The sequence below is a fragment of the Hoplias malabaricus genome, chromosome 4 (assembly GCF_029633855.1).
Source record: "Hoplias malabaricus isolate fHopMal1 chromosome 4, fHopMal1.hap1, whole genome shotgun sequence".
Classification (NCBI taxonomy): Eukaryota; Metazoa; Chordata; class Actinopteri; order Characiformes; family Erythrinidae; genus Hoplias; species Hoplias malabaricus.
The window spans coordinates 55,317,212-55,368,470 of NC_089803.1; the positions used below are offsets into that span (position 1 = coordinate 55,317,212).

The 51,259-nt window shown below is 39.0% G+C and overlaps 2 protein-coding genes across 3 annotated transcripts; one reads left to right on the plus strand and one right to left on the minus strand.

Annotated features, from left to right (window-relative positions):
• The first annotated feature begins 6,528 nt into the window (after positions 1-6,528).
• atxn10 (ataxin 10) lies at positions 6,529-22,200 on the plus strand. 2 transcript variants are annotated; one of them, XM_066669615.1, is made up of 11 exons: positions 6,529-6,667; positions 7,840-8,031; positions 8,735-8,820; positions 9,337-9,433; positions 9,571-9,738; positions 10,340-10,420; positions 12,103-12,256; positions 12,356-12,461; positions 14,974-15,152; positions 17,131-17,194; positions 19,011-22,200. In XM_066669615.1, exons 1-11 carry the CDS (start codon positions 6,543-6,545, stop codon positions 19,208-19,210), a joined length of 1,452 nt encoding a protein of 483 aa, XP_066525712.1. In that variant the 5' UTR covers positions 6,529-6,542; the 3' UTR covers positions 19,211-22,200. The 2 variants fall into 2 exon arrangements, with proteins under 2 accessions (XP_066525712.1, XP_066525711.1); XM_066669614.1 differs by having other exon boundaries at positions 12,353-12,461; positions 19,011-22,199.
• Positions 22,201-22,917: 717 nt separating this feature from the next.
• wnt7ba (wingless-type MMTV integration site family, member 7Ba) lies at positions 22,918-41,351 on the minus strand. The gene is made up of 4 exons (XM_066668052.1): positions 41,088-41,351; positions 35,220-35,446; positions 27,185-27,456; positions 22,918-23,757 (listed from the first exon to the last, which is right to left on the minus strand). Exons 1-4 carry the CDS (start codon positions 41,168-41,170, stop codon positions 23,278-23,280), a joined length of 1,062 nt encoding a protein of 353 aa, XP_066524149.1. The 5' UTR covers positions 41,171-41,351; the 3' UTR covers positions 22,918-23,277.
• Positions 41,352-51,259: the final 9,908 nt, after the last annotated feature.

A 51,259-nucleotide genomic window follows, 5' to 3' on the forward strand; every position in this document is an offset into this window, starting at 1 on the left:
ACCTGTTTTTCAGTGGCCAGGACCCCCACAGAGCTGGTATGATTTTTGTAGTGAATCATTCTCACTACTGCAGAGACACCACAGATGTGGTGGCTGTATGTTAGTGTGTGTTGTGCTGAAATGAGTGGATCAGCCACAGCAGGGCTGCTAGAGTTTTTAAAGCCCTCAGTGCCACAGTAGGACTGAGAATCATCCAGACAACAGTATCCTGTGACTACTGATATATGACCAACACTAACTGTAGCAACAGATTAACTACTACTGTCTTTGACTTTACTTCGTCAAGGTGGACCAACAAGGCATGTGTATCTAACGAGTGGAGAGTGAGTTGACACAGTGTTTAAAACTTGAGTAGCCCTGCTTTGTCTGATCCACTCATACCAGCACAACACACACTAACACACCACTGTGTCACAGCAGTAATGAGGATGATCTACCACCAAGTCATACTTGCTCTAAGGTGGTCCTGACCTTAGAAGAGCAGGGTGAAATGGGGATAAATTATGCAGAGCAATAGATGAACTACTGTCTGTAACTGTAGAACTACGAAGTGCTTCTGTATGGTCAGTGGAGCCGATAAAATGAATAATGAGTGTAGATACAAGGTAGTTTTTCCTAATCCAGTGATCCAGTGAAATGTATTGCTTCTATTCTAGCTCCAAAGATTCTGGTTGTTAAGTTTAGCAATAAATTCAGTATGCATTACTATGTAGATAGCACTGAATAGAACTCCCTGGTTGTGAAGGCATCACTTATCAGGGTACTTTCCCTGGCCTAACACCATTTGTAAGGCAAACATTTCTAGTGACAGTGAGATTGCAATTTGGCGACATAGCTCAAATGTCACAAGTGTTCTTCTAAGAAAAGGAGCACTGACAGAGAATATAAACACTGGGAGAGTTGTTCCCTAGCAATCGCTGCTTTACTACAATAGGGCTTCTTAGAAAAATCCTCTGGCACCCAGTCACACTCCACTTTCCCCCCCAGTGAATTGGGGTCAGATGCAAGAGTGATTAGGTAGAGTTTAGTTTGGAGAATGCTGGGAACAAGGGAGACAAAAGCCAGATGTGATTTTTCTAGAAAAGAGGCAGAGATCCCTCATGTCAAGAGAAAGTGTTTGGCTTTTAAGAAAGTAACACCTATCAGCTGTTGTGTGTATCACTGGGGCTGCATCACATTACTGAAAATATTGCAAAAGTCTTCAGGCTTATTTCACTGTTATAGCTGAAGTGTTACAAACATCATTTAATAACATGAGAAATCTTAGCTGGCTTTCATAATTGTGGGTATTTTCAAACTATAATCATGTTACAGAAGATGACTTAAATTATGGAGTTTAAAACTTATTTCATGAAAATGGAGTTTGATTATTTGTCTAATTATTTCCAGAAAAATTAATATTTTTTTTGTGTAAAATGCAATAAAAAAATATGATTTAATAATTCTTCCGAACCTTTAACTGACAAAATAAAATGATTGTCAGTGTTTTCACTGACCAACTTGATTGGGACATAGGCAAATGAAAAATTTGATAAAATATTCCATTCACACTATTTTCATACAATGAGTCAGATCCAAGTGAATTTCTCCGTGGTGTGTGTGTGTGTGTTTGTGTGTGTGTGTGTTTAAGGTGGAACGGAGAAATCAAGGTTGGTAGTACACAACAAATAAGCGTTTCAGTAGTAGGTAGATGTTTTAGTGACACGATGTACACTTGGTCGTGTGTTTTAATAGGATAAAATGGGAAGTTTAAGATGGATATGAGTATTCAATAAGAAGCTGGAAAATAACTAAAAACAAACAAAAAAAGGCCTAAACTGACACATTTAAGATGGGGGGGGCATTCACTGCCGTTGTATGCTTAGCTGAACCTATGTCTTTTACACTTTTATTTGCTACACAAAACATGGGAATTTCTTTAATTCCTCCGAGAACTTACATTTACGTTTCGGCATAGCTGCTCGAGATGAGGGTAGGTACATGAGCTTTGCCTGACGTAAACAAGGACTACTGACGTGCAGACTGACCAATTAAAGGTTACAGAGAAGGTCATCGACCAATAACGGTAGCTCTACACCAGTGGCGGATGCTGGTCTTTCAAGGAGGGGAAGCTCAATTTCGGCTTACATCATAAAATGTGTCGGTTTATTTATACGTAAATACTACTCTCCGTTCCTTTTCAAGAAAATGATCTGTGACCCTGTCGTACCAACAAGGCGTCTTTTCCAGGGACTTGACTAGTGTCCTCTCATTGGCCAGCAAGAGCTAGGCTGCTTAAACGGCCTTGGCCCATGTGAAGTGTGTCCGTCTGTGAGTGCTTTGTGACGGTGGAGGGGCTCAGCAGCACCCGCTGGACAGAAACTGCGATAGAAGTCAGAAAGAGTGTTAGAAGTCAGTCTCCAAACACAAGCAGCTACAAAAAAAAAAACACACCAGAATAGAAGAGGAGTAAAGAAAGTCTGGTTCAACTCAGAACAGAATGAAAATGTAATGCTCCCACGGATCTTTACACCAAAGGGTCGCTGATTCGCTCATTTTGCTGTCAATCAAAAAGGGATTCAGCCTCAGAGAGATCATCCAATCATCATGCAGAAGCTGAGCGTCCGGGCCAGCCGAGGCCAGCCCCCAGAGGTAGTCCCCATAGACCCCCAGAGACGATGAGCGTCCGATGGGCGGGACAAAGCCCAGCATTTATCCAATGGCTCGTCTCGTTTCGCTGCACTTCGCTGCTTCGCTGTTGAACTCAGTGGACGCTCAGCGTCTTCACTGTTTAAATCACTGTGAAGCTGCGGGAAAGCCGCGTCTTTACCAGTGATAAGAAGCTGATTCTGAACAAAAGTTGAGCGTGTTGTAGTGCATGTTTATTCACTGACATGCACACACAACAGAATATATTTGATCACTTATTTTTTTTTTTACATTTTAGGGGAAGCTGAGCTTCCCTTGCAGTCTTAGAGCAATCGCCTCTGCTCTACAGTCAGACCGTCCAATCAGAAGATTTTAGGTTACTTCACGCCCCCTTCTCACTCAAGCAAAACAAACGGAGTAGGGGAGGGCGGGACTAGTTTGTGAACGAAACGCTTCTCGAAATTCTTTGTAAGCTCTAGAAAAACAAAATCCCGGACGTTTTTTTAAGTCTAAAAAAGAGGACATGTCCGGGTAAAAGAGGACGTCTGGTCACCCTATGGTTGATGGGAAATTAACACCAGCCTTGTCTAGTCTAAAATTTTAATGTGGTTTACACTGTAAATTATTGTAAATGTAGGGGAAACGGCAGGGGCTCTTTCCATTTTTGCCTTTCACTTAAGTAGGTAAATGTTTAGTGATATCACATACAATTGTTTGTGTAATTTAAAAAGAAAGTTGCTTCAAAAGGTTTCAAAAGATGTAGTGCTACTTCAGCTCTTAAGTGGAACGGAGTAAGCTGGCAAATAACGCCAATAAGACTCGTAAACAGACACATGTAAGGTGGAATGAAATGTTTGAATATGAAAGTTGTGGATAAGAAGCAAAGTTCTGCCTACCTAAACGATATTTATGGTGGAAATGAAAATCAATAACACCTGCCTTGTTTAGTGTAAACTTTAAAGATGGATTTTGACAGTAAATACTTGTAAATGTAGGGAAATGGCGGCAGTTCATTCATTTTTTTTTGTCTTTTTCTCACGTAGGTAGATGTTTTGGTGAAATGTGAACACTTTTCTGTGTAAATATGGTGATTATGGCACATTCTTCCTGGCTATTACTGTCTAAAGTTACTCTGCTTGTTCGTCCAGTTTTCCTCTGGCAACCTGGTGAAGCTTCTCTGGGGAGGAGGGGGAGGAGGCAGTCAGCTCTCTCCACTGTTTTGAAATCGTGCCAATTTTAAACGCTTGGTGTCAATATTACAGATGACTCCTTTAACAGCTCAGTCTTTATAAAATGAGATGGGTTGTGGGTGGCACCTAATGTCAATGCTTAGACCTTTCACCAAAGGTTTTGGAAATCAGAAAAATCCCAGTCCATGAAGGACAAATCACTGTTGGATTTTGCGTGCAGAGCCCTCAAACAGCACTGTATGAGAAGCTGTAATGCTATGCTATGTTGTTAAGAAGAGACTTATCAGATAAATCTGCAAAAGCCAGCATTTATCACTGTTGCCTCAGTGCCCATACAGTGATAAATCAGGTGGCATGAAAATGTGCAAAGGTACCACTTATGTGGAGATGTATCAAGAGGAAGTCTTACCTTGGAAATCCATGGTTATTTCAGCAAACCAAGACCAGTCCTCTTTCCACACATGCTACAGAATTGTGGCTCAATAGACACAGAGCGCATGTTGCCTGACTCGTCTGCAACTCCTGTGGTCCATCATGAAGAGGACAATAATCCAAAGTCAACCAGGAACTGAATATCTGAATGTCTTGTATTAAGCAAAAATTTCTGTAATGTTTAAATTCATATTAAAGTTAATGAGAGAATATTATTCATATATAATTTTAAGAACTGTTCTTTTATTCTGACCAAAAATGATCATATACATCAATGAATATTACAGTAGATGATTATAAGTGGCTTTATATTCCAATTGAAGTAGTGGAATCACTACTGTCACATCAATGCCTCAGGATTAATTGTTGCAGTCATAAAGTTAGATAAACTTGAGCAGATATGTATCTTCCCGCAGTGAAGTATTGTATAGCTTTATTAGACCTCTACATATCAGAATTCCCCTATTTAGGCTTATTCATGGATTTTACCATGAATAAATGCTTGTGTTCAAGGACACCAGATATGATTCTGGTGAACAGAATGTATTCAGCTTGTCCGTAAGCCATTAAGTAGATGCTTTCACTTCGCCTCCTTTTTATATGATCAATGAGGCTATCTTGGGGTTTGGTCACTGCACAGAACCATCTGTGTATTAGCTGTGGGCCCACCCTAGCCAAAGGATCGCTGTCTGATACATACCACCTGTAATTATAATATTCAGCCTCAACCAGCTTCCTCTGGTGCATTTCCTAGACCAGAGAAAACATAAGATGGACCACAGGCCAGGGATTCAAGCACCAAAAATACTCCAGCTCTCATGAAAATTCAAAAGGGAATGCTACCCTTTGTTGTTGCAGCTGGAACACTTGTCCCCACAACTTGTTTGTGAAAAATGGAGCCATTGATCTTAGAGCCTTGGGAACACTTGATTCAAATGAATGAATGTCAGATGGCATGGTTTATAGTGGCTTGTCGGTGGTGGAAGTGGTGATGTCATTCTTAAAGTAGTAGGCTGTTACATCATGTAATATTTAGGCCTGTCACATTAATTACATTATTGACCTATCATACAATACATGCACTTTCTCTCGATATTTTTTGCTGACCTTAATGTTGCCCACTGTGTTTACTGGGGTATTTATTTACATAAGAATAAATTTCACCAATATTTTAGTCACTTGTTAGGTTCAAGTCATTGTTGTGTTCCATTTGTGAGCCATTATGTTGATTTGTTCAAAGGCAGTGCTTTTAATTTATTTATGATGTATTTATTTATATATTTTTAAATAGGTAATAACTAGAGGTAGTGTTGCTAAAACACGGCTCTGTCGTCCTGGGGTTATGGATTAAATCCTCAGATCCTAGGGTCACCCCTGATAGCAAGAAGACGGTGGACCACTGTTGGCCCACTGAGAGCACAGTTGAAGGTCCACTAGTGTTTTGCACAGCATTTTCTGGGTGGACTGCTGGTGATTAAACAGATTTTTAGACAAAATGCCACATTTTAGCACTTTTCCATACACAGTCCAATTTATATATTTTTTTCTTTCATTAGGATCTTTTATTACTCTTTATAAATAAGATTACTAAATAATTTTAGTATGGTGTGCCAGCCATTTTATGCCAGTAGACCGATATATGCTCACTGTCTGGGACTGTCTGTGAGGAGGTATATTATCTGTGTCAAAATGTGTCTTCTTTGGGGACTACATTTTAAGTGTCACAAGTAGTGCTGAAAATGACCCACTACCCAAATACTTGCTCTGCTGGTGGGGTCCCAAAATAGGCAGAGAAGAACATCAGATGAACTACAGTCTTTGATTGTAGACCAACAAAATGTTCCTATGTGGTATGTGGTGCTGAATAAATGCACAATAAGTATATACACCCCACCCCCATCTTATCATCAGGATAGGCTAATAGCTTACATCTGACTGTATATTAACCTAGAATGTATTAGAATGATTGGAAAATACTAAAACTATAATTTGATAAGGCTATAAATATTTTGTAATTATTTATGTCAAAATATTCAGTTGTGTGTAACATGTTGGGTCAAATGGTGTCTTTTGCTGGATTTAATTTATTCTGAAAAACACAAAACGTACGAAATTATTCCCAAGAAAACGTGTCATAATATATGAAGTGGTCCTAAATATGTGTAATTTTACTTAGAAAATCATTGAACCAGGTCTAACGAACTACACTACAGATGTTGCGTTGTATGTGGGCTTTTATTTTGAAAAGTGGTGTAGGTTGAGCTCTGTGAAGATCGTGGCTGGTTCGCTGTGATGAGCAGCAGCATGTTGACCATCAACTCTCTAACAGTAGATGAAAAATGTCCGGATAAACTCACTGTGGAGCTCCTGGCTAGTTTACAGATCGTGACAAAGGCTTTCCGAGATGAACAGCTCAGGTGTGAGAAGTTTTTTTTTCATGAGGCTGTAGTTTGGCTTCTTGTTCCAATTTTTTCATTCCACCTTAAAAAAGCAGCAGCGTTATACCGCGCTGCTCATGACAGCACTTTGCAGAGCGAAAGGGGGGGGTCCACCGAATTTTCAAATCGTCTGCTTCGAATGTAAACTAAGCATTCAGAGTGTTTTTGATATTAAAATCTCAATTGTTCACAGGTGCGGTGATAGGAACCAAACGTCTAAATCCTTACAATGAAAACCAACACCATTAATATTGTTGGTATTGTAACGCCTCAGAAGTAAGCTTATTTTTATTTTTAAGTTTAACCCGATTGGATATAGTCATAGATATGTTCCATTTTATTAATGTTAAAAATGCCCTCCTGTGAAATTTTTTTTCCCCATATGATTTTTTTTATATTCTAGACGCTGTATTTTGAGCAAAATAAACAGCACCATGAGCATATTGGTTCTAAAGACAGTCCTAAATTAATTCATAAATATTAATAAGAAGTCGACCGTTTCGTCAACTTGCGGGGCGGGGCTTTCAAGCTCGTGATGCTGGCGTCTTTGGAGCTAACGCATAAGTCGAAAGTGCAGCATAATGTCTAAGACCTAATATCGTTACTGTATCTGTACCGACAAAAACTCGTTATTTTTCTTCACATTGTGTAAAAATGTCATGTTGAATGGACCAATAAAGTGCCCCAAAATTGCTTAGAATAAAACCTTTATACATTGACACATTGAAAGTTAGAGTTTTTTTTCTTCTCCAATGATTGTACTATTTTGAATATACACGTTTTTCAATATGTAATTTTAATGGCGGGAGGTTTTAGTGTTTTATTCAGTGACAAGAAAGGGACTTTTCAGGATGAATATTTCCATTGGCCCATAGTATAGCACTTACCAATGTCCCTGATTTTGTATTTCTATAGAGTGAGCTCTACACACATCTGCCTCCCTCTCAGTGAAAGGTGGTACATTTTTGTGATCTCCTTCACATAGAGTTCTGTAAATGTAAACTGATATTCTAATTTGAATCAATTCTCTTAGATGTACAGTGCTCAAGGGTTTATTTATAATCTGTACATTTACGTATTTAAACTAATATTAATAGCATATGTTTACGAGAGCAATAGAACTGTGCCGTTCTGTTTTTATGTTCTGACAGATTCAGTGCTGGGGTGGATGCACTCGGGAAACTTTCAAAACTGTTGTCCAAGCTATCTGATGAGATTCAGGTTTACAGTGACGAGAACCAAGATCAACAGTCTGCTGAACTGTGTCTTCAGATCACAGCAGAATGTTTCAGAGCTCAGAGAAATTCCTGTGTGCAGTGTCCCTGCAACCAGACCATTCTAAGGTAACTGACATTACTGATGACTGCCCTTCTACCAATAACTCTTCCTACTAATGCTTTTTAAATATATTTACTAGGTTTACATGGCCAACTGATCATGCCTGGTATAAGCTTGTGTAGTTGCTAAAATTAGTTGTAATAACATAAAAAATTATTTAGAAAATTAGTTTCATAAGAACACTTCATAAAACAACTTTGTAAGGTTAGCTTCCAAAACACACTGTGTTTATAAGAACTCAAACAACAAGATTGATAAAACAAGGTTATTTTACTATATTCATAATACAGTGATAAAAACAATATTTATTGACAAGAATAATGTTATCAATGTAATGCTCTTTCAGATTCTGATGTGCAGTGTTCTTGGGAACAAATTACAGTGATCAGTGGAACATGACGTAAAATGTCACTTAACCTTGTTTTATTATGTGTCATATGTATATAATGTGTTTATCGTGATAATTGAATATAATAACCATTTAAGAGCAATTATGCAGGCTTATGCTAGATATTTTATGATACTGTGCATGTACTCTAACACATTTTGCATTTATAAAGCCGTATGAATGCAGAATTTACAGAACGTTTACTGCAATATTTATAGTATTTTTTTCATATCAAGCCTTTATGTATGGTACTGATGTGCTGTGTAAGAGGTACATGATGAAGAGGTAAAAGTGAAATGAAAACTTTTCTTTTCGTACAGGGATCAGGGTGGTATTAGGGTGTCATTAGGAATTTTGGAAAAGCTTCTCAAGCTTACATCAGGAACCTGTGAATCACTTTTTGATGGTAAGTCTCAGACAGCATATGTTGATGTGATTGAGAACAAAAAGCTGTTCTAATTTATAATTATATTGCTTGTATTTATGTAGTGTTTTATAGTAGGGAGTTAAGTGTGAGGTTAAGTCTAGTCCAGGACTATCTTTTAATGAGGGATCTTCAATCTGAAAGTTGTGATTTTATATGTTTTTAAGTATTTTAATAAAAAAAAACTTGATTTGCAAAATTCCCACCTTCCGTAATTTGTGTTCTTATTAGCAGAAGGGTGGGTCAGTCGTTATTCTGCAAATACTCAATAGTCATTAACTGCAGTACAGATGAAAGTTTGTGGTTCCTTAGGAATTATCTATATTCCCTCATAAAAAATATCATCAGGTTTTCAGACAAAGTTAATTAAAATATTATCTGTTTTGTCATTTTTTGTCTTGGACCACCACGGATATTCACTTTGAGCACACCTTTAATATAAAGTACTTTTACATTTTTGAGTGATTTGGGCAGCTGTCCACATCTTTGTTTTGGCAGCACTTCGATGTGGGATTCAGTTTCTCGGCAACATTGCAGTTGGGAACCAGCTCTGCAAAGCTGACATTTGGGACCATGCTTTTCCACACTTATTTTTGTAAGTTACATTGCACCAAAACAATAAACACTATTTCAGTATCGTTATTTGAAGGGCTTAACTCTTAACAGTGAGATGGTTTGTATGTAATGCCCTGAATGAGTCTTGTCTCAAGATGATATCTTCTTCCCTTTCAGGGATCTTTTGGAGTTTCCTGATGAGAAGACGGTGGCATACACCTGTATGGTGCTGCACACCTGTCTGGATGAAGACAGAACTGAGAGGCTTGGGACAGAGCCTCAGCATATGAAAGTGGTCCTCAAGATCATTGAGATGTGCAGGACTCTGCCTAATATAGACTGGACGTACGTAATTTCAGCAGAATCTTCTAATAAAATTAATCCTAGTGGATGGAGCAGAACTGGTCTTCATTAACTTAAAATGGATGGATTGACACCAAAAAGTAGAAATCATTCTTTATAAACATTTTTTCAGAATGCTTTGCAGTCCGTCTATGGATCAGTTTATGCTCCATAGAGCAGTTCACACACAAGGGAGCAAACATGTTTAAATGAACACAGAGCTGTCAATATAATGGTGGTTTTGTTACAAGAACAAGAAATGAATATGTTGGCAATGTTTAAAAAAAAAACTGTTCACAAACCGTTGCTTAGCTAGAGTCATCATAGAAATCAGGAAATCAAGTTGTATTCCTCCAAATAACATTGTAATAAATTAAACTAGAAATAATAAAGACAAAGGAAGAGATGGACATAATATTACATTCTGCATATGTTTTATGCATGTTGGCCTTTTTGGCTACATTACTAAAATCACAAAAGTATACAGATTCTGTAGGTTAAAGCTAAATTGTTGCCTTAGTGGAGGAGAATTCAAAAATTATTTTGCCAGTAAAGACATTTGTTGGATATTCATGCCTAAATTTCAGATGTATTTATTTTGCAGAGTCCTAATAGTCACAGAGCATTTCTTCAGATCATCTGAGCTGATTGAGAAGATGTATACAGCCATGAATGATCAGGAAAGGTAAAGAATGCATTCATATATTCATTTATTAAAAAATGCATGATAAGCTTTGAGTTTAGAATATATACTTGAAGAAGTGTTTTTGATTATGAAGCACTTTGTAGCCTGTCTTAGAAAAGTGATATATAAACTAATTTTTGTTTACTTAATTACTTACCTTTTCCACATATGAGCACATGGCTTTGTTATTTCATTATTTTCGCTCATTTTTATACTCAATGTTTCAAGTTGAAGCAGTGTCTCAAATCACACAAACAATTTCTTTTCTTATTGCCTGCAGAGATGTTCTGGTGATATGTCTTTTTACCGCCTCCAACCTCTGGAATTTGTATTTAAAATACATACAAAATATATAAAGGCCTTATACAGAATAGCCAAAAAGTTCATTCTTTCATTGTCTGTAACCGCTTATCCAGTTCAGGGTTGCGATGGGTCCAGAGCCTTCCCGGAATCACTGGGCGCAAGGCAAGAACACACCCTGGAGGGGGCGTCAGTACTTCACAGGGCGATACACACACACACACACACACACACACACACGTCCATTCACAATCCAATAACAACGTGTGTTTTTGGACTGTGGGAGGAAACCCATGTGGACATGGGGAGAACACACCAAATTCCTCACAGAGGAACCTCTGCCGCCCTTAGCCAATAAGTTGGAGGAGAAAAATGGCTAAGGAAAGTATAAGCACCTTGTGGGTGCAGTGAAATGGAGAGATGGAAGACTACACTTTAGCATGCTGAAAAACACTTGAGAGCCTTTAGAAAGTATGAGCCAGAACTCTAGGAACTCGCTACATGATTTCAGTTCAGCAGCCAATTCATAAGAAGACGCTGCTTCTCTGTATGCAGAGCATTCAGATGACGACGTCAATGTTTTCCTACCGTTGCATTTATTTTTTTTACACATCTCATCTGCATCCATAAAAGCCACAGGTCTGATTGCAGGTGCAGTATGTACAGCTAAATCTTCGTGTCAAATGAAAAAAAGGATTGTACATATTCCGTCTGTATTGGTGATTTGAGGGTTTACTGCATTCTGTGATGTGACTAAATGTCTGTATGTGTTTGTGAGAAACCCTTCCCTGATACTCTTTCAGATCTTTAATATGGGGTTCTTTAATTCTGGTCCTGAAGAACCAGTGTCCAACAGTTTGCAGGCACACCCATTCAATGTCATTTATAGATGACTTGAACCATGTGAGTCTGAGCAGAGAAAAGTGCTGGGCCCCTGCCATCCAAGACCAGAACTTATGTGGATGTGCTAAAATAAAAATAAATAAATAAAAAAGTGTATTCTTAGAGAATACATGAATTTAAATGCTATCAATTGGCCAGAGTTTAAGTGTAAATCCTCACTAATGAGCTAAACTGTCGTTTTAAAGTTTCAAATGGAAAATCAGCATGTTCATGCAAGTGTAGCAGCAACGTTCAAATGTAGTATATATGTTCTTGGCTATTTGGTTTATAAACATTGTTATTTAAAATATTGTAACATTAAAAGTGTTAAACAAAACTCTTATTGTTGATAGTGTGGTTGGTTTAAAGATTTTGTCTATTTCAACCTTGGTCATTTCTAATCATGATTCTCTGATGTTTGTATTATCTTCAGTGCAACTACAGCCCACAAAGAAATCTGTTTTCACTTGCTTTTTTTTTTTTTTTTAAATAAAAACAAGGCTTACATTATTGGACCTGCTCTTAGCTCAGCTTGGGGAAGGTAAAGAAGACTCGCTAATTCCCCTGAGAACTGCTCAGTTCCTGGGCTCCTGCTTCCAACACAGCTGCACAGCTGTTCTCTCTCTGAGCTGCAGCTCATCAGATGACAACCAGGTAGCCTAATTATTTTAACATTCAATGGACCACAGTGTATTAAAATCAAGCATTGTTGAAGCACTGACTGAAATCTTTATTGCTCTGTGTATAAAGAAGGCCTTGGCAGTGATCACGCTTCTGGATATTCTCTGTGAAATGACCTCTGACCGACAGACATTTATGGCCCTGCAGGATCAACCAAACCTTCTCCAAACAACAGTTGGTGAGGACTGTCAGTATAACTCATTTCACTGTATCTATAGATCATAAGACTGCATAACAAATACATAAGCATTTCATTACAAGTGACATAAAGCTACATAAACATCTTTACAGATAAACAAACTGCAGTAGTAATACTTTCTAATCTGGAATTCACTGAAGCTGTTCTATGACAAATAAAACCTTATTATTAATAATCTAATAACCAGATGACCTGAAAGGTTTATGCAGCCCTATGAACCATGACCTACAGTAAAATGTTAGAAGCTCAGTAAACTGTACTACAGACTTGCTGCACACTCAGTACTGGAAGCAGTTATTGACCCATTTGATATATCTAGAAGATGTAGTGCATTTCAGATGTTTTAGATACAGGGTATTTGTTTTTGTTCACTGAGCAAATTCAGTTTGCTTGGTGATGGGATATTTTTCAGTCTCTGTATTTTGCGGTCACTCAAATGACTGGAAAGAGTCGATTTCTAGCCAGTTCAAAATGTTTTCAGCCACTCTCATTCAGGACACACACTAAGCAGTCATCATGTTGGGCCAAGGCAGGAACTTTCTCCACCAGCAGGTCATTCCACAGATTGATACACATGAACGCCATTTTTACAGCCTATTACAACTTACTAGTAATACCAGGGCAGATAATGTATGGATAAATGTTCCTGTGTCATCTTTGTCAATTCATGACTCATGAATTCTCATGCCACTTTTTCTCTCCATTTTTCATGCACTTTTCTGTTCCATTTCTCTGATTAGTTGATCAATCCATTAAATGAACTCATGTTTGCTAATACTGTGTGTCACATGTACAGTCTGGCTTTTTATGGTCGGATCTAATGTCGGTTTTAAAGGTCACTGAGACATTCTCAGCACTACAGTGGCACTAATATAGTGGTGACTTATGTAATGTACATGAATCATACCCAGCAGTGCTGCAGGAGTTTTTAAACAACTCAATGTCACAGCTGGACTGAGAATAGTCCACCAACCACAAATATCCAGCCAACAGAGTCCTATGAGCAGTGTCCTATGACCACTGATGAAGGACTAGAGGATGACCAACACAAACTAATGAGCTACTGTCGCTGAGTTTACATCTACAAGGTGGACCAAAAGAGTAGGTGTGTCTAATAGAGTAGACACAATGTTTAAAAATTCCAGAGGCACTAGTGTGATCCATTTGTATCCACTCACATATTTACACACCACCGCTACGTCAGTCTCGCTTAAGCACTGAGACCGATCCTACTCTGAAGAACAGGGTGAAAGGAGGCTAATAAATAGTGTATGCAGAACAGCAAATGGATTACAGTGTGTAATTGTAGAAGTATAAATAGTATGGAAATGTGTGGAAAGTGGGGCTGATAGTATGGACAGTGAGTGTAGAAATAAGGAGGTGGTCATGATATACACCAATCAGCCACAAAATTAACACTGACATGTGAAGCGAATAACATTGATTATACAGAGACAATAATTAGGTTTTAGGATATACAACCTCAAATCCACAAAATTTGGGATTTCTATTAAATGCAATAAAACTAGAATAGGTCTGATGTTGTTAACTGGCAATGGTAAAAATATTTCTAATGTTTTTATTGACCAACCTGATTCTTTTAAATTATACCTTTTATTTTTTGATAACTGAGGATGCTAAATATTGCTGTTTTCCAAGTGGATTTTTGCCCCATCTTGCTTGAAACACGGCTGCAGCTGCTCAACAGTCGTATCAGTAGTATCCTTGTCTGATTCTCCTGCTTATTGTGTGCTATAGGTGAGAGGTCTGGACTGCAGACAGGCCAGTCAAGCACATGTACTCTGTGTATACACAGAGAAATATGTCTCTCTAAAACCCACATATGGATGTCACAGATTCTGTGGGCACAGACACATCCATAAACAGTGATATTGGCTTTTGCATCTTTGGAGATTCTGTTCTGCATAGAAAAGATGTACAATTTTCTCCTTGCATAATAGACTTTCAGATTGCATTTCCTGATGCAGTGTCGACTCTGAAAATAGTTTTCCAAGGTACTTACAAGCCCTTGTTGCAATATTTGTCAGAGTACCATGAGGGTTTCTGATGCAGTGCCATTTGAGGTCTCAATGATCACACTCATTCAGATGTGGTGTCTGGGCTTCACTCCTTCCGTCACTCCTCACTTGCCATTCTCCAGATTTCTTTAATCTTTTCACAATAGAATATTTACTTTTATACATTTTGAAATTCACCAACTATCAATGAAATATTTTAAATGTTTGATATACTATAAAAGATTTTACAAAATGCAGTTATGTTCATCAATGAAAACATTTTCTTGGTAATTTTGTCAGTTAAGTACAGGTCCAAAAGCTGTAACAAAATCGCAGATTCTTATTTTACTGCATAAAAAAATATACCAGTTGTGTCTTTGTTTCTATAAGAATGTGTAATAATGTTTATAATCTAAAAAACAACAAGATCAGCCAAAGGATGGAAACGAAATGATCTTTCTCTTTTGCATTAGAACTCCTTAAGGAAGTGCACCTGCTGGGGAAGTCCAGTAAGAATGTGTTCAGTACCGCACAAGAGTTCACTTTCACAAAGCCAGAGGGTGCTAGCACTCACCCCGCACTCGGCTTTAAAGCCCACCTCATCCGGCTGATTGGAAACCTGTGCCACAGCCACACATCCAACCAGGATCAGGTAAACACCTTACACACTTAGAGGATGATGTCAGTCTCTAACTGTAGTAAAGCTAGTGGAAACTAGTGTTTTGATACTGATAGATACTGACAGATATTGATGCATGTCTAAAAGATATGTTTGAATGAAGTTACCTCGAGATGTGCCCGTTTTGGACACAGACATTCAGTTGTTCATACACAGCTTGTGTAATCTCTATAGAAGTCCATGAAACAAAAATTAAGGGAGGGGCAGCTGCACATGCATCTAACTTTATCCATGGTTGCTGAATGTAATTTTATTCCCATCACAAGGTTTCTTCATGTAATGTAAAGCAGCAAAAAGAGACAAACATCCCATAATTTAAAAAAGAAATATTGGAAGAGCAGCTCTTCTCTTTTTTTATTTTTATTTAATTGGATTTATTTAGTTCTCCCCGTGTCCGCGTGGGTTTCCTCCGGGTGCTCCGGTTTCCCCCCACAGTCCAAAAACACACGTTGGTAGGTGGATTGGCAACTCAAGAGTGTGCGTAGGTGTGAGTGTGTGTGTGTCTGTGTCTGTGTTGCCCTGTGAAGGACTGGTGCCCCCTCCAGGGTGTGTTCCTGCCTTGCGCCCAATGATTCCAGGTAGGCTCTGGACCCACCGCGACCCTGAATTGGATAAGCGGTTACAGATAATGAATGAATGGATTTATTTATTTATTTATTTTTACTACTTACACTACCTGCACTTAAGTACTGATTTTTGAAAGATGCATATTTTAAATTCCTCATTTTTCCATTAGAAATTAAAAGTCTGGAATCTATTAGCCAGCTGGTATAAAGAAAGTACTTAATTGCAATACTCAACTCTGGAGATGACTAATTAGCATAAGCTTCACTTGTATAATGAGGGTACGATCTTGCACAGTGTATTATTGCATGTAAGGAAATAATTATTTTATTTTTCTGGCTTATACGCACCACTTGGTTTTCCGTCCCTACAATTTGTACAAATTATTATATTGTAGAAGGTTTTTCAGTAAATGGAAAGAAGAAACCTAAGCCTTTGCTTCTGTGCTTCAAATTGAGCATGGAAAGCAATTTACTGTGAACTCGCTCATAGTGGTTTTATATACTTATTGACTATTAACTGCTTCTGTCCTGTCTTTTTATTTTTTGTTAGTGTGGGTAACCTCCTTGAAAACTAATCTAGGGATTAGCATGTGCTGATAAAGGCTCCAGAACCAATCTGAATCTCTTTGCTTGTATCATTCCCCCTCCCTGAGCTGTTTTCCACTTTGTTCTCTCTCTCTCTTTTTTAATGAATTCCACTGTGAGTAATCTCCTGTGATGACAGCATTTGCACCCTTTTCAGATGTGTCCCATTCAGTCAGCTAAGAGCAGAGCCCCGTACCACCCTTGTACTAGCCCAGTTAAATGGGGTCAAAGCACCCAAGAGAGGGTTAAAGGCTAAAAAACAATAGTGAAGGATCCTGATATTGTGCTCTCCCTGTTTGGCCATGTAATCCTTCACTTGTGAAAGCCCCACTTGCTGCTGTGTTCTCATAGGTTCTCCTGCCTTTAGCATGTCTGAGCTGGCACACAGACATGCTGACTTTGAGTTACCTTGTTAAGAGTTGCATTCCTGGAATTGGTTTATCTCTCATATTCACTTGGCTGGCTCTGTGGCTTATAGCACAGAATGTACAGGCCTGTAGTTAGTCTTCTCTGTTGTGTTTTTTTCCCCCTGTTAAGGTGGTTTATGACCCTTCTAAAATTACGATGAACATGTTGTTTAATGTACAGTGAGATACTGCATGTGACAGAAACCAGTGCAGCCTAAAGTGACGGCTCCAAACCAAAACTTCACCACATGCGCTTATGCTCCATGGAAAGTCATTGTACTTTAACTGATCTTGTGTGTGTGATTCCCTCAGCTTGCAGAAACTTGCCTGTGCACTGATAATTACCTTTCATATGTGAAATATCCACAATTGTGTTATGATTTTTCTCTCTAGGTCAGAGAACTGGATGGTATAGCCCTCATCTTGGACAACTGCAACATAGACAGCAACAATCCCTGTATCCTTGGTCATGACTCTTTCTGACTGCCCCACTCGCTGTCCTGCTGCGGTCACTGTAATGACAGTCTTCTGGTTTAGCAGCAGCCGCCACAAAAAAAGGCTACAATATTGTTTGTGCAAGTTAAAATAGTACAGGGAAAAGCCCCTCAGCATCCATTCCTAATGGAGGGTTTACCACACTATGTTGGGAAATGAGCTCTCACTCCTATCAGGGTCAAAGTGTGGATGTTGTTGGATGTCCTGAGGTTCATGGCCACTCTTGTGCTCAGCTATCACAAGGCACTCCACCTAACACAGGCCTGTGCAAATGGAAGTCATCCCCCACAGTGTGAGCAGGCATACCAGAGCTGATTCTGTGATCATTTTCTCAGCCTGCTCACCATTCCGCTTTTGTGAAATATCTGGTCCTAATAGTTTACAGAGCTAAAGATACGTATTTCTTATGTGACTAATCATGTGGTTAGGCAAGAGAGTCATTTTAAATAATGTTCAACACTTGATGGTATACGTGATTGAAACCCTGGGTCGAAATGGCCACTTAAATGAAGTTATGAGACATTTAGCATTTTTACGATATTGACTTCAGGCCTGCCAAGTCAATTCAACATTAAACGCATCATTGATAACTCGACAATCTGATCTATCATGGCAGTGCTGGAGGACTTCCTCTGGTTGATTTTGGCGCTGCTGTTGTGCTGCTCTGTAAAGTATTCCCATTTTCCCGCAAGCTGTACTATGCTGAGCTGTTGCACAGGCACCACAGGTCCAGCTGCTTTTCTCTGGAGGATGAGCAGCTAAGCTACCCATGTCCACCCTCATGCCATTTACTGGCCACTTCATGATGTTCATGCTTGCTTTCTCTTTGCTAACATTAAATTGTGTGCCACATTGCTGACTGCATCAACATTGTGGGAAATAGATTGCTCTTACATGTTTTAAAAATACATTCAATGTCCTTAATCCAGGTTCACAGGTGACAGCGTTTTTGTTTCCAAAAATATATATACGGAATATTTGTTTTACCCTAATTGTAGCTATATGTATCAGACAAGATTAAAATTTTTTATATTATTTATAAATGACAGCATCAGTGTCAGGAAACCCCAGAAGTGTTGACATTCACTGATCTGTCACTGTATTAGGACATCTACCGATTTTGTATCTACACACGTTGTCCATTTAACAGCTCCACTGACCATACAGGAGCACTTTGCAGTTCTACAATTACAGACAGTAGTCCACCTGTTGCTTACTTTATTTTCCACTGTGGATAAGCGGTGTGTGTTAGTGTGTTGTGTTAGATATTTTAGTTGATGTCCACCAGTGACACTAAGGGCTTTAAAAAGCTCTAGCAGCACAACATACATTAATGTATCACCACCACTTCAATGTCACTGCAGTGCTGAATGATCCACCTCCCAAATGATATCTGCTCTGTGGTGCTCCTGTGGGGGGGCCTGATTTTGGAAGAGCGGTGAAATTGGGATAAGAAAGTATGCAGAGAAGCAGGTGGACTACAGTCTGTAATTGTAGAGCTACCAAGTGCTCCTTATGATCAGTAGAGCTGATAAAATGGGCAATGGCTGTAGATACAGGGTCGGTGTTCCTAATCATTCAGAGTAAATTAGCATCAGAGCTCCAAAATTAAAAGAGCAAACACTGTCTTTGGTGACTGCAATTAGGGTAAGGGACATTTTCTTTTCTCCCAAGGGGCCAACTGTTGCCCCTTTAGACTGAAAGATGAGAGATCTTTTTTTTCAGCATTTTATATTTTTAAATTTATTTATCATATTTATCCTTCACTCTTGATTCAGTCATAAGCCAGTGGGCTGTCTTTGCCCTCCGCAACATTCTTGAACACAACTTGGAGAACCAGAAGCTGGTGCAGGGCCTGCGGAGACAAGGAGTTGCTGATGACTCAGTCCTAAGAGAGATGGGCTTCTGCGTGGTAGAGAGGGATGGGAGCCTGCTTCTCAGACCACTGAAGAAAGAGGAGGAGCCAGCAGAACGCTAACCATTGAACAGAGGTCTTCCCCACCCCATCCTGCTCTTCTGTGCTCTAAATTACACTCTGGAGACAAGCATAACACACCCACTGAGCCTGCTGTGCACACAGAAAACACAGAGGGCATTTTAATATCCAATCAGCACTGTGAACACAATTGGAGAAGGAGGAGTGTACTCCGTTCTTTGTTCTATCAGCACAAGAGCAACTATGAAAGGCTTTTCTGAAGGGACTCATGCTGATGTCTGTGATGCATTTAGTGGTCTTTGATTCCTGCTCCCCCTGAATAGGATTCAAATCCTGTGAAACAAGGAGACTCATGTCTTTCTGGCTTTCAGGCACCAAAGAGATTCTGGTGACCAGTGGGGGCTAGAGGTTAATCCCTAATCCAGTGAGTTTTAGAGAGTTTTGGAGAGATCTGGGGCCTCCTGATCCATTCATATAAGAGTTGACTCAATAGCCGTGGGACTGGGTTCCTCGTTTTTTTGTTTTGTTTTCTCCCTATTTTTGTGCTTCAGAACATTGCACGTATTAACAGGCCAACACAATCCCTCTGCTACTTTCCTCTGTTAAAGCTAAGTGGAAAAAATCAAGACCCAGAATTATTCATTTATCTGTATGGTGGTCCAAACTAGTTGGATTTGTCTCTGATTATGAAGCAGACGCATAAACAACAGGACAGGTCCTCCCCTGGCTAAAGGCCTTTAAGTAATTTAATATGTCCAGAATGAAGCACACCGCACTCTGCTCAATCAGGCCACAGGTATTAGCTTGCAGGATGATCTCTGGTTGGCAGAATGAGCTGAGCAGTCCTGACACCTCTATAATACCCTGCAACAGAGGCCTCTCCTCTGCTGTTTGCTCAGCCTCATATTTTTTAATGACAAAATGTTTGTGTGAAACAATTGGGGTTGACTTTTCTCTCAATCCACTCTATAGTGTGGGGAGCTTACACAGTTCCGGTGGCCAGTGGTTCAGACAGCTAAAAAAACACATCCCTTTTACTTCTGCTCCGCTGGCTGCCTGCAATGCTTTTCACACACAGAAAAAGAACGCTGAGCGAGGGAATGAACGAGGCGGTTCGGCATAGCTATTCAAACGCTGGGACGGCGAGAAGAGGAGTGTCTAGTGAGAGTGCCATCCATGATCGCACATCATTTGACTCATGCAGTTGTAGAAAGGTCAGAAAGCTCTGTATCTAACATACCTTTACTTTTACATAACCAACAAGAAACTTCACTCCTGATTGATTGTGCTCTTGAATAAAGTTCTGCTTTTTGTTTTGAATGCCACCACATGGTTCTAATTTCAGACATGCATGAAAATGACAGACATCAATAGCAGGTGGTTCAGTCCAGGTATCTTCAAACTATGATTCATTTATTTATCTAAATATTTATATTGCTCCCATAGAGGCTACAAATATGACCAGGCTACAAAAAGATGAGATGAATTCATATCCAAAATGAAGTCAACAGAAAACAGTTTATACATACTGTGTACATAATTAATTAATGTAATTCAGCTTCATCTGCAGTTCTTAAATCACAAGTAAACATGGATAATCTAATTAAAAAGACAATAGTAATAATAATTACTGTTGTTTTTGTCTGAATATACATGACATAAAGTGCCATTTTTCTACATAAAAAAATATACTTTTACAAATAAAAGCAAAAAATATATAAACAGTTTTGAATAATAATAATAATAATAATAATAAAAGCTACCCAAAGTAGTTATAAGACCTTTAATCTTTTCTGACCCCCACTGTATGGTCAGGCAAATGCCAATGGCTCAGGCGGCTGAGGGGACCTTGTGCAAGCAAGGCCACTGTTGTGGAAGCTCTTGTGTGTGGCATTTGTGAGAATGTTGTGGTCATGCAAGGACATTTTGTTGGAAGTACAGTACTGTGCAAAAGTCAGAGACCATCCTTTATTTATGTGATATCCATTCAAAACAGCCTTTAAGTATATAAGTTTAAGAGAGAAAGGGACTCATAACACCCATATAACCCGATAAAGCACTTTGGTTTTAGATCTGGAAAAAGCCATCTGCACATTACTTTATGAATCTGAAAGATTGTGTAGCTGTCGTGAAGATGTTTACAATACTGAGAAAGGGAAATGTAAAAAGAAAGAAGAAAATGATCACAACAGACTGGCCATGTCCACAACATTAAATGTGTTTGGGGTTTGCTCAGATTGGAAAAGGCAGGACTTCTAAGCTCAGTCTTGCAGGTGTGGAAAAATGTGTAGATTTCTTTGAAGAACTGAGTTCAGAAACAAGTCTCTTTAAAAGAGTTCAAGTTGTAATGAAGCAAAGGTTGTACAAAATACTAAACATCTTGGCATGTTTAGTTTTTGAAGATTCTGTGTATTTTCTCTATTTATTTAATACTCAACTGATCTGAAGTTTAAGAACATCTCAATTCTTCCACATTTTATTGATACCTATGCAGTTTAATACCTCATTGTACTCTGAAATTAAAGCACAGAACAAATAAGCAACCAGGATATTGAATTGAAACAAAAATAATGAGGTCCTTTTAACATTTAAATTTTCTGACTTATCAAAGATGACACATTTGCAGATTTAACACAGGAGACACTCTTTCTTTAACTGAAGTAAAATACTGTTTTGCAGATGTTCCCACAAACAAGTTGCACTTGTGCTTTCCCCTTCTGTCCAGTCACTCTGGATTCAGCAAAAGTGCCCCCAGTTTTTCATGCTTTCTCTTTTATTAATCTTTTCATCTTGCTTTTTTCACCTTGGTTTGCTTACTGCTACTCAAAATATTTATATTCCTGTATATATTTGTGTAATTTCAGATTACTTTTTGGACTTAAACTGCTTTACTATCAATAAAACATGGGTTTGTTCTAAAAACTTTTCCTTTATTCCTTTATTCCTCATAGACAAATATGATTTCCAACTCTGCACAGTACTGTATTTTAGAGGAATATCTCAGTATTTTTTTTATGTTCTCCAAATGCTGCATCAGTAGTGAATGGTTCTTGTTCTGGCATTTTTGGTTCTTTGTATTTAGAATTGTAAACAAATGAAACTTTGCAGTTCTGAGTTTCAGAAACATATATCATTTTCCGTGATAAAAGGTAGAAATCTGACAGTATAATATTCCTTAAACACCTGCCATGTTCCCTTGTTCTCACATCCCCTCGTAATGATGACGGACATTTAGGGACCGAACATAAACAGACAAACAATGGAGCGTCACGTCACCACACTGTGGTGCTGGAATATAGTATAACCTAGGATTTTGTTATGTCTTAACATGACAACAGAACCATCACAGCATTTAGCAACACATTCAACGACATCTTGTCTAATAGGCTGTGGATTTAGTAGCTGGCCTGTTTGATCACAGAAACAGGAAAGGGGAGTTGATTATGACCACAAACTGTTCTGTGTACGAATGTAGCTGGTAATTATGAGAAATGGAAATATATTATCAACATATCAGTAGCAATCATTATCGATGTTGTAAAAGAAACATCTGTCTTAGCAAGGCCAGAAAGACAAATGCTTTTATCTTTTTTTCTCTGTCAAAAGGAAAGGAAAATAAAGGCAGTTATTTTTCAGTGTTGAAGAAATACAGTGTGAATGGGCTTTGAAGTGTTCCAGCATTTTAATTTGAGTCTTTCTACCATTTCCTTCTATATATTTGACAGTTTCTGTTTTGACATTTTGTGCTCTTTTCCATTCCATTCCCTCATCCCTTAATTAGCTTCATTCTCTGGCATTTGAGTCAGAATTAGATCCACAGAAAAAGCCTCTACTGAGCTGCTGACCATCCTTGAGCTTTGGACACTGAGAACTATGAGCTCCTTGGTCTGCATGTGTTCCCCACATACAACACATTAATCACAGATTTCAGATCTTAGACAGTGCATTTTTTGCATCCCACCCACCCCCACCCAAAGTTTCTTGGTAAAGAGTGCCCAATGTGCAAAATGAAGCCACGAAACAGCAAGGTTTCTTCCTATTTCGCTTCATTGTTGATGGCCTCATGCCTGTCCCTTCCCTTGTCCTTGTCCTTGACCTTGTCCTCAGTCTCATTTGCAAGTGAACACCTCTGTCTTTTCACTGCAGGTGTTGCATTTGACAAAGCAGCACCACTGGAACTTGCAGTTGCACTGCCACACGCGTGTGTACTGGTGTGTGTCATGGCCTCTGCCGCAACACATTAGTCCACAGCCATCTGGGTGAGGTGAGGTGTGGTTACAGAGTCGGCCCCGTGTCCCCGCACTGCCTGTGAATGTGTCCTCCTCACAGTAGTTCGGCGAACGCTCCAGGTACACTAGGTCCATTTCTGTGGGCTTGATGTAGCCTCGTGACTGTTTGAGACGCAGGAAGGATGGCTGCCGCAGGCGAGTGGCCCGCACTGCTTCCACCTGCACTGCTGCTCCATATCGTTCCTTCAGCACATAGCCGATCTCCCGGAACTTGGGCAGCATCATCCAGCACGTCTTGGTGGTGCATGAGCCTGAGACGCCATGGCACTTACACTCCAACTTCATCCTCTCCTCCAGGACCTATGAGAACACAGGCAAAAATATATCTATAATATTTTTTTTTTTTCAAAATTCATCATAGACTAATTTCAGTAATGTTTTTTTTTCATGATACATTGTAAGAAGTGCTGAAACAATACACCACTTGTTGTGGAATCTAACATTTTGTGCACTCCCATTACTGACAGTTATGTGTCCAGTTGTGCCCACAACTAACCTTAGCTAGTATAATCTCCACGGAAAGTGCTTCCAATAAAATAGGACTGGATCTACAGATATTCTTGATCTCAGTGTGATCTTTATGCTGCATGTGTTCCATATTCCTACACAGGTGATTTTTAAGTGTCGCAACTATCCAAGCATTGGCCCCATCCTTAGGAGATCATAAGTAAAGGAGAGCACAATTGGCCTTGTTTGCACTGGTTGGTTAGGATTGACTGGGATGTTAATGTTATCGTACGCCTCCAACCTTGTTGAGCTGTTCAAAGCCACTGTGTTAGCAGCAGTATGAAACACAAAATGTGGCTGGCTTCACATGTCTCAGATGAAGCATGTGCTGCCATCGCCATCACAGTTTGGTAGCATCATATGACTAAAGGGAAACTAACTAAATTGTGAAATTGGCAATCGCTTAAAAAAGGAAGAAAATTAGTAAATAATACTACTAATAATCACCCAATTAACAGCAAAAATAATAACCCAGTTTTTATTCCAAGGCACTGGTTTTAGGCTTCGGTATCAAGCATTGGTTAGATGGGGTATAAAGCATTGAAATGCTTTTTGTTCTTCTACAAACAACTGTAAATTCTTTGTAAAAGATCAGATGTAGCTACAGCAAAGGAAGATATAAATTGCTAGTAGTACCCTAGATTTTAGAAGATCTCGATGAACAGGAGTCTAAACATTTTGAAACATAGGATCAGGTTCATGGACAAGTATCGAGACATACCTTTCTGGTCGGATAGCCTCTGAAAGGGAAATGATATCTAGGATTGGACTTGCATGAGCAGGAAACTGATAATTTAGGATAATCTGCACTACTCATTACTGGAATCTGTTTATTGTATTCTGTAACACTACTTGAACTTGCTAAATAACACTGACACAGCCATCCCATTCAATCATTAATTCATTCATTATCTGTAATCGCTTATCCAGTTCAGGGTCACGGTGGGTCCGGAGCCTCCATCCCTTCTCATACATGTCTTGACAATATGTTCCCAATAATATTTTCTCAAAAGATGTCATGACAGATTTTTCCATATGTGGAATAATGATGTTATGGCAGCTTAAGTCACATATTTTTTTCTTAATGTATACTTGTTAGACATGACATGAATCATGACATAGTAGGGTTTATTCATTCATTGTCTGTAAGCACTTTTCCTGTTCAGGGTCAGGGGAACACACCAAACTCCTCACAGACAGTCACCCAGAGCAGGATTTGAACCCACAACCTCCAGGTCCTTGGAGCTGTGTGACTGTGACATTACCTGCTACACCAATGTGCCGCCCTAGTAGGGTTCAGGCCATCATAAATAAGTTGCTACTTCATGTGAACATCTCCAAGCCAGAAAATGCTTAGTTGAATGGCTTCCCTCCTTTAATGCAGTCAGTTCAGGCAGAGTATGTAGATATTTAGGACTCCATGATTTGGGGCAAGTACATTGGAGTGGGGAAAATTACATAACAGACTTTGTCCTGGCCCTCAAGAACCACAAAGATCAGGGAAGTGCAAAATGGAGTTAGACAAATATCATTAGTTGCAGTTTTTCTGTTGGATTTGTTCATATAATGATTTTCTGATCAACACTACTTTTCAAATTTAAAGTTGAAAGGCAACCCTCCTTAAATTGAGGGGTTTTTAATCTTACAGTGGTTTTTCAATGCGTACATAGCCTCTAGTTGTAATTTAAAAATATTTCTTTTGTATAACCTCTAGGAATTTGACACTAAAAATTATTTCATCAATTTTGACATTTGTGGCATTAGCAGATTCATGCAGCTGAAGAATGGAGGAAATGCTTGACATTCTACTTCAGCTCTTTTCAGCAACATGAACCAAAAGCCATTATTCAATAGATCCCGAGCGATGCCTCAATAAGTGTTGCCAGCTATATGTCAGATCTAAGAGGAAAAATTAGGTTTTTGCCAAAATATACCCTGTAATTTTCGCTACCTTCCGAAGGGCCACATCAAAGCACAAGAAAAATGTCCATGTCTCTTGAGTAACCATTTGTGTATACGGTTACGTTTGAGTTAAATGGGGACTGGTTTTATTTATTTATTTATCCTTTAATGTTACCAATGTGTTTTGCAGACTGTTAGACTGCGAGTGAGTTGAGATTGTGGACTGAAAATATCTTGTTCTTATGACACTTCCAGGCATTACAACAGTATTACTCCATTTATCCTTGTATTCGTTTATTTTTATAGCACCAATACAAATCTGATTTGCATAAGTGTCAGTCCGTTTTGGACTTGTTTTCAGGGTTTAGGAGGGCCTCATCTTTTGCTCCCAAATAGAGTCATGTATTGCCTGCTCTGGCTGAGTGTGAACGGGGCGAGCGAGAGAAGGGAAGAGAAAGAGACTAGCTATAATATCCTGTATCCTGACTTAATGCCCTGTAATTCAATGAACGGACTGCGGGGTTGTGGCAGGGCTCCAGCTGGCAGTAACTGGCCAGTCTTTGCATTCCCGTCACACACGACCAAAGCTTCAGCTCCATAACTAGCTCCATTAGGCTCTCTGCTTATGGATGGGCTTTATATGCCTAACGGCCCCCTTTCTTTGGCCTCTAAGTGACAAATGAAACCAGGGAGCGCAGCTCAGTGCACATTGGGCTCATCGAGAACTGGAACACTTCCATAATGGACACCAACTTGGATTAATTATACACGTACCTGCAAATACTGACCAGCTCCGTGGAAAATCATCACTGCTAAATGTTTTGTTTGCAAAACCCAAAATCTATCAAGACCTGTAGACCCTCTGCTGTGCTGTTAATGATTTTGAATTACATGAAGTATTACACTTTCACAGTCGTGTTTAAAAATTGATAGAGCTGAGTGTCCAAAATTGATTTTGGTTTCCTATTGGACAGGCTGGACTTTGCACTCATCTGGCTAAAGTTAGTAAATCCGCTTTGTGGAATACACCCATTCCCATTGGATGATTACTTCTGGATCACAAATTCTACTCCAACTCGTCCCAAAGGTATTGAATGGAGAGAATGAAGCTCATCAATTCCACAGTCCAATGCTGGGGAGGGTTATACGTCACTACTGATCTAGGGCTCAGATGGCAGCTCGCATTCGTTTAGCAGTGCATTTTATGGACATTATTTCTGTTATTTCACAATTGAACACCTGTAAAATAGAATGAGGTGTATCTACTTTTGGTCCTATTAGCACTAAAATGCTACACCAGCTTTTTTTCAGTGCTTACCTTTCTGCCTGCCTCATTGTTGTGCAGGTTCATGAGCCTACGGGCATTTTTTTTTATCTCTCGGGCATCCATGAAGCGCTTGGAGAACTCCACTCCGTATTTGACATCAGCCGAGCAACCACCCCATTTCCAGCCATCCTCGTGGTCATGGTAGCCCTGCTTCTCCCTGTCACAGCCACAGTGGCTGAGGTTTCCTTGGCTGCAGGCCGCTGTGACTGCGTGAGCAACTCCTGCTGCTGTGATGGCGTAGGTGAAAGCTGCCTCCTTGCTGCCTACAGAAAGGATACTTCTGTCATGCTTTGATGTTTTATTTACCAGTGGAAAACCTAGGACTACTAAATTAATGAAGAACTATTTCCAGCAATGGGTGGCATGGTGGAGCAGTGAATGTCGCTGTCACACAGCTCCAAGGTTCCTGGGGTTGTGGGTTTGAGCCCCGCTCTGGGTGGCTGTCTGTGAAGAGTTCTCTCCATGTTTGCGTGGGTTTCCTCCAAGTGCTTGGGTGTCCTCCCACAGTCCAAAAGCACATGTTGGTAGGTGGATTGGTTACTCAAAAAAAGTGTTCATCGGTGTGAATGTATGTGTGTGTGTGTGTTGCCTGGCGCCCAGTGACTTGCGGTGTGTTCCTGCCTTTTACCCAGTGACTCTGGGTAGGCTCTGGACTCACTATCCCTGAATTGGATAAGCGGTTGAAGAGAATTTGAATGAATGAATGAATGAATTTCCACTAATGCTACAAAACTGGGAAGGAAAACTATAGCACATACTTCTTCCAAGATATATGAGCCTGTCCCACTTCTTGTCAAACTGCCATTTGAAAACACACAGAGGAGAACACTAACCACCCAATTGAGTTAATTAAATGATCCCCACATTGTCACAGATCGTGTTGAGTGATGGGAGGATATGGAGGCCAATTATGTTCCTCTAGTAAAGGAGCAGAGCACTGTTTCACTACTCCACAGCCCAATTCTGATGTTTTTATAACCACCTAGCCCACTTTTGGCACCGGGCACTTTGATTTGAAGCTCATGTGTGCCTGCTCTAGTGCATTCCATTCCCTTTTATGCTTTTCTGTTGAGATTGTACAAGCTGTGTGTGCATAACTGAACTGGTGTCCAAAATGAGTGCACCTTAAATTACATGGAGTGTCCACATACTTTTGGATATGCACTACTGTGCAAAAGTCTTAGGCACCTAAGATTATCATTTGAAAGCATTTATTTTCTTAATTAGTGTGGTGCTTGTATAATTCATTCATTGTCTGTAACCTCTTATCCAGTTCAGGGTCGCAGTGGGTCCGGAGCCTACCCGGAATCACTGGGCGCAAGGTGGGAACACACCCTGGAGCCAGTCCTTTCGCAGGGCCACACACTCTCGTACAATCACTCACTGACTATTTGAGTAGTCAACGTGTGTTTTTGGACTGGAGCACCTGGAGGTAACGGACGCAGACACAGGGAGAACACACCAAACTCCTCACAGGACCCTGGAGGTGTGTGACCGCAACATTACCTGTTGCGCCACTGTGCCGTCCTGCTTGTATAATGTTATGTAATTACAATAGACACAGAAAAGTATTTGTTTTCTAAAAATTCATAGCTGTGTTGTGAGCTAGTGTGAGGAACAAATTTTATTTCCAAATGTTCTCCATGATCTGTATAGATTTGTTAAATCAGCAACATATATGATTTAACATAATGAAGTGTTTATTAACCAGTAAAACTAGGTATTGGATGATAACTTCAAATTTCAAAGTTTTAAACCAATATATTCACAAAGAATAACAATATTTACTGTAATAATAATATTTGTGTTTACTCTTAATGCTGAGATAAACAACTTTTTACATCTCATTTTCTCAGGTGCTACAAATTTGTACTGTATAGTGTATTTAACTGTAGTTATTGACTGGCATCAAGACAAATGTAAGAAGGTGCAGGCTATAACCTGGCAATAAAGAATATTAATTTAGTGTGAAAATCATTATTTTATTATTTCTATTTTATTAATTGTGCATTTGAATCATTTATTTTGAAATTTTTAGCAAAACAAAAACACTACCTTGAATTATAAAGGTCAACTGGGATTAATAAGTGTTGATTACTGTGGGTGGCACACTGTTCCAGTGTCCGAGGTTCATTAACCGCCATAGTTCACATTTAAGTGGCACTTTGTAGGAGCAGGTTATGTTGCTGCCACATAGTTTCAGAGTCCTGAGGTCAGCCTTCACCTCAGGTCACTCAGTCTGTGAGGAATTCTCTGTGTTCCGTGTGGGTTTCCTTTGGTTTCCTCTCATAATCTGAAATCAACCTGTGAATATTTGAGAGACTGGGCGAGTGTGTGATGTCCTGCAATGTATACGGGTTTAGTCTAGAATTCCAGGCTTTAAGATGAAGCAGTAACAGAAGTTGATTAATGAATGAAGTGTTGATTACTAGATTTTCAGCGAAAAATCTGTAAGCTGCGTAGGACAGGACTACATAAGAATCACTGTCTCTGCACTTTTTGAAGTGTCTCTCAGGTCACCCGTTGCCACTTCCATCTACTTGCTCAGTACTAAGAATCTGACATTCTGGTGGAACAGAGAAATATTTATGATATCATGTGTGGTTTTCAGTCCAATAAATCAGACAGTGTAGCATCTGACCTGAAGTATGATCACTCCAAGATGTGCTTCTCAATGTTTCTTGTTACAAAGTGATGTGGGGGGGACAAAAGTGACCCCTGCTGGTGGCCTAATGAACCTTTATTATTGTCCCCTAAGGCTTCTTGGGACAAAGACAGAGTGACCAGAGGCTTGTGAGTGTTGTAAACTGGTCTATGTTGAGTAAAACTGTGAATTGTGAAGATTGATGTAGTGTGTAAACTTTGCTAATATTTGAAAACATACCGTACACTCCTCTGTATATATAGGCCAGGTACGTAAACTACAATAATAGCCTATTTTGAATTTGTTGCTTTTGTGATATCACAAAAAACTATCACATATCCACCTATTCAGACTAAGGTGATTTATTATTGTCCATTTATGGGAAACCCAGCAAAAAGCCACCAATCAGAAAAAAAATTATATTAAAATATATCAACCGTAAATCTACATTAACAAAAATAGCCTTCTTAATTCCCAGGGACTAGTACATAAAAATGAAATAAGAAATATGTCTCTTAACAGGACTACATTAAGGAAAAGAACTCACTTTCCAAAGGCATCTAATGGTATACTTCCATTTGCAAATTTGCCTCACTGCATTTTATTAATTTCAATGGAGAGCTAAGCCACAAAGTACATGTGTATGATCAGCTACTTTACATGGTAAAGTTTGTTGTCTTAGTGTAGGCCCTGTCATTAGAAAACTAATGGTTTACTCCATGGTCTCACTCATCCAAACCTGTGAATCCAATAATCACTAAGAGGATGGCCCTCTCTTTCCCCCACATAATTCAACATGTTGTGAGCCAATGCAGGTGTCTATTCGCTAACATATCTGACCAGTTAAAGTTCTCCTCCAATATTGAATTGTCCAGTGACATCGCATTAGCAAGAGTTTGAAAAGAAGTGATGGTGAGGTTCAGATTTCAGAAAAAGAATGTAATTTCCTTGCTCTGGGACAAACGATAAATTGTAAAGAGAGACAAAAAAAAAAAACTCTGAACAAATACATGCAGTGTTTTACACTGATTTCACACTTTTTTTTAAATATATTGTTCTAGTCTTTTAGTTTAATATATAGAACTCTGACGAGAAGTCCTGAATGGTATGGGTCAGTGTAACCTGGTAAAATTCATCTGGCAGTTATGTTTCTTTCTTTGCAGTCACATTGCCAGAAAAGTTCCTGTAGCTGCCCGCTGGCCTCTCCAAATACCAATTAGCTGTTGTTTTGGTTTATGAATATTTCACCACAGTGAAAACATGCCAGTTCTCATTCCAATTCAAAAAGTCCAGATATTAATGCGCTTCTGAACTGTAACTGACTGGAGAAGCCCTCTCACAGTTCACTGGAATTTTTCCTCGTCCAGCCAAGGGTCCATGGATACAGAGCAGAGTTTTGAAGCTGATTGATCAGTAATGCGTGCCTGTTTTCACTGATGAATTGAAACCCGCGTGATTCCCATGCATTCTGTGGGTAGACGCATTGTGGGCCTCTCTCAGAGCAGAATGATAATGAAATCACAGTTGGGAACGGCAGGAGCCCAGTGGTCAAAGAGCACTGTCATGAAGACATGAGCCAAAAAAGGTCATGGATTTGATCCCAGCTGATAACATGCCCCTACCACCACTGTTTACTGTAAGCTGCATTGGGAAAAAAGTGAGATGAGAATAATGGTAGTAACAGCATTGGCTTGAAGGGATAGCAGTGCATTTTAGGGAAATATTCTGTTCTACATTGTTCCTGCCAAAAATAATTCCTGTTAGAACTTCACATAGTAATACACTGTGTACAAACAGGAGATGCATGACATTCATATAGTCATATCAAAATCGTGAAGCACATAATAACTATTGCCAAAATGCTAAAGTCAAAGACCAACCTTTGGTTATTTCCAGTCAAAATTGCCATTTAGTGCAAGTATTATTATTTTCAGAATATATTTCTGAAGCCACATAATCCAGTTGAAGGAGGAAGGGGAAAGTCAAAGTAAAGAGTGAAGAGTTTCCAAAGCTGGAGTTGAAAAATTATTCACAGAAAAAATGGGACTCCTCACAACTATACAGGACCTGATAGACCACCAAAACTATCTTTGAGTTATAGCTCTAGAATAGTGTCCCACTTTTGCTTCAGACCTGAAAAACTCAACAGGGGTATCTGTCCATCCTTCAACTGTGATAAGACAATTTAGCAGTATGTATAAAGATATATATAAACAGAACAAAGAAGCTGCTGGTTTTCTATAATTAACTGTTCAAAGTCCAGAACCTAAAATAACAATATATTTTGGATTACTTTGAATTGTGAGGAACCAAAAATTGTCATCAGCTTCTACCACTTGAAAAATACACAGAGTATATCAAACAGAAGCTGAGCCCACATAAGGCTAGCTGTAGTAAAGGCAAACGTTGGACACAGTAAATACAATAAATAGCAGATTATATATTTGACATAACATTTGATATTACTGCTGAGTGTATTATCTGCATTCCAGCTGTTTTTTGGGTTTTGTTTGTGCTGAAATATTGTGCTTGATGGTTGCTTTGCTTGGAAGTAAAAGGAACAAAAACCTAATTAAATACTGAAAACTACACTAATCAGCCATAACTTTATGACCACCTCCTTGTTTCTACCCTCACTGTCCATTCTCTCAGCTCCACTGACCACACAAGAGTATGCTGTAATTCTACAATTACAGACTGTATTCCATCTGTTGCTCTGTATACGTTGTAAGCCCCCTTTCATCCTATTCTTCAAAAGTCAGGATCCCCATAGGTATGATTTAGGTGGTGAATAATTCCCAGCGCCGCAGTGACACTGTGTTGCGCTGGCACCTACCTCATTGGTCCACGTTGGTAGATGTAAAGTCAGAGACAATAGCTCATTTGTTGCTGCAGTTTGTGTAGGTTTTCCTCTAGTCCTTCATTAGTGAACAGAGGACACTACTCACAGGAACTGGTGACTATATTTTTGGTTGGTGGACTATTCTCAGTCCAGCAGCGACACTGGGGGGTTTAAAAACTTGAGGATCACTGCTGTGTCTGATCAACTCGTACCGTTTAACACAAACTAACACACCGCCACAACTTCAGTGTCACTCCAGCACTGCTCTGTGGGGGTCTTGACCATTGAAAATAGGGTGAAATGAGGCTGACAAAGCATGCAGAGCAACATGTGGACTAATTGTAGAACAACAAAGTGTAGGTCAGTGGAGCTGAGAGAACATAGAGTAAGCATAAAAAACAAGGGGGTGGTCATGTTATGGCTGATCAATGTATAAACATTATGCATTTTAATGCTTCCAGATATATTTATTTCAATTCTACCTTTAATACCTTCAGTTTCTATTTCTTTATTTGAAAACCCAAGCTACCTTTTATACTGTATGAATATTCCATGGAGAAAAGGTGTTATTCATTAAAAAAGTCTTTAAATTACATTCTCATTAAAAACAGTCACATGCGTTAAATTTCCACACATTTTTTCATCTCCTCAAAACAAGAGTCTTGTTACAAGGGTGAGGAAAAACAATTACAACACTTAGCAGTGACTGATCATAATGACACTGAGCTGCATTTTAGATTATGATTTAATGAACAGCTTTAGAAACCCCACATGTCCCCCACCCCAAACCACTAACACACACTCCAAAGAACATGAGGGAAGAACATGCTCTGATGAGGCGAAGCCTATGGTGGACAAGGGCACAGCTGAGAAACAGATACATTTAATTGAACAAAAGCAGCCAGCTTTGAGCCAAACAACCCCCCAGAAGAGTGATTGTTACCAGGGCCACTGGATTAAACACAGCCTCAAACCACACTTTGACCGAAACTCAACATTGTTGACTGAGAAGCCATTTATATGAGCTCTCCATATTAAAAGCCACATTATGGAGGAATAAATCCACCCCAGCAACTGTCATGTTCCTCCAGTTGAGGTACGCTCAAAGTCATTTGTCTCTTGCTTGTGAATGTGAGTGTGTATGTATGGGTATGTTTGTGCGCGAGTGCATATGTGCGTGATGCCAAAACACATTTGTTTGCATATTATTTCATTACTGGTCAGTAAATGAAAGTTGATTTCACTCATAGAGTGAGTGTATTCTCCCCCACAAATTGAGGACAGACTCCTACATGGTTAACCTCTTTTCATCTCCTCGCTTGTCTTACAGACTGCACCACCACAGAAAAGGCACATTTGGCCGCCATACTCCACTTACTTACAGCCCTGCAGCAAAAAGCAACACAGTCTAATGCATATGAACATGCATATTGTTGCAGTCAGGACATAACCTCCTATTTCCAAAATGGTAACATTACAATAGAAGCAGAATATTCTCTCACACTGAATGGAACTAATGGGACTAATTAAATTATTCGTTGAGATAACAAATACATAAGAAGAAGAAGAAATCTATCTTTTTCATTTTTGTTTAACCCTGAGGTTTGGTTTGCAGAATTTTCTCCCAAATTATTAGTCATTGCCAATTCCACCCATTTAGTAAGTCTACCCCAATCACACATAGTGCCACCAGGCTTTGAAAGGATGGGGCAAAACTTCCTTCAAGGCATGAGGCCAACCCACTACTTCTTTTCCAACTGCTTCTAATGCAACACCACTGAACAGCTTAATGCATCAAAGGAGAACGCAAACTGCCCATACTATATAACCGCATGAACAATGGGGAGAGGGGGTTTATACATACATCCCACACAAAGAGCAAGACCAGTTGTGCTTTCTAAGGTTCCCAGCCTCAGAACTCTGGGGGCCCAAAAAAAGTAGAATAATTTATGAGTTTGAAAATGTAGAATCCAATAATGTTGGTGCTATCTTGTACAATCTTATCAATGTATAAATACGCACGAGACTTGCTTTCTTATTAGATGCACTTGACAGGTGTTCATTCAGAACAGAATTAACATCAGCAGGTCCTTATTATTGTAGGTTTAGTCAAAATAACCATAAAGCGAAATTCTGAATTCATGGCTTTGGTAGAACACATATCAAATGTACATAAAAAAATAATTCTAACAACTGCAGCTTTTTAGATGTAGATTAAATGGCAGAAATTGTATTTGTAAATAACAAATCTGTATTTCCAACCTAATGTTTGTCTTCTGTAGCTTCAAGATGTGTCCACTTGCTTCTATTGTGTGATTTACAGATAACAGTTTTTCTGCAGGAAAACACATAACCATTGCTGTCTGTGATAATCTACTGAACTTTTCACATGGCAGATATTTTTTGGGGAAAATTTGGCATTTTCCTTAATGTATATTTTTATTCATTGTTTAGTCTAGATTGGTTGTCTTGGCTGGTTTTTGGCCAAAAATGTTACTGCACAGACATAATAAAACAGTGTTTTGGTCTGATGTACTGACCCACTCTGAGCTCTTGGCCAAAGACTGTCCTTTCTCCCAGAGCAGAGCAATTCCAGCGGCCGTATCTGAACTGGTACTGGCATTCATTAATGCCCATCTGAGCACCCTCTCCGATGATGATGATGGCGTCCGGGCGGCTCTGGCAGATGGCTCGCTGTCGGGGGGCCAGTCCTGGGATCTTATTGCAGATGATATTTGCACCCAGAGCCACCACTGAGGACAGAGCTCTGAAGAAAAACAGACACACAAAGACATACACAAATTAGCAAAATTTCTGCCTTGCTTTCTGAAATTGGGAATACAGTGATCATGTTCATACCTGCTGATGCAGTACAGAAATTTATAAACTGTGCAAACATGGGAAAAAGCTGGATTATTTATTTTTGTCCTATATGGATAAAGATGCAGAAAATATTAAAAAATCTCTGACATTTAAGCCCTGTTTTCATTTCCATGTACAATAAATATATCACATCATTAAACATCAGTCTAATCCAAACAACTGTCTGATGTTAATCATTGTTTTAACAACTATTAATAACTATCAAGTCTCACATAATATCCTTCTCACTCTCTCATCTATTAAAGAGATAATAAGTGAATAACCAAATAATTGCTCTGACATTTAACTAACTAACAAAGTTCTTTAAACCCATTTAAATCTGTTCATATTTAACTCCAGTGTATCACAGCAAACAGACTTTTTTTTTAAATGCTGTTTTGAGAAGTAACAGCATTCAAGAATCTCAAGCTTTGTTCATGTAAAACACATCAGACAAGTCAAGCCCTCCCATAAAGTGAATAAGAACAAGCACTCATGTGGGCAAAGGAGCTACACTTAGTGGAAAAACATGTCCCAAACAATGTCCAAACGAATTAGCACGGCAAAGTATGTTACTCTACAGAGAGGGACAATACGCAACCGAACCGTCGCAGAATATACAGCCCAATTAAAACACAGCCACACACATAAAATGCAGATTATTCTTGTAACTCAACCCTAGTTCATGTCCATCTGGTTTTAAAAAAGTTCAACCCAATGTGAGGTATATACTTGCAGTGATGTATACAATACAGAGGTGAAACTGCCATGCACAATGTTCCTTTTGCCTAAAATATTCTTTAAATATAGAAGGCAGAGCCATCTGTGCTCTGATATAGCGCTTGTTTTTTTATTTATTTATTTAGTTTTGTGGGTTTTTTTTACACTTGTCAAACACCAGAGGATCTTATCTACTCATATAAACCTGTGACGGTTTAACAGCAGCCATATGAACCCATACATCCAAATGCACAAAGGGTTGCAAAAAGTTGTTTGAGCTTCTCATCTGTGAGGCTTTAACTTTGGCATTTTATACCACAGCATTCTACTTTCAGACAGTTAACAGAACATCAGGTATCAGAGCAATCTAGAGGTAGCAAGGTAGCATCATATGTAGCTCTTTAACCACAGAAAGTATAGGGAAATTGTCTTTTATTTTAATTAATTTAATCATTTATTTATTTATTACACATTTTGGAAATACTAACAATTTACCACATTTACCACCATGTCTCATTATTATATGATAAACCAGAATTTGTTTAATCTTTCATTTTTGAACATTTTTATTGGTGTGATCATCCTAATATTTTAACAGTGCCAACAGTGGCTAGCCTTTTCGAATGCAAAAAAAATAATATAGGGATGATGTTTTGTTCAAAAAGGAACAATATACATTATTGTACAAAAGTCTTAAGGACCTTTCCTTTGATATTAATTCTATTTTTTTAATATTAAAAAACGTTAGTTGGGATTAAGTCAACAATAAAAACTGCAGCACTTGGAAATCTTGCACTGTTGCAGATTGTAAAATGTAAATAAATAAATAAACAATTATTAAATAATTATTAATAATTATTTTAACCTTACATTTAATTGATAATAATACAAAGACAATATTTGAAATGTTGAAATGGTGAGATCAGTCTTGCCAGCAACACACTGCAAAAAAGAAGGGATGGGGCATGTTTTCACTGTGTGTAATTACCCCCTCTTTTAACAGCTGTTTATAAATATTTGGATACTGAGAAGACCAACTACTGTAGTTTTGAAAATGAAATGTTTTTACATTCATGCTTGTTATTGAATTCTTTTTTGTGTTTTTTATTTCATAATGCACTGACTCTTTTTCAAGTGGTGAGAGGTCTGGACTAATTTAGCACCTGGCCTTTTTACTAAAGAACGATGCTGTTGTGGCCTTGCCTTAGTGAAATTACCAAGGCCTTCCCAGCAAAATAAATAAATAAATAAATAAAAAATAAAAAAGAAATGTTGCTCCAAACCTATATACATTGTTCAGCATTAACAGTGCCTTCACAGGTGGGTAGTCAAGCATACCATGTGCATTCACGCACCTCCATACCATTATGGATGCTGACATCTGAGCTGTGTGATTATAATTATTCAGATGGTCCCTCTCCTCTTTGAAAGATAAAGAGTTTCAAATTTTGATTTGTCTGACCACAGGACACTTTTCCCTTAGTCCGTCTTAAATGACCTTGGGTCAGAAAAGGCATCAGCATTTCTTTGGTAAGTGTTTCTGAGCCTATGCAGAGATTTCTTCCAGAGAAATATTTCTGTTCTTAATGTAGTGACTCCTCATGGCCTAAAGATCAAAGCCCGACAATGTTGGTTTTCAGTTGTGTCCCTTGTATATAGAGATTTCTCTAGATTCTTAAAATCTTTTATTATGTACAGTACATGAAGAAATCCATAACTTATTTAATATTTTAAGGTGAGAAACATTATTCTTAAATTGTTCCACCACAGAGTAGTGAAATCCTTCCCATTTTTATTTCTGAAAGCCTCCATCTCTCAGAGATGCTCTTTTTTAAGCCCAATTATGTCACTAACCTGTTGTAAATTAACATAATTTGTTTGGAGCATTACACACAACTTGTCGCTCGCATTAAATTCAAAAACACTTTCAACATTTGAAGTATAGTTTTTGACTTGTCATTCATTCACTGTCTGTAACTGCTTATCCAGTGCAGGATTGCAGCATGTCTGGAGCTGACCGGGGAATCAATGGGTGCAAGATGAGAACACATACGGAGTGGGTGCTAGTCCATCACAGAGCAACACACACTCACAAATTCACTTACACCTTTGCCAACTTTATGTTGCCAATCCACCTACCAATGTGTGTTTTTGAACTGTGTGAGGAAACAGGAGCACCTGGAGGAAGCCCACACGAACAAGAGAAGAACACACCAAAACTCCTCAAAGACAGTCACCGGAGCGGGGCTCAAACCCACAACCCCAGGACTTTGGAGCTGTGTTGTGCCACCATAGCCTCTTAATACTATATTCAATTAATTAAATAGATTATATAATCTTCAGATCATTGTGTTCTGTTTTTATTTTCCATGTTTTTCCATGATTTCTGAGCAAACAAACACTGTCCAAAGAAATAGCCTTTTATACAACTGAATTAGCTCAATAGTTCAAAATACAGAAAAATAAGCTTATATATTAATAATGAAATACCAGATGACCACAGTAAAGTCCAGATAATAAATGTAATACACTTATTCATATGATCACAAGATCTAAATATATGGGCCCATAAATACTTAAAAAAAAAAACACTGCTTTCATATAATCATCTAGGTCTACTTATTCTGCTTTGTGTTCCACGTTATATGTGAGGATGCTAACCGTATACATGACACATTCCGTGCAAATTCTATTCCTCATAGTGTGATTCTGAGCACTGAACCAACACAGAAGCAGAATCATAATACAGTATCCAGTGTTTGCCAATTGGAAAATAAAACTACAGCTTTCTGGGTGTGGATTAGTATGCAGACATCCCTAACATTAGCAAATGTAGCTACTTTCAAATTCAGTTGTGCACATAGCTTTTATAATCTCTTTAGAAAAGCCCTGATCAATACAAAGGGACCACTTCACATTCTGCACAGCTGCATGTAAGCGTAAAATCACAATGCCAAATAACGGTTGCTAGATGGATATAACGCCACCCAGCATTGAGCTGTGGAACAGTTTACTCAAGAGATGGAGCTACATCCAGTACATTTGGGATGAGTTGGACTGGTGATCCAGGACTAAACATCCAACATCAGTACATGACCTCACTAATGCTCTTGTGGCTGAATGCCATCTAATTCTCATATAAATGTTGTAAAATATAGTCTAAAAACTTCCCATAAGAATAGATGCTGTTACTGAAATAGAAAGGGGCATACTCCATATTGATACCCTTTAAAATAAGAAATGTTGGATGACAATTTGTCCTCAAACTTCTGAACATGCGGTGTAGGTTTAATACTGGTTCAGATGTAACAGAATGTTACTGTGTAAATTTACTGCAGGTGCAGTCAATACTGAAGCTAGTTCTGAACAACTTCCTCTATCTGACCTACTCCGCTCTCACTGCACCTGCTACGCTCATCCAAACACGGTTACACTAAACCCATATACCACAACATACCCTCCAAACCTTACAACTCTGAGCATATAGACCATGATGGATGCCACAAACCTAACCAATGTGAGCACATATACCATAACACACACCAAATATAAAAAATGTGACCATATACATCATAACACACCCCTAAACCGTATCAAATTGAGCAAGTATACCAAAACAACCCACAAACCTAACAAATCTGAGCATATACAACACCCTCAGAACCCAACCAGTTTGATCATATATATCATAACACGGCCCCCTCCCCCGCCCAAACCTAACCAGCTTAAGCATATATTTGCTGTCCTTAGAAAAACGTCTCACAATTTTTGTTGAATTTTAGGTGACTACATTGTTTTACCGTGGCAGCTTCACATCATGAAATTGTCACGATGAATGGACCAATACAAATGCTCCAAATTTACTTGGAATTACTTGGAATAAAACCTTCATACACTGACTTCCATTGAAAGTTAAGAAGGTTTTTTCTTATAAAGTTACTATTTTAGAGATACATGTTTTTCTTCAGACAGAGAAGATCAATTCCATAACACCCCCAAGCCTAACCAGTCTGAGCATATACACCATAACACACACAGAAAAGCTTACTAATTGGAGCATATAAGTACATACGCCATACGTACCTCAACTGACTGAATTCTCTATACTCCACATATTGTAAGCCTAAACCAACAGACCACATGCACCATGAATACAGGTTGTAAACCTAACCAAAGTGGGCACATACACCATAATACTGAAACCATGCCTAACCAATCTGAACACATACACCATAACACACACCCCAAATTGTAATGACCACATACACGATAAGACATACCCCAGAATTAACCAATCAAGCAACATACCACTGTAAACCTAAGCATTTCGAGCATAAGCAACATAACTCACAATGTAAACCCTTTCAAAATGAAGCATAAGCAACCCCAGACCTAAACAATCTGAGCACATACACCATAACACCCAAACCTAACTAAGCAGAGCATAACAAATCTGAGCACAATACAATTTACAACACAAGTCCCAACCGTTCACCAAATAAACACGTGCACCTTAACACAAACTAAACCAACCAAACCAAAGAGCTCATAAACCTAACCAAACTGAGCACATGCCTTAAATTAAGCCAAGCTTAATCAAATGTAGACCTGGTAGGTCCACGCATGTTCCATAACTTACTCACTAAACCCACTCATACACAGCACGTGCACTAGACACTTCAAACTGAACCAAATTGAGGATACGTAACACACACACATCACACCGCCCAAACACAGCCAGACTCGGTCACCGTAAGCAGATAACACCCGCTTCAAACACTCCAAGAATCACTCACGCGCCCCTTCACTCAGAGCGTGGTACGCACAGGTAGCTGCCGCTGCTGAGGATGAGAAGGATCTGCGGGTAGTAGACAGATAGCAGCGCGCCGCGCGTGGAGCCCGCGCGCATGGTGCTGCAGAGGAGAAGCTCCGAATCCGAGGCGAGTGCTTTGCTTTTAGGGAGATTTGGGCTGAGCCCCGGTCAAACAGCTCTGCGCTGCCGAGCCCTCATCACCAGCGAGAGCGAGAGAGAGAGAGAGAGAGAGAGAGAGAGGAATTACACATGAGCGCATCACGCCACTATTGGCAGGATAGAAGTGGTGGTGGTGGTGATTGTGGAGGTAGAACCAGGGGGCACCTCTGCGGTAAGGGGCGTGGGGCCGGGGGTGAGGAGGGGTCAGATAAAATGGGATGCTTTTGGCACAGGCGTGGGAATAGTCCATTCAAACACTAACGTGTCCATTATATCCAGTCGTGGGAAAAAAAGTCGTGTTGGTTTTCTGAAATGTGAATAAATTAAGACGCCCTGTAAAAGGGAATAAACCTGAATGTGATATCAATCTGTTTTCTATGGCTGACCTTATATTGGCTGACTTTGTTAGAAAGCTTGAACTTAAAACCTTAAAAATAGCAGATATTGCTCATAACGCGTCCCATATTGACTCGCATGCTGAATACCATGCCGTCCTTAAAGTTACACGTGCTTTTGATTATCTAAGTGAAAAAAGACATTTATTTTGACACTTTTCTATATATTTATATATATTTCCTGAGATAGTTTGTTTGCTTATTTTCGAAGTATATTGGAAAAATGTTTATCAAACGTCTTACAATCTGCTAAATAAGGTGGGAAAATATTTTTACTAAGAAATCAACTTTTACATTTTTGCTTACAACTCTATGCAATGGAATCATACTCTCTTCTCTTACACTTCTTGAAAAATGAATTATATTATAATATATTGAATTATGATTGAAACTATTTTACAAATAGATGTAAGAACAACCAATGTTATGATCAATACATTTTTATATATAAATTACGTAGTACCACACCATTTATAACCTGAAAATTGTCCGGTGTTTTCTGACGCATTTCATTATTTTAATGAAGCCAGCTGTTATGTCACAATGGGTAATTTAGTCGTGCGGGGATACGTGTTCAGCGCGTGGCGCAGCAACACATGGACACCTCCAGAGATTATGAGCCCCATGAAAACATATTACATTTGGCCCCAAAGTCCGGTTTTCGAGCAAACTTTTAACGCTATTTTCAGTCCCTAAAATCTCCTGTGAAACCCACCCACCCCACACTGCCCCCCTGCAGGAACATGTGCAATTCGGGCGTAAAAATTCCAGTGTACAATTTTCTGCATAATTTAAATATGGTGATGTAAGCACTGCCATTCAGGGTTGTTTAACAATAAATGGCTATTTCTTAGGGATTTGGATTTCTTCACACTGCTAGTGACAGGGTCAAAATATCAGCAAGACAAATGTAAATGTTTCTTTATGTAATATTAAACTCCCTCTCCTGCCATATAAAACATGTATCTATAATCTATGTATCTAATGTATCTAAATTATATAGTTATATTATAATTTAATTAACATTTTACAGTGTTAATTATGATGAGAATAAACAGTGAAAATAATGCCATGTTGTGGAAGAAGCACTGACAACATACTTTGTTTACTGCTCTAATTAGGCCTTGCAGCACCAAATATTCGTCCTTACCAGGTCGGTGCCCTTATAATTATTACTTTTTATCACCTCTGTTTAGTTAATTCCCCCACTCACAGACAACCATTTTTTTTTTAAATATTACTTTGTATCTTGATATTTCACCATTCACTGTATTGCATACAATGTGACTGGCCTTCACTTGCATTTCAATGTGAGAGTGTTCCCCCTTGTGGTACAAAGTGTGAGCTACAAAAATGATGGACACCATAGATAAACCTTATGTAAAATATAGAATGGGTCCAGGCACTGTACAGTGCACACTTTGAGTAATTGGTAAGAGAATAAAACAGTTGTGAGCAGCCAAACACATTGCTCAATGTCAAACATTGACTAGAGGGATATAACACAACCGAGAAATAGGTTGTGGAGCTGCAGGACTTAATTCTCTGGAGTTACAGCACCATCCAATATTTTTGGGATGATCTGGATAGGCATTTCTGATCCAAAACTTATCATCCAACATCAGTACCTGACCTAAATAGTGTTCCTGTGGCTGAACTGGACTGAATCCACACACATCCATGATCCAAAAGCTAGTCTTCTCATAGGAATAATACAATAAATTCCATTGAAAGTCTTAATTTCAGAAGAAATATTGGAAGAGAAGGTGTCAACAAACCTATGGATATGCAGAGCTTTAGAGAGAATAAAAGTGTCACTGAGGCTTCAGGGTGGGATTACTGTGTTGTCAAAGTGGGTTGAAGGTTGAAGAATCAAAGTAAATTTCCTTTTAACATCTTTTTTAAAGATGCGCTTTGCAAACACCAGCTTGTTTGTCCTGAAACAGAGAGGCCGCAGAGAGGGGATTGTAGGCGGAGGTGACCCTGTGTAATATCATAAAGCTTCAAAGGGTGAACATGTTTATGAGGCTCTCTTTCTGTAATGCCGAGATCAAAGTGCACTGTGGAGGTCTCCACTGTGTCTTTAGAGGATGGTTCTAATAGACACTAACCTAGTGCTTCATTTATATAGACTATGGCTAATGGAGCACATTAGCTTTTCCACTTCCACCAAGCCAAAAAGCTTGGGCTCCATGTATCTTCCTTCATGCACATTCAGGTGCTCTCATCAGGGTCTTAATGACATTATAGAGGGCCCCATCGTTATCCTAATTAGGTTATGTAGGGCCTATAGTTTAAATCCTATTTAACATTAGACTGCTTTTGCCAATTATCCTCAGTGCTGGCGTTCTTGTGCCAGAATGCTTTATAGGTAATGTCTCTGCCTGCAGGTCTGCTGCACCATAAAACATTGCAGCCAAGAGAAAACTCTGGAAGGACGATCTTCTGAGAGGGGGAGAAGAAATCCCATCAATTGCCTTTGTTAGTGTATTTGACCACAGGTCTCAAAGCCAAAACTGCACTTTAGCTGTGCTTTCACTATTTGGAAGCTTAAACAAATGGTATCTGTTTCTTTTCAGTTCCTACGGATTGTGGAGAAAAGAGAAAAATAGAGCCATTTTTCTCTCAAACTGGAGAAACATCTCAGCGTCTCGTTGAATTTTATCAATGACCCGTCACCTCAGGATCCCTCAGCCAAGGCCCCGCCAGTGCTGTGATTCCCCATCAGATCTCATTATTTGAACCTCACAGCTAAATCCTACAAACTAACACAAGGAAATTGCAACCATGCTTAATGTACGTCCTGTGTTTTAAGCGATGTTTTAGTGTTCAGTGTCTCTGCAGCATCTTGCAAGTTTTTGATGAACAGATGAGGATCAAAGGAAGAGCAACATGTCTTTTTCTGTCTCAGCAATGTGTTGCACCAAAACATCTGTGTAAATCATGAGTCGTTGTAATTCATCCCAGAATATCTGAGTTTTTTTAATCATTGCTCTCAGCATTTCACATGAAACAGATGCAGGGGCCCAAACTCAAAAACAAAGGGAGAGAGCCATATGGGGGCATGAAGCTGTTACAGTGGTTTCACTGCCTGAAAGAAACACTGACAGAGTGAAAATCTCCTGCTCCTCCTTCCTCCTCTGATGTGCTTAGTAAATGAATGTTGCGCACTCCCACAGACACACGGATCCACTTTATGTCCAGAAAAGACTTCTTTATGTCCAGAATGCACTGCTGGGATTTAATTCACCAAATTCTTCATCCAGACTCAATCAGAAATAGTGTTCCACCTAGTAACGCATTAATAGCAGTTTAAATCCTTGGCCTTTGTACCATTGCATGGCAAATGGTGTCTGTAGTGTGAGCCATGAAAATGTTAACGAGCTCAAAATGAGAACAAACCACAGAAACTTCCTGTCTGTCTATTTTGTCCTATTTCTGAACACTCCAACTCACAATCTTCTTTTAAAATTTTTATTTTAGCAGTTTTAATAATGTATTGGGCACCATGACACGTTTATTTGCTTATTGTTTCTCAGATTAAACTGTAAATAAAAACACTGAAGTTTGAATTTCATACAAAAATATTGAAAACAAATTCAGATGAAATCAACAAAATGCTTGATAAAGGCAGTTTAAATTCAAAACAGCACTTTTCTTAAGAGCATTCAACTGTCCAACCTTGAGGGTCACATGACACATTCTGTGTTTTCTTTTAATAGCAGGAACAAATTATTATTTGAGGTTTCAGGTTTTATACTACAGATGTGCACATTATAATGCCCCGTTTATGATTCCGATTCAGAAAAGAATGTTTCTTAACTTGGCTATTTTACATATGGCAAAGCAGTGACAACAGTACATTTTGTTTATGGTGTTAAACATCTATTTATTTTAATCGCTGTAAAATCTTCTTTAAAAATGGTGCTGGATACATATATTATTTTACATTATTTCACTTGGGATATTAAAAGGAGTGACATATTTCTTTGTTCACATTGGTTAAGATAGCGTGACCAGATGTAAGGTGGTGAAAAAGAGGGTGTACGACTACTGACGTGCAGACTGACCAATTAAATGTTTACAGAGAAGGTTATGACCAATAACGGTAGCTCTACAGTCAGACCGTCCAATCAGAAGATTGTAGGCTACTTCATCACGCCCCCTTATCACTCAAGCGAACCAATCGGAGTAGGGGAGGGCGGGACTAGTTTGTGAACGAAACGCTTCTTGAAATTCTATGTAAGCTCTAGAAAAACAAAATCACGGACGTTTGTGAAATTCCGGCAGTCTAAAAAAGAGGACATGTCCGGGTAAAAGAGGACGTCTGGTCACCCTAGTTAAGACATTGTGAGAAAAGCTACTGCTGCTAACTGGCTTCACTACAGAAGGCTGAATATAGCAGATATGTAAAGGCCACTGTTTTTGTGACATCACATTTCCCCCAGAATGCCCCTGGATCAAGAATGGATGAAGTTATTTAGCATAAATTGTGTACATTTAGAATAAGACTACCCTTATAAAGGTTAGAAATGGATTTATAAAGGGTAGTCTTATTCTAAAGTGTCATCAATAATTGTATATTTTGCTACAAGCCAGCTTTTGCATACAGAAATGATGTTGAATGGAAACTCTGAGAGAACATCACAGGTTACTCATACAGTAAGCTTCTTCCACAAAGCACCTCAAAAATGCAACATGTATCAGATTGGGAACCCCTTCGTTTACAAACTGGAACAATAGCTTTTGATTTCAAACATGGCATTAATTTTCCCAATAGAGAAATGTGCCTATACCCTGAATTCCTGACATGGACATGATTATTGACACTATGGAGTGACAACATAAACTCGGGGTCTTCTGTTGCTTTTATGGTTTTGATATTTAAATAAGAAAAAAAAAAAAAAAAAAAAACAAGTGTGTTGTAATATACGTGCAGATTTAGCCCAGCAGAGGGAGACATACACACACACACACACACGATTTTTTTCTGGCCTGTGCACGGGTAGCTTGTCCCTTACCCCTTCAGAGTGAACCCAATACCCCCTGAAAATCTGCATATTCATAAGCAGGCCCACTACCTCGCAGATTTTTGTCCCATATACCTCTGTAATTGCATCTGACCACGCCCACTGTCTTTAGCACTGCTGCAATTTCTCACTGCTCTAACCAATGGCATAGATTTGGTAGATGTAGCCTGCTTTGTTATTTATTATTTCTTTACTCCGTCATAAAGCAACAATGTAAGAGAACTGACAATTGGCAGTTTGTTTTGAAGTTAATTTCCAAACCATGTTATTCAAAGCTACAGACGATTTTAGCCTGCTGTGACTATGATGGACTTATTTCATGATCGAACTTGACTTTAAGTGACTTACACCTTTCTTTGAAAAATATCTCTTTATGTCCACCTTCTTTTTTGCTGCCATCCTCACTGGCATTTGGCACCCACGTGTCACCCACGATGCACATCAGTCTTGCACAGTAATACTCTCTTATGACTGGAAAGTTTTCCTTCCGGTTTTGGCACTGCTAACAACCAAACTACAGAGACTGACGTCAGAGCAGGGCACAGCCAGTCATACTGGTCATATGTGTTTCTGCACCTCTGGGTTAATGAGACGTTGACAGATCTTTTTTTTAATTATTTATTATTATTATTTTTGGAGGGGATCAAATTATTGGTGAGGACAGTTCAAAAATCGCAGGATATTGTTAGTAGCACATCACCTCCGTCCATGCTAATTCTACGCCCTTGCCTCTGACCACACCCCTTGTCCTTCACAGTGCTGTAAATCCTCACTGCTCTGACCACACCCCTTGTCTATACAGCACTGATATCTCAGTGCCCTGACCACGCCCCCTGTCCATCAAAGTGCAGTCGTTTCCCAATGTTCTTGACGAGGACTCTCACTGCAGCATAATTCCGTCCTTTATAGTGCTCTAATTACTTAGAACACACCCTCTGTCAATCACACTACAGTAATTCTTCGCTGTTCTGTCCACGCCCCCGTCTACCACTTTTCTGTAACTCCTCAGTGTGGACACAAGGGAGCGCTGTTGCTCGGCTCTTTGGCGCTGTAGCGTCATAGCTCTCCCGCCATCTTGTAGAAAAGTGTGGGTCAAAACATTGTCGACCCATAACCCAAAACAGAGCCCGCCACTATAGCTCTCTCTCTCTCTCTCTCTCACACACACACACACACACACACACACACACCCACACACGCTAAACACAGACATACAAAAAAATGTTGGAGGTACAACAAATTCAGCAGATTTTCCGACTTTAACTTCAGAAAATACATTTTATATATAAAAAAGATAATTTATACCACTACTAATCATTGTCATTATCATAATAGTGATAGAGCAGTGTTATTAAAAATTAATCATAATATTAATATTATTATAATGTATACAGTCATATGAGTGTTTAGTGTTTAATTGTCCAAGGATTTTTTTTCTACAAAGCACATTTCTGCACATTATAATATGCATGATTACATATCATTAGCTGAATATAACATACTGATACTATATATATATATATGATAAAATCAGCACAGAATTAAATTCTAATTTCTATTATGACCTTGTGCTAGCTGTTGGTTGGTGGAGCACACAGGTAAACTGTGAGGTCAAAAGGAAGCCTAAATTCATTTTTAACGAAACCTACAGCCCATCAAAATTATTTCTATGACTTTTTTGATTAACCAGTAAATAAGCTGGGAGAGATCGAGAGAGGGTATGAGAGAGAGAGCGAGAGAGAGAGAGAGATGGGGTGTGGAGAGAGAATGAAAGACGAGGTGAAAAAGAGAAGTTTGTCATTATGCTGCCCATGTGACGGACGCCCTGTTGGGACAACAGATGTGCGATGATGTCATGTCAGTGGAGTGGTGGGGAGGTGCAGATAGAAGCGAGGGAGGTGAGGGAGGACAGTCGCTGTGTGCAGAGCAGAGTGAGGGAGAAGGGTTGACTGAGGGCAGGGAGTGGAAGGAGCAAAGGAGGAGTGAATCCCACACTGGCCCGTGCCCCCCTTCTCAACTTTGTGGTCTGAAGGACTTTCTCATTTTAACTCCTTTAATTATCGTTTACTTATTAAGCTTAGGCTTTAGCATTCAGTAACTGGTATATCTGGTAAAGACCCAAGCAGAATCCACAATCATATTAAACCTTATGTGAGTAGACAATTTACATATAGGTTTTATATTACAGTTTTTTGCACTTTATTTAATTTCCAGTCAAATTACCATTTATACAAGATATTATTTCAGGAGTTTGGATATCTGCTAACAAAAAAGGACATGGAAGGTAAAAAAGGAAAACAAATAACACCACAACATTTTTAAAATAAAAAAAAATACAAAACAATATCTGGTACACCAGCAAAACACTCCCCATCAAATAAACATGGATTTCAAAGTTCATAAGTTTCAAAAACCCACTTCTTTTGAGCCATACTTCAACTCTAATATGCAAATTCATCACTATGTGTCTTAAATGATTTGTAGCTGGCACAGAGAAAGGAAAAAGACAAATTTAAAAAATATTAAACAAATTGAAGAAATTGGACATATATACTACTGGCATATTTAGAACAATAGACTGTTCAGGTCAAACCTCAGCATCATTAAATGTGTTTAGGATGACCGGATCATTAGAAACAGAAAATTCAAACAACTTCTTAGACTGATGTTGGGACATTACTGCTGGAGGTTTTAAATACTGTGCGAACCCATTGTCCACTCTGTCCAACCTTGTGGCTCACCTTGTAGATGTAAAGTCAGAGACAGTAGCTCATTTGTTCATGCACAGTTTGTGTTGTTCATCCTCTGGTCCTTCATCAGTGGACACTGAACACTGCCCACAGAATGCTGTTGGTTGGATATTTTTGGTTGGCAGACTATTCTTCGTCCAGCAGTGACACAGGTGTTTAAAACCTCAAGCAGCACTGATGTTCCTGATCCACTTGTACCAGCAAGACACACCACCACTACATCAGGGTTACTGCAGCACTATGGGTCCTGTGGGGTTCTGACCACTTAGGAACAGGGTGGACGGGGCTAAACAAAGTATGCAATGGCAATAAATAAATAAACAAACAGAGGGACTACAGTCTGTAACTACAGTATAAGTACATAGTATTATCAGTGAGTGTCTAAAAACCCATCAGGTGATCAAATAAGGTAGCAATAATGTTAAACCTGATCAGTGTACATGAAAGGTGATGTCACAATTCTGTAGCATTTGGTCAAATGTAGTTTATTAACCCTACAGACTGCGCATGATGAACTTTCAGTTTTTCAGTGTTTCACTTTAAGGTGATGAACCAGAGATCACTATTTCTTTTCTCACACAGCTTCATAAGCTTCTTGTTGTGTCATGGCAGAAATGTATTAGTCGTAAAAAATGGCTGTACCAGATGGTATGCCAGAATGGAAGTTAAAAAACAGGTGCTGTGTTCGATAATGAGAGATTATGGAGAGCAGGCCTTTAGCTCAATGCTGACCTGGAGTTTATGTTTTGCTGAGTTGCCATTATCTCTGGCCAAAAGACAGCTTTTACTATGCTGGGTTCAGCCTGGCCGACCACACAAAGGCTGGCCTCTCGTGATGACAGGCTCCCGGAGCTCTGGGTTAGTGATTTGATTGTACGACTGCGATGCTAAACTTTCTGCCTCCATCCTCTGACTCTGTTAGTGGCATAAGAAGTCAATTGTTCTTGCGGTATGTGGCGACAATGACTGTTTGTGATCGCACAGAGCCGGAGTGAGGGGGGCCATCATATACTGTAATTGTGCTTCTCACTGCCAGGCCTAGGCTCTCTCAACAGGGTCACACAGGGGTCAAAATGCTCTCAGTCACACACACACACACACACACACACACACAAACTGTGTATGTGGGTGTGCATGTATGCTGCCAATTGTACCATTAAGATAATTTTTTGCTTACTGGCTGGCACCTTTACCTCCACTAACCCACGCAGCGCTACATTCCTCATCCTCTCTTTCAAAACAGCAAGCTCACACAGTAAAAGAATGAACTAGACAGGGAATGCTGCCACTGCACAGACTGCACTGCCTTAAGAGCATGTAAAGCCAGGCTTACTGTGAGAACCTGTAAAGGGTTTAAACTCAACAGGTGAACAGGCAATGCCTTTAACCGCAAAGACAAAGGTCTGGATCATTTTGAACATGAAGCAGTAGCACTAAATTTTTCACATTTCAACTTCACTAAGACTAGCAGTACAGCCCACACCCAGTAGAAAATATATTAGGTTAAGTAAATAATACTAAACATATAACATCTAGCCAGTTAAACCAGATTAATAATTTTGTCTGTTTGTTTATTATAATGATATTAAAGGGCACTTCCACTGATTTTCCAAAATTCAGCATGTCTCAGTACTAAGCATTGTCATACAGACAGAATTTTTTCCCATGGTGGTGATAGGGTCATAAAATCTACAATGCAAATATAACCATTTTGTTTGCTGTCTGCATATAAAATGGCTATATTCAAACCAGTCTGAATGACTTTATATTTACACGTTCACAAGTAAGGGATGTTTTAGAAAATCAGTAAAATATACTTTTAAGATTGTATTTCATACAAACCCTGGATCC

What these genes read in the sequence shown, in the direction of transcription:
- atxn10 (XM_066669614.1), top strand. Translation starts at nt 6,543, where the DNA reads ATGAGCAGCAGCATGTTGACCATCAACTCTCTAACAGTAGATGAAAAA. An exon ending in CTGTGAATCACTTTTTGATG is followed by an intron (nt 8,821 to 9,336) that starts GTAAGTCTCAGA and finishes TTGTTTTGGCAG; the next exon opens with CACTTCGATGTGGGATTCAG. An exon ending in GCCATGAATGATCAGGAAAG is followed by an intron (nt 10,421 to 12,102) that starts GTAAAGAATGCA and finishes AATAAAAACAAG; the next exon opens with GCTTACATTATTGGACCTGC.
- wnt7ba (XM_066668052.1), bottom strand. Translation starts at nt 41,170, where the DNA reads ATGCGCGCGGGCTCCACGCGCGGCGCGCTGCTATCTGTCTACTACCCG. An exon ending in CTCAGCAGCGGCAGCTACCT is followed by an intron (nt 35,447 to 41,087) that starts GTGCGTACCACG and finishes GTTTTTCTTCAG; the next exon opens with AGCTCTGTCCTCAGTGGTGG. An exon ending in TGGCCAAGAGCTCAGAGTGG is followed by an intron (nt 27,457 to 35,219) that starts GTCAGTACATCA and finishes TCCTTTCTGTAG; the next exon opens with GCAGCAAGGAGGCAGCTTTC.